The following is a 72,089-nucleotide window of genomic DNA, read 5'->3' as shown; positions in this document are numbered from 1 at the left end:
CGTGACTGTGGGTGTGGCTGAAGGTACTTCAGAAGGCTATTGCCTCAGCATCAGATGGTGAGTCTATTGTCTGTCCTTACTGTATGGCCAGCAGCTAGGAAAAATACTAAATATGAAGTGTGGAAAATAATTTCAGACTAGAAGTTTTGGAGGATAAATTGGAATACACTCAAACAAACTGAATCCCAAATATATGTTTACCTTAACCTTGAAATATTGGGTAATCTGGAGAAGGAGCTGAGCCTGATCCAAGTATGCAGGAGATATTATGTGAGATAGAGGAGCTGAGATCCAGACTTCACTCACACACAAGAGAAACAGCATATTAGCTACAGATGGGAACATGTTGAGGTGATAGCAGGACGCTACACCAACCTTCACTTCTGCCTTCCAAATCTCATATAAATTTCTTTGTGATCCGTGCTAACACAGAATAAATATTAGTAAGGTAATTCCAAGAAATGTGCTTCTGTTTTAGCCCAGCTAACAAAACCTCCTCAACAACAGCATAGTCAGACTAACATGGCATTTAATGGTGTAGAGAAAGAACATATCAATAATCCATAAGCAAATGTAAAACCGGGAAAGTACTAGTACTAGTTGTTTTGATTATATAAAGAAATAGAGTTGTATAATAACTTCACGGTCTAAAATAACATTTTCAATGCTGAGGAAAATAATTAAACTGTAATAACTCCCCATTCAGCATAAAATACATCCAAAAACAAGAAAGTGCTCAATTTCAACATATGACTTTGAGATCACATAAGAGTGCCCAGAGCACTCAATACATTTGTGATGTTTGTAAGGTGGCCATGGATTTTTATTATTTGTTTGCTTATTTATTTATTTTGGTACCAGGGATCGAACTCAGGACCTTGCACTTGCCAGGCAGGCACTTGTGCCTCTGAGCTATATCCCTGACCATGACAATGGATTTTGACTGTTGGAAGAGCAAATGTGCTTTTTCTGGTGTTTCTTGCTTTATTATTCCCTCCTTTTGCTGAGTAAGTTCATTACCCCAATTTCAGACTTAACTTGAATGTCACTACAATGGGCACTCATTCTACCAAACCTCTCAACTCATAGCTTACAATTACTTTTATAGATGGTAATATTTATAATCAATATTATTTTATTGCCATGTGAAGCAGCCTTTGGTTAGCTATAGTTTCTCATTGTAGTTTCAAACAAAGAGATATGAAATTGTAAAGAATCTTTATCCTAAATATAAATCATGATATCTAGTATTAAAATAACACCTATATTTGGAATGCTCTAGGTGAATTCTATAATCCATAAAAAGTAGACCTAAGTGTTAGCATGCCTCTAAGTACACAGCAGATCAAAATATTTTGTTCTCATTCACATTATTTAGTTCTCCAGAGATACGGCTTCATTTGGTTCTGGGGAGTGGGAAGGAGATATGGATAGACTAGAAATCCAAGAAATCGAATACTGTACAGATGATACCACTCTAATCTGAAGGCCAAGAGACCAGACTTAATGTTTTAGCCCAAAGTCCTAAATCAGCAGACAGAGAATTCTCTCCTCCGCAGAAAGGGTTGATCTTCCTGTTCCACTTAGTCCTTCAAGAGATTGCAGGCCAGTGCTAACCCACCTTAGACAACATCAGGAGCGTTCAGGGTGGTATGGCTGTGTTCAAGCCACCAGTTTGGAAAAGTGCATAGATTTTACTGTTAATCTCATCCAAAACATAGTCGCAGAAACATCTGGAATAATGTTAAACAAACCAAATTGGTTTTATATGACATGTTGCATACAATTAAGCATGAGGTCATTAAAGTCAAAGAAGAACTTAAAATAATCTGTACTAACCTTGCCATGGTTTTTCAATCTTAGTTATTCTGTGCTTTCCTTCAACCAGTTTAATCAACCAAAAAAACAAAGGATTGTTGTAAACTTTAGAAAATAATCAAACAATGTGGAAGAAAGAATAGCCAATGAATTTGTTGATCTTCTAGAGGCAAGGTGCAACTTTCAACTCTGAGAAACAGACTTTTACATTGGGTTTGTACCCTGACAGCTTACTCCTACTCTTTACTATCTCCAGCTTGCTTCGAGAGCTTTTCCTGACTAGTTATACTACATGACATGCATTCAGTACTAAGCCATTCTAGTGTCCCTAGACCTTTCTGTTTCCAGTAGGACCAAAGGCTAAATGACAGAGGGATATCCTATACTATTCTGCCAACAATAAAAATAAAAAATAAATAAAAAATAAGTGACAGTCAGAAGGAGAATGTTGTAGAGGTTATTAAAAACAACATGTGTAGGATTGTGATAAATGAGATTTAGACTCTGGTGACCTATTTAAGGTCAGGAAAGAATTTCACTCATGTAAATGTCAAGAGGCAGTAGTATTTTTTCATCATCTACTTAGAATAGTAAGCTTATGCTTTGAAAGACTAAAACAATAAAAAACCAATTAGTTTTGGGTAGCTCTATGTGTTACATAGTGCTTCCATCTTATTTGAATGTCTTGATCCTGTGGTTTTAGAAAAGTCAAGTCTTCATTTCCTAATTCAGATCACTTATTGTTTTCCTTTTAATTAAGCCAATAAAGTTTTCTTATTACACTTCTAATTAATCTTTGATATATGGGAATCACCACAGAAAGGATGACTTTAATAATCATTTACACAAATCCAAGCCTATGTTATGATGATCAAGATTATAAATAAATGCAAATTAAGGGGGGCTGGGGATTTAGCTCAGCGGCAAAGCGCCTGCCTGGCAAGCGCAAGGTCGTGAGTTCAGTTCCCAGTATGGGAGAAAAACCAAAAAAAAAAAAGAATCTTCGAAAATTAAGTACCATTCAGAGGGGGGACAGAAAGGACATTTTCATATCCCCTTAGTATAATACAACAATTGAGTTTACTGATTTTATGTTTAGCTCTTAACTATTAAATCTTTAACTCATCTGTGTTAATCTGATAATTTAAAATTTTAAATTTTGTGAATTCTGTGGATGTAATGAACTAAATTCTGAAAGAATATTAAATTCAACGTGAATTCCTAATTTGAGACAGTTTCTAATAATTTGGTCACACACTAAGTCTTTAGAGTTCTCAATAAGCTCTCATTACTGCTTTAAAAATAAAGAAAGAAATTAAGAAATGAGTCAAAGTCTCCTTTTGGTAGAGTTCTTCATTGGTACTTGGGTCCAAAAATTGATGAATGATGAAGGTACCAAGGCACTATATACATCAGGGGCCATTTAGGATAGTTAAATAATACTTTATGTCTTTCTTTACCTTAAAAACTGGTCTTATATAGGGACAAGCAGTCTAACACCAAATCTCTGGGTACTTTTCAAGGGAACAAATCTTTCCAAACAGTATTGAGTGGAAGATGGAGGTGCGTTTTACCCACTGGGCCTTGGCAATTATGCCACAGACCATCAGACTGACACCTTGCCTTCTTTACCTGACAGGACATGTCTGTGGAGGCTGGAGATGGAACTCGTGGCTGGAGCTCATCAACTGAAATAATATTTCTGGCTTTTGCAAAGCCAAGGAAGTAATAACATTGCTGCTGGTGCCTCATGTGATTTATCACTAGCAAGCTGACTACAGATTTGAGGCATAGATGTGGAAGAACGTTAATCTGCAATCTGCCAGTTTAGAGCTAGGAGCCAAGTTGTGGAGAACAACATTGATAAGGTTAGGATAGAAAGCACCATCAATTATTTCTCCCCCTCAGGTTTATCCCAGCCAGCAAGAGTATCATTTATGCATTCTACTAAGGATAGGGTGAGTTAAGCAAAATATCTCAGGTATTTATGAAAGATGTCAAGGAAGAACAAAAGCCTATTCCTGAAGATTCTCTGTGAATTTTCACCTTAGGTGTTTGGATCATTTTGAGCTGTTGCTTACCTGCCAGCTCATGAAGCAGACTAGAATCAGAATTAGTCCCGTTGTCTGTAATTAGTTCATGAGAAATGTAACATGTATTTGTTTTGCCTTTAATAAATATCCAGGAAGCATGATAAGTCTATCATTTCCTTGGTTCAGAGTGTGGTTGTAATCAGAGGGTTTGAATGGCTGGAGTAGGCAGGCGAAAGAAGAATTTGGGATAGAAGAGTCAAAATGAGAGTTGGGCTCAAATATCTGAGCTAAAGCGTCTTAGGTCTTAAAGTGAAAGCAAAAGGGCAAGTAAAGCACAGCAGGAAGAGGAGCGTCTCCTGGGAGTCCAGTGCAGAGCTTCGGTGTACTCTGTTCTTTGGTCTGGAACAGTGAAGGCACAATGGCAATTTGACAGAAGTAAATGCAACAGTTGAGACTATCAGTGGCTCTAAGGGGTCTCCCCTAAGGAAAACATAGGATAATAAACTTCTTGTCTTCCATAGTCTAGATTAATCTAAAGTTTTTATTGCCTTATGTATAGAAAGCCTCTGCAACAATATAGACAAAGTGGTGATGAAAAGATTCCCTAGCTGCTATCATTGTGAACAGTGCTATTTTACATTTAAATAATGCTTAACGGCTTTCAAGGTACTTTGGTATAAATTAGCTTATGTCATTTTCACAGTCTTTGTCATCTTGATAAGACAGGTATCACTTTTCCAACATCACAGGGAAGGAAACTGCAATGAGATTTAGAAATAATTAACTGTCTTGTCTGCCATCACTGCAGGCTGTAAACAGGGGAAATGCCACTCAGATCTTGGATTAGGAATCCAGACTTCTTACAGGTAATCATATTACTATTATATGTTATATAATTTATGAAAGATGTATATGTTTGATGATATATTTAGATTTTGAAACTTATATAGGGGATAGTTAGGTTTTGATATTATTTTATCAGGGCTAGAATCTTGGAAAAAATTCTCATTTAATCAATGTTATCTCTAGTTTTTCTTACAAAGATGTTGGAAAGGTAAATAAAAGGCTAAATAAGTAAGCAGTAAAGGAAGATCTCAGTCACGCAGTGGTGGTTAAGTTTCCCTGTGTCAAACGGATTGGCTTGGAAGTCACTCAGGTATTTAACAAAGCAGACTCAAGGGTGTTTCTGGGTGGGGTGTGGAGATGTGACCTTGAGATCCATATCTGATCACTGGATCCTTGTTCCCTGGCATTGATCTTCTGCTTTCCAGCTGCCATGAGCTAGCTTTGTTTGGCCACACCATTCTTCTTTGATGTTTCTCCCATGGCAATTGGCTACCATGGACTGAATTCCCTGAAACTATGAACCAAGTTGAACCTCTATTCCCTTAAATTGTGGGCACTGGCTCTTGTGTCCCAGAGACAGGAAGGATGACTAATATAGAGTCAAGATGTGAGAGTTTGGGGGAGTTACCTTTAGACTTTGTACTCTGAGATGTACAGAACTTCATCCTAGATAGGGTGATATTCTGCTTCCTAAATTCCTGGAAAACTGCATCTCAAAAATTGGGTAAGTTTTACTGCAGAAAATAGAATATTGGGATATTTGTAGGACCTCTGAACAAACTTCTAAACCAGAGCTTTGTGATATTTTCCTACCAGGCAAGCTTCAATTTGAATGGGATAGGCCAGCATTCAAGTCCTATCTAGGCTATTTACTGCATGTCATTCTATCTTATTAAAGCTCAAGTTCATTTGTCTACATAAGTACAATGATGACATCTGCTCCATGGTGTGTTTGGAAGACAAAAATGATTTAAAGTAAATGGAAGCAGTTTGAAAACATCAGTCGTTAATATTTTAAATATCACCCATATTGAGAAGATATTCCTTTGGAACATTCCTCTTTAAAGACTTCTGAAGTCATTTCTACAATTGCATCACATTGAGTCAAGGACAGAAACTTCAGAAGAGTTTGTATTTTTTGGGCTGGACGGGATGACAGCCACTAGTGAGGAGAGGGAGGCAGAAGCAGCAGCTGCTCTCGCAGCTGTGGAAAGTTGCTGACACAGGACTCAGTTGGGAAAGCAGTGAATGGAGTGCAGTAATTTGGTGGAGAAAGGCAAAGAGAAAGCAGAGCAACGCTCCGTGAAGAATGACTCAGAGAGTTTTCCCTACCCAGAACTTTGTTCTGCTGGAGTTCTCTTCAGCAATTTTTGTCATTGTAAATTGGAGGCTTGGATCAGCAAGAGACAGAAAAGAGTCTCTGATGAACTCACAGATGGAGGTGCTTTGTTAAAAAAGAAAGAAAATAGAAATAGACAGAGAGGTGTTCTTGCATACAGAAGAGACACAAAAAGAGTGTATGGAGATTTGCACAGAAGGAGGTTGATCAGTGACTCCAGTGGCTACACCAGGCCTCGGTATCCCCAGGAGGATCTCAGAAACAGTAGCATTTTGTCTTGCTTCTTCTTTGGGAAAAAAACTAGAAATCAGCCCAAGACATCACAAAATAAAGTTGATTCATTAGACATCAAAGCTAATTTCTGAAAGATAACAAAAGATCTATAACTGCCTTATAACAATGCTGATTGTGGAGTTAATATTACTAATAAGTCCTAAGGGAAAAAGACATTAAGAGAATTTCATACCAAAAATATTCATATTTTACCTTCACTGTTTTACTGAGATAAAAGTTCACACACAGAAAAATTTGATAATTTGGAATGTAAAACTTCATGTGTTTATCAAAAGAACCTATCATAGAAATACTAGTAAAGTCACAAACAGAATATTTCCATCATTACAAAAGTGTTTTCTTAAAATCTCTTCCTCTCAATCATTTCTTTCTGTACTAGATCCCTGGGTAAAGTGGGGAACTATAATACTATAATTTGTCACTTTGTAGAATTTCATGTATATCATACAGCATTTTTTTTTTGAGATTTCTCTATCCTGTTTCTCATATGTTACTTTTATTGCTAAATAATGTTTTTACGTGGACACAGCATTATGTATTCAATCCTTGATTTAATCCCTGAATGCTTATCACCTGATAGCATGTGTGTTGTTCAAATTTTTGCCTGTTAAGATAAAAGCTCCTATGAAAATTTATCTGTAAGCTTTGGTTTGGGTATATGTTTTCATTTCTTTGGGGTTAATGCCTACAAATGCGATTATGAGATATTTGGGAAATATATATTTATAAGAAATTAACAGATGGCTTCCAAAACAGAACTACTGCTTTGCATTCTTACCAGCAATGTGCGAAAGAATAAGTTGTTCAATATATTGACAACATTTGAAAATAGTAGTCCTTTTAATGTGAGTCATCATAGTGGGTATGTAGGAGCATTTTGGGGCTCTTTACTACATGTAAAATTATAGTATTTCCATTCTTATTTCATTGTTGGTCTAAAAAATGTCAATGGAAAGCTTTTGGCCATGTTTTATTTGATGTTTTTCTATTGTGATTCAATTGTAAGACATATATTTTTTATTTAGCTTTAATCAGATATAAGTTTTGCAAATATTTTTTGAGTGTTGTGCCTTTTTATGTTCTAGGTTTCTTTTCAAAACAAAATTGATTAAATTGAATGAAGACCAGTTTATCAGTTTTTATTCTATAGTTCATGCTTTTTCTGTCCTATCTAGGAAATCTTTACCTATTATAAATCACAGTGATTTACTCATTTTTTCTTCTACAAGTCTTGGTATTTAAATTTCAATGTTACGTTTTGATCCATTTCAAATTACATTCTTCACATGATGTGAGACTAGAAACATAGTTTAAATAGTTATTTATTAATTTGCTTGCAGATATTTGATTGGTGTGCTATGATTTATTCTTTTCACAATAAAACAGCTTGGCATATTTATTAAAAATAAGTTGACCGTATGTATGTGTTTATTTCTGAGGTATGTGTTTTCTTCCACTCACCTGCATAACTGATTTCTATTAATATCATGCTACCTTCATTACTGTACCTTCTACTAATTTTCAAATCTACTTGGTGCATTTTTGGAATTTATTATTTTCAAAATGGTTTAGTTTAATTGTGTCTGATGTATTTCCACATAAATTTTAGAATCAGCTAGTTTTTAAAAATAACACAATTTATTTGACATTCTTTTGAACTTATAGTCATATAGAGGGATTTACATTAACACTGCATCCACTTATATCTTCTTTTTTTTTTTTTTTTTTTTGTTTTTGTCCGGTACCGGGAACGGAACTCACTACCTTGCGCTTACCAGGCAGGCGCTTTGCCACTGAGCTAAATCCCCAGCCCCACTTATATCTTTTTAAACTTACTTCAGCAATTCTTTAGTTCAGAGCACATATATCTTGCACATATTTTATTAAATTTACCTCTAAGTATTTCATACTTGGACGCTATTGCAATGGTTCTGTTTTAAAAAGTAATTTAATATTGTTATGAATATATGGAAAATTAATTAATCTTTGTGTACAACATCATCTATACAATTTTAGTGAATTAGTTTCTAAAGGTTTTGAAGATACTTGGGAGGTATATTTTGTGTTTATCTGGGACTGTATGCTTTTATTTCTTTCTTGCCACCTCCACCGTGTTTATGTATATTTCATTTTTTTTATATTAGCTAGGATTTAACAGTAAAATGTTGAACAGAAGTTTTTCTTTGCTATGATTTTTTTTTGTATTACAGATGTCATTAGTTTTGTTTTACTTTGTTCATTACTAGATTGCTGTTCTAGTATGTTGGTAGCTTTTTGTAGATAGGATGACTCTGTTGAAAAGATAACACAATGTTTCCTTTTTGTATTTTAATATGAGGACTACTCTGATTGAACTTTCAATATTAAAATAAGTTGGTACTTATGGAGTAAACTATTTTTCATCATGCAGGATCTTTTTTAAAAGTTGCTAAATTTCATTTGCTAGTTTTACTAAAGTTTTTTTAAATCTATGCTTATGAGGAATGTTAGTCTGTACTTTTTTTATAACCCTTTTCCTGTTTTTGATATTGGGATGATGGCTGTTTTTTACATGCATTAGAAAGTATTATACTGTACTTTCTAGAAATATTTGTAGAGAAATAATATGTCAATCTTTGAAATGTTATAATGAAGACACCTAGGTTTGAAATTTTATTTGTTGTAAGGTTTTGAAGCATAAATTATATTTATTTAAACATATCATATTATTGGTATCATTTTCTCTTGAATGTCCTTTGGTACTCTTTGCTTTTATTTAATCTAAATTTTGATTATTATAGATGTGCTGTATTATAAAGGACTTTTCTTATTATCTTTATCATCTCTGTAGGACCTGTAATGATGTCACATCTTATTATTCATGTTCATAATTTGACTCCTGAAATTTTCATCTGATCAGTCTAACTAGAAATACATCAGTTTCAATGATCTTTTTGCAGAATCAGAGTTTGTTTGAGTTGCTTTTTCTTTTATTATTGTAATTGTTGTTAGTTTTCTATTTTATTAATTTTTGCCATTACCATTATGATTTCCTTCTTTATGCTTGTTTTGTGTTCATACTGCTCTCTTTTTTCTGTTTTTAAGGTGGAAGTGAAGAATATTCACTTGAGATATTTCTTTTTCTTTGTAAGCATGTAATACTAGTTACCCTCTAAACACTGAAGTTAGCTGTCTGCCAATTGTTCAAGTAGTTCCATTCTGGTCACAACACATATTTTAGATATTTTCCACCATTTTAAATATACAGAGGTTTGTTTTATGTAGGGAATGTGTTTGGTATTGGCAAATTTTACATGTGATAATGGAAAGTAGATGTTTGCTACTGTGGTTCCAGGATGCTTTGGACATCAGTATCGATATGGTTGTTTGATCATTCTATACCTTTATTATTTTTTCACTTACCTTGTATATTAACTAAAGATAGAGAAGGGTGGAAATCTTCAATTACAAATTTGTTTCATTAGCCTTTCAGTTTTCAGCATTTCTATATATTTCTGCCTCAGGTATTCTGAGGTTTTATTACGTGGTACGTAGCATTTATAATTGTACTGAATTCTTCACGAAATGGTGTTTTACCAATAGAAAATACAGTATCATTGTGTGACATTAACCTTTCCATTTAAACTTTTTTATAGTTTAATTTATGTTAAGGGATATATAACTTATGTAGAATAAAAGTTAAACATTAATTGTATACTTTTAGGAGTTTTGGTAAACGTGTACACTTGCATAATCACTAGCTTAATCAACAATTATTAAAAGTTTCTTCAGTTTCTTTTGAAGTAAATTGTCCTCCTTCACCTCTGTCCTCTGTAAATAACTCATTTATTTTCAGTTCCTATAGATTCTCATTTTCTAGAATCCAATATGAATGCAATGAAATAGTGTATACCCTTTTATATCAGATGTATTAGTATTTTACTTATTTTCATTGCTGAGTAATTTCCTAAGACACTGGTGCATTCACCAGTTGATGGGCATTTGAGATTTTTTCAGTTGAGCCACATGAACTGAGCTGTAAAATCATTAACACAGAAGATGTTCCAAAGACAAATTATTTTTATCTGTTTCTGTGCTATATGGATTAAAACCTTAGGAGCCTTGGTAACCCTCATGGAAGAAAAGTGGCCAGAAAGCATGAAAGCACGGTGTGAGTAGGTTGCAGAGACCTTTAGTGAATCTGATTGTTATGATTTGTACACAGATGTTCCTAGGAGCCTCGTGTACTCAGAGGCAAAGCTTTGGGAAGGTGACTGAACTGTGGGGGTGCTGAGGCTGACTAACTGTTAGGAGGTGAGTCTGATCAGAAGCAATGGCTCAGGGGCTTGACCTCAAAGGATTTCTCTCCCTGCCTGCCTCCTTCTTTCTCTCTCTGCTTCTTGGCCACCATGATGTGAGCAGTTTTCATCTGCCAAGGCCCTTTCACCAGACCATTTCTGTGTTTAAACCTGCTGAACATAAATCCCTTAACTGTGAGCCAAAATTAACCTTTGCTCCTTAAATTGCTGGTGCCTGGTATTGTGTCTCAGAGACAGGAAAGTGACTAAGGCATTGATCCTAGAGCAAACCCCACTTTCTGTGAAAACAACCTAGTAGTGGCCAGTTTAATTTAAAATAGTAATAAGAAAATAGTACAAAGCTTAGGCAGCAACCTGAGCTTTGGAAGAGATAGATAAAGACATGCCAGACATGCTTTAAGGGATCTAAATGCTTAAAGAACAGGGTTAGTAAAAAAATACTGAGGATATATTTGTTGCCTAGAAATCATTGCCATAATCACACCATGCCACTTTTTTTCCCAATGAACTGAATCTTGAAAATTTTGCCTGTTCCAAATCACCATCTCTGCATACTTTCTAGAAAAATAGATTCTTCCTGGAGTGTACCTTCTCAAGTTGTTTGTTTCTGTGTTAATGAGCGGTAAGTACCTTGGGTGGCGATTACCTGCCTGTGCTTCAACTTCAAAAGAGGCTAGTGAGACTGATTTTTCTAGGTCTGCTTTTGGAGAGGGAGAGATTTTAATATTTAGAGTTACCAAAGTATATCAATATTTTATAAAATATTCTGATCAGCTGGGAAATATGACAAATATCCATTGTACTCTTTGATACTTCTTTTTTAAACATGATCAGGATGAAAGAGTTCCTTGATCTTGTCAAAAGGAAGAAGATTTGGATTTAAGAGACAAAAAAGATTAGATTTTACTAGATATAAATTGGAGGTAAATAAACCATGAACGCTTTGAAGACAAGAAAAGTTAATATTTTGTTTTGTATTGATTTGTTATTTTTTTAACATTCTCTTCTTAAGTAAATAAATTATATTCGAAGTGCATACTAAATTTTCAGTTAATATTTTTTCAGCTTCAATAAACTATATAGGCACATCAAAAAAACCTTAAAACAAATGAAAAATTTTGATTGTGAAAAAGTAGTGCAGCAGGGAAGTATTTTAAGAGAAATGTTTTTAACTCGTAAAATGAGTTTTATGACTTTTACTTAAATAAAAAGTGTGCCAGTCAAGTGATATTTAAAATGTTTTAATTTAAAACTGTTATTTACTGATATTTTTTCCTAATATATAACTATTGCTTGAACAAGTCAGTTTATATTTTATCTTCTTACTATCACTATTGGGTCATGTTACATTTGATTTCATGATATGAATATAGGAAAGCTAACAGCCATAAGATGCTTGAGAGAATCCAAACAATTTAGTTATACATCAAGCCTGGCAGGTAAGGTAGAATTAAAAGGTAAAAAGGAAATTTAAAAATGTGGATGATTACTTCATAATAATTAGAGTGATATATGTGTATTTTTCATATTGGTGGTTCTTTGTATACAGATATTATTTGGAATTTTTCTCTGAGTTACTGTAGTGAACTGTGGGTTGCATAGCTGACTAATAGCCTCTAGCTCCCGGACTTTCAGATACACAAAGGGCTGGGGTCACTTTCTTAATGAGCTCTCAGCCGGTGGATAAGTATTTCTCAGGAGAAAACCATTCTTGTGCCAGGTGGAGTTCTCCAACAAGCAACTTCAGCTGGAGGATTTTCTGTCCACCTAGTATTGTGGTCTAAGGACACACCTTCACAATCCTACCCTCTCTTTCCATACAGGTGCTGCCATGTCACACCTATATCATTATCTGTACTCTGCCCACCTCTTCTGCTTTAGACCATTAAAGACATTTTTCACTACACTAAATCTCTTGCTTTCCTAGTCTGATCTTTGTGCTCATTATTTGTTTGTTTGTTTGTGTATTTTTTGGCATTTAAGAACACCTGAAGTGGCACAATTACATTAATAAGCACATATATTTTTTATTTTTTTGCAAGTAAACACATAAAATTTTTCGATGTAAAAGTAAAAAGAAAAATCCTCCCGTTTTGATGCAATGTATTAATAAGAGAAGCATCTCTTGTCACATGAGATCTAAACAATAGAAGGGCTTAAAGGAATCAGGTCTGGAGAGCGGCCTTTCTGATACTATATTTTAAATCTTGTACCATGTATTTTTCAAAGGCTACTGTTGAGTATCTCTAAAATCAAAGCTTGAGCTTATCCGCTCTTATGAAACATTACCTTACTAATCCTGATGTATTTTCAGGACAACAGTGGATATTATAACAGATTCCCTTAGTGCTCCCTCTTCTTGGTAGAAGTACATAGTGTTAGTCTGGTATATCTATCAATATCTTGGTTTCCTGCATAAGACAAATTTAGTTAATGATTTATATGACAAAACCTATAAGGTCAGGATATGAATAAATATAGTATAAATCAACATTAAACACAAGAAACAAGACATTGCTGATATCTTTCTGAATGACTCCACCAAATTTATCCCTCTTCCTTCACCTAGAAGTAATTATACTGATAAGCATAGCAAGGTGTGCACATTCTTCCTTATCTCTATATTTTTATCACCTAATTATGTGCCCTTACACAATATAATTTTAGCCTAAGTTGGTAGTTCTGAAAGACATGGTACTTTGTGGGGGTAATATGGCTTGAACTCAGGGCCTTCATACTGAGCTACATCCTCAGTCCTTTATTGAGAAAGGCTCTTGCTAAATTGTCCAGGCTGGGCTGGAAGTTGTGATTTTCCTGCCTTCAGCCTTCCAAGTGCTAGGTTTACAGGTGTATGCCACTACACCTGGCAAAAAGGATCATTTTTGAAAAATTATTTGCAATGTGAGTTTGAGTTTTCTGCTTATTCATTAAGGTAATCATGAAGGTTAGCTTAGTGTGTCTATGTCTCCATCCGTCAGAAGCTGTGCCATTTCTTGTGTTAACAGACAGCCCCTTATGGAATTATCTTCCAAGGAAGGAACTCAGTATATACTGGCCTTAAACCAGAATAAACACCTAATTTCTTAAACTAGAAAGTACCATAATAAAAACAACACCAACAGAATATTTGTTGGATTAGGGTTTGGATTCACTTTGCCACACTTTAAAGAAGTCTAGTATTTAGGACCATATAGTCTAGAAGTGATATAACACCACACTCATTTTGGAGGAAACAAATCAAGATGTTGACATTCCTTAATGAGTTTTTCACAGGGTATCAAGTATAAGCATTCTAAACTAATTTTGAGGTATGACTGACATACAAAAACTCTCTATATTTAATTTATGCAACTTGATGAGTTTAGGTTAAGTATACACCAGGAAATCATGATGACAACCTTTACTGCGTCCATCATATCTGGTTTCTTTCCTCCCTTTGTACTTTTCATTGTACTTTGTGTATGTGTTATGAACACAAGATTGCATCCTCTTAGCAAAATTTAAATCCATAATAAAGAATTAACTACAGGCACTATAATGTACAACACAGCTCTAGGACTCCCTTTATAATTGGATCTTTGTCCTTTTTTAATAAAATTGCTCCATTTTTTCCTACCCCATCACTGGCAACCACCATTCTCTCTGCAACTATGAATTTGAGTCCAACATCTAAGTGAGATTATCGTACTTATTTTCTTGTGCCTGCCTTATTTCACTCAGGACAGTATCCTTTGGGCTTATTAATGCTGCATGTGACAAGATTTCCTTTTATTCTTAAAGTTCAATAATATGCTATTGCTGATAGGTTTTTCTGTGGGCTTGTGTGCGAGCTATGAACAAAATACATGGTGAACATTAAAATCTTTTTTAAAAATTACAAAAGACACATTGCCATTAACCCTTCTCAAAGTCCTCCCCTTCACCTTGAACACACTTATCCACTCATTCCTGATATTTTCAGAAGCAGTTTTGGAAGTCCCGGTTCACTTATGGTAGAGGTCAAATGAACAGTGAATGTCCCCACGTGCTACACAATGGAAATGTAGGCTCCTAAAACCACTAAGGTATGTCTTCGTCCATTTTATTCGCAAGATCTGTCATGATGGGACTGCTTGCTCTTCCACAAAACCAACAGGGCATGAAAGATAAACATTCTGAATCAATTCAGTACAATGAGAGACCTACAACAGTGCGAATACACATGCTCAAGAAGGGAACTCCTCGAACTGATTCACAAAGTGGCAAAGAACATGAGGTAAGTAAGTTCAAAAGCGAGCGGGAATACTTTGAGGAGGACTGATGGCAATGTGTCTTGTATTGTACTACATTTTAAAAAAATTTAAGCATTCAGTGTATTTTCCAGTAACACTTTATATAACATAGTGTGTACTACAAACATCTCACCATCTCACCTCCCCTTCACCTTGAACACACTTATCCACTTACGTATTTGTGTGTTGATGAACATTCAGACTGATTCTTTTTCTTGACTAATGCTGCAATGAACATGGTAGTATAACTATTTTTTGGCTAAACGATTTCATTTTCTTTGTTTTTTTTTTTGTTTTTTTTTTTGGTTTTTCTCCGGTACCGGGAACTGAACTCATGACCTTGCGCTTGCCAGGCAGGCGCTTTTGCTGCTGAGCTAAATCCCCAGCCCCGATTTCATTTTCTTTGGATATGCTGGATCATATGTTCTTTCTAATTTTAATCTTTAGGAGAATCCACTCCATTGTCATACTATTAATGATTTATAAATTCACCTTCCCACCATCAGTATACAAAGGTTTTCTTTTCTCCCCAAACTTGTCAACACCTTTTCTTATTCTTTTGATAATAGACATCTTAGTAGTTTGGAGGTGATGTTTTACTGTGCTTTAATTTGCATTTTGCTGATGACTGTAGATATTTAACATTTTCACATAAACCTTTGGCAATTTGTCTTCTGTTCAGAAGTGGCTGCTCAGATATTTCCCCTAGTTGTTTAAAGAGGTATTTGTCTTTTTACTATTGAGTTGTTTGAGTTCCTCATCTAGTTGGAAAATTATGCTGTAAAAGTTGTATGGCTTGCAAATATTTTCTCCCATTGTGTTGGTGCCTTTTTAACTGTATTAATCAATTTCTTTGCTGTGAAAAGTACCCTTTAGTTTGATGACCTATTATTGTCTATTTCTGGTTTAATTGCCTTTGCTTTTGAAGTCATATTCAAGATATTATTTTGCAGACTAATTTCAAGCAGGTATTTTCCAATAGGCAATCCATTAGAGTGTTTGATCCACTTTGGGTTGATTTTAAGGTTAATATGACAGGAATCTCCCCTAAAACTCATACTTTGGAGCCTGAGGCCCAATGTGATGGCCTTAAAAGATGGCCTTTAGACAGTAATTGTCATGAAAACTGGCCTTCATGAGGGGTATCATCACCCTTATGGCAAGGTTAGAGGGAACTACTTCATCCCTTTTTGACCTTTCTGGTTTGTGACAATACACCATCCATCCTTTTGCCGGGTAAAGTTACAACACAAGGCCCCATCTCTGAAGCAGAAAGCAGAGCTCAGCAAACAGTGAATCTGTTGGTGCCTCCATCTTGGACTTTCTGTGCTATTAAAGTGTAAGGAATGAATTTCTGTTACTCTAAATTACCCAGCCTGAAGTGTGTAGCTAAAGCAGCACAGATAGGATAAGACAATGTCTTCAGAAATTAAGAAAATAATCTCAGGTACAATAGAATCAAGAAGAGAAAGACACAGAGATAAGTTTGACCAAGAGGTGAAAGATTTACATGTTGATTATTATAAAATACTGACTAACGGTGTTGAAGGAGACACAGATAAATTTAAAACTCACCTTGTGATAACATAGTGGAAAAATGGCGGGGTGTGGTGGTGCATGCCTGTAATCCAAGCATTTATGAGGATGAGATGGGAGGATTGTTACAACTTTGAGGCAAGTCTGGCCTATATAGTGAGTTCCATTGCAGCCTGAACTATAGGGCAAGGCCCTGTCTCAAAAAAATTGGAAAATTAATCTTAAAGAATATTAGTCAAGTTACTCAAAGCAATCTATATCTTTATTGCAATCTTTATTAAAGTTCCAATGACACTTTCACAAATAATTTTCTGAGATATTTTTACTTCAGAAATAGAATAGCAATCTTAAAATTCAATGAAGATATGAAATAGACGAAATAATCTTAACCAAAAGACCCCAAATAGTCAAAGCAATCTCAAACTAAAAGAAGAAAGCCTGAGGCATCAAAGTACCTAATTTCAAAATATACTACAGACCTATGATATACTACAGATTAAACAGCACGATGTTGGCATAAAAACAGATACATTTTTCTTTTTTTGTTTTAAAGAGAAAGGAACAAAGACAAATAACAAAATAATAAAAACAAAGACATAAAGAAAAAGTATGAAAACAATAAAAATGATACAGAATATCAAAACAAGGTGATAGGAAATTAACAATGGTTGTTATATTACATATTGCATAAAAACAGATATTAAAAATTAATAAAACAGAATAGAGAAGCCAGAAATAAGACATGTAGATTAGTCAATCGAATTAAAATTATGATACTAAGAAGAGCCTATGGTGAACTGGATTTCCATTTACAAGAATGGTCATAGACAGTCTTTACAAGATGTTTCTATGAGCTAGATTTATTTCATGAATATGAAGGACTAAACTCTGCTCTTGGTCAGGGTTTACAAACTCGAAGCTAAAGGGCAAAAATGGACTAATAAATATGAAAAAGGGTTCTGCACGTTCTTTTCAAATTTTCAATAAAACTAACACTAATTTTATATAAATTTTATGAATTCAAAAGAAAAAAGTTCCTAGTTGCAAATATTCATGGAAAGAGACATCCCAATAAGACAGCTTGAATTCATGATCTTGGTCACTTGTAGGAGTATCTCTGCACGTTAGGACCTGCTCTAAAGATGTTTTAATGTTTCTCAAAACTGGGCTCCAGTAGGTGAAGTGCAGTGGTTGTTGCCGAAGATTTGGGAGAACAATGATTCCCTCAGGTTTAGATAAGCAGATTAGGTACAAATTTTGAGAGTGCATAAAAGATGGGTCAAAAAAATTTGAAAAATGTTTTGTTTCTATTAACAATGGGAAGTCAAATATCCATAGCAGAAAATGATTCTTAAATATCAATAGTAAACAACGAATAAAATATTATTAGAATCAAATGCAAAAGTGTAAACTAATTTTAAAACAGCTTTTACATTTGTTGCATAAAAATTAGTAGGGAAAAATATTCCATAAAAAGAAACACTGATTTTGCAATATCCTTAGCTGTATGTGGGTCATAATTGCTTTTCAGTTTTTGTTTGTTTGTTTGTTTGTTTGCTTTAGTCTTTTTGAGGCAGGGTCTCACTATGCAGTTCAGGCTGGACTTCAACTCATTTTGTAGCCTAGGCTGGCCTTGGACTCACAGCAATCCTCCTGCCTCAGTCTCCTGAGTGCTGGGATTACAGGCATGTATAACCACGCCTGGCTTAAATTTTTGATAGATGAATTAAGAGTTAATGTAGTACTAAGGATATTGAATTTGTCTTAAGCTATGTAGATTGGTGAATATCTTCCTTTTGCTGAACACCGAACTTCTAGTTTAAGCAGAAATATGTAAGAACTCCCATTCAGAAAATAATCACCTTCTAGTTCTGTGATCACTGTTCGATCTACAAGTGTAGTGAAACCTTTGCTCTGGGGATGATTAGGTAGCCAGGCCTGTTCTGAGACTGTTGGGAGAGCATGATGACATTGTTGCTGGCATCAGTCCTCTCAGCTAAACCTGCATGGAATGACACTGCATTTTCATGTGAGACTCGGATCCAGAGGATAGCAACTTTCACGGCATTGATAGGTGCTAGTGCTTGGTTTGTTTCTTTAGAAGTGACTAAAGATAAAAATTATGTAAAACATGTCTTTTGATGGAAGAAGAGCAAGACAGGGCAGAATCTGTTGGAAAGGGAGAGACAGAACTTTTGAAGGACAAATTTGCTAGAAGAATCAGATTTGTAAAAGCAGTAAGTCTCCCACAAGGAGAATATGTGGAATCAACATTAATAAGTTCATTAGAATGTCCCCAAAGAATAAGATGCAAATTGTCTCTGATGAATGTGATCATTATTTAACTCTAAAATGTACCAATAAAAGCCTGGGGTTCTTTTGTTCTATTGCATGGAAATTGTAAATAACATCAGCAAGGTGCAGCTCTGCTAGTAGTCCTTGTGTCACCAGAAGACATGAGAAAATGCTACATCCCAAGAGTTGACAAGGCTCCCTACTGGTCACTGCTGCCCAATGCTAGCTTGTGCCAGACACCAGAGGTTGATTCTGGACTCTGCTGGACCCTGCAGCTGGTCTTCACTGGGCTTCATGCTTGTGCTGATCTCTGGAGCTTTTCAATGTTAACAGCTCTTAACATTTATTGCTTACTTTTGAAAGGACTACTGTGTCCGCACCGTTGAGGATAAGAATCCTGACTAGATTTACAGGACCTTCAGAACCCGATGCTACCTGAGAAATAAACCATGAGCAGATGTACCAGACCACCAAAACAAATCTTTATTTAACAGGGGCTGTCATTTAGCACAGAGAAGTCAATACACTGAAGGAGTCCTCCCAGAATAACCCAAGGAGTGCGCCAGAAGTATTGATTACATGGCAGCTGCAGGCCTGTGATTGGTCCAAATACAGGTCCATGCTCAGTGTAGCACTCCTGGGCAGCTTAGCTATCATGGCAGGGATGCTGTAAGGGGACAGGGCTGAAGCCAGGGAATTCTGGAAGGCTAGCTGTAGGAGTTGCAGGAGTTAACACTGGACCCAGACTTTTCCTTCTTCAGTCTTTGCTAAGCCAGGATAACCCCCTCCCTTCTTCCAAAAGACAACGATTCTGTCTGAAGTGGCAGGAGGGGAGGAGCAGTGGCATAGTTAGCTGCCTCCATCTTGGAATGGAGGACAGTGACCACTACATAGCCAGGGAGGACACTAGAGTATGTTTCCCCACCCACTGGGAAGGGTGGAAAGAGAGGGAAGCAAGGGATCCAACAGCTGCCAGTCAACCCCACCACCAGCTGGCTGAGGAAAAATGGTGGACTCAGGTGCTTCTTCCTTTTTGGCATTATCTGTAGGGCATTCAAGGAATTACTAATGGAAGGACACTGCCAAAGGTGAACCAAAGGTTGAGAAGATGCGCATGTGATCCTGAACTAAAAGTTAGCAATGCAATCTCTGGCATCTGGTACGAGGTTGTCTCTATAAATCAGTTCCCTTTCTCTCAGGACCTAGAGCTAAGTTTCTTATCTAGAGGCCTGATAACGCAGTACTAGGCAGAAGGGTTTGTGAAATTGCTCAAGATTTTAAACATCCCCCCTCCATGTTTCATTTTACAGATGAGAGAGTCAATGGCATAAGAAAGTACGAAGCCGTAGAAAATAGCAACATGTTATTCAAAATTAAGATATGATTACCATTTTCTAGTCTGTTCAGAATTTTTATTGGACAAATTAAAATAGAGAAAAAAAGTTTTTATTTATGGAGAAAGTTCTCTGTGTTTCAGTGTTTTCCTCTTTTTTTGTCTTTGCTTTAACCACACTATGTTTGCCTGAATTTTTTTCTCCTGCTCTATTTTTTTTAGTTTTTGTTCCTATGTTCAAATCTGTTTTATTTTTTAACTTTTCTTGGAGTTTATACTCCACTTTTCTACAGGCACTCTCATGTCTCTGCCTTTCCTCCTTTGTCTCTGTGTAACTTCCTTTCAGTATTAGTTAATAAGCAGAAGAAGAAATCATAGAACTGCAATTTCAGGGCCATGTATTTTTCCCAGGTTAACTGACTGCACTTAATACTGTTCTGTTTTCTCAAGAATCTTTGTTGCACCTGCTTTAAAATATGGTAACCATTCCCATAACATTTCCTTCAAGCCAAACTACTCAAGGCAACTTGCCAGAAACCTACCTTGAATTTATTTTTTGGATAAAAATTGCATGCAGATGTAACTCCCCACCCACTCTTACTTTCAAACTTACCACAGCACAAAATTCATGTTAGTAATCATAACCACTATTTATATTGTGTCTTCTTTCTACTAAGCCAAGAATTTTGAGTGTTTTGTACACATTTTCATTATTTAGAAATGTGGTGGATGGAATTCCAAATATGTGCCTCTAACATTCTCATCCTTCTGCATTTCAAATAAAAGTGAAATGCAGGTAGTATTGGGAAGGTGTTTCAGAGATGGAATGAAGGTGATTAATTACCTGACTTTAAAACAGGATGATTATCCTGGATTATCTTGCTAGATTCAGTACAGTCATGTAGGCCTTAAAAGCAGAAGAGAAAGGTGAAAAGGATCAGTCACAGAGATGTGTTAGAGTAGGAAACGCAGAGGGAAAGAGGAGGTAGAAAGGGAGGAACACAAAGTGTGCGGACTCTACTCACTGTCCCTGGCTCTGAAGTTGAGCTAAGGAATACAAACAGCCTCTAAAGCTTAAAATGAAACCAACCAAGAAAAGCAGGGATGTGCAGATTTCTGTCCTAAAAAACAAGGAACTGAATTCTACTTCATCTGAAAGGGCTTATAAAGGAATTCACTCTCAGAGATACACAGAGAAAAATATTTTGATTTTGGTCTTGTAAAAGCTAAAGCAGGTGTCTTGGTTACTTTTCTCTCATTGCTGAGACAAAATACCTGAAGCCCAGAATTTAGGAAGGAAAGATGTATTTAGCTCACATTTTATGGTGGTTTCAGTCCATACTCAGCTCGCTCTAAGGCAGAGTGACACATCGCAGAGGGCAACAGTTCATGGAGGGGGAAGACAGGAGGAGCACAGGAAGCAGCCTTTTTTCTTCCCTTATATTTATTTTTTTTTTTTTTCCAGTACCAGGAATCAAACTCACGACCTCGCGCTTGCCAGGCAGGCGCTGTGCCGCTGAGCTAAATCCCCAGCCCCCTCTTCCCTTATATTGTATTCAAATTACCGCCCCAGAGCAGGTGTAGCACTCATACCCATAATCCCAGCATTGAACCATAGATCAATAAAAAACTCTAGAAGCCCACCCCATGACTACATGAAGCTTTGGGGGAACATCAAGACACCAACCACGATAGCAGGGAACTAGCTTTGACACACTATGCCTGGGCTTCTGAGCAATAGAGCTGTGAAATTACAAGGTTTTGTTCTTTCAATTTACTTTATGGTAATTTTTTGCAGCTGCAACACAAACAAGATAGGTTGGCCATGCAGTTTTTCTGTAGGACATGACTTACATACAAGTATTTGTACTAACTGCATAAACAGATAGGACAACAAAAGACAAGAAAATCTTGGCCCTTTTATTGTGTGCTTTTATTATAAATGGAAGAACTATCTACTGATGTCCATATGTACAGGATAGGGAAATACAGTATATATTACTTAGTCATATATATTCATACATGTGTAATGTATAGGAAAAAACATAGGAAACATAGTAACTGTAGTGATTATACTTCATGAATGGGTAGAACAGGCCTTAAAGAGTCCCTGGGATAGCAGTTTACACATCTTTTAAAAAAATTGGTACTTGTGATAAATTTATTGCCATGTCTAGGATGTCTCAACTTTATAAATGTATGCACATATTTAAAAATGTTCATGAAAGACCAGAAATTGATAATCTCCTTTTTATTTCTGAAAGAGGAGGCCACATTGAGATTTCCTGGTCAAGTAGAATATTAAAATCCTGAATGTTACTCTCATTAGGGCATTCATAGAAGGTTTCAATTTAAGGTTACACTTAGCTATTACATTTCAAGTTCTTTTTAGCTTTTTATTACCCTATTCTAGAATTCTGGAATAAACCAAGACAAAATCATTTTTTTTTCCTACAGAGGAACAACATTATATATACATACACACATTTGTTTAATCGTAACATTTCTAAAACTATTAATTTTTTTCTTTGTAGAAAGTAAGGTAATTTCTATTTTTCTTTTGACTCTTTCATCCTCCACATGGGAAAACAAAAAGAATAGACTACATTTCTATGTTATCAGAAAATAATTCTGCCCATGATTCTACTCTTAGTTACGTCTAAAATAGAGGGATGCATGGAATAATGATATTTTCTTTGGTGGGTATGGAAGGGAAGCAGGAATTGAGGCAATGCTGTTACTATGGAAAGAGAGAACAGTGATTGTGAATTGTTCCACCCTTGCCTTTCCCATATCACTCAGTATCAAAGTTGGCTTATGTAACCCCCAAACCGAGCAATGTCAGAGACTCTAAAAATCCTTTTGAGTTGGAATTCTTAGGTCCTGTCCCTTGGCCCATTTTATTTTGTAGGACCCTTAACTAGTAGGTAGCAACTTTCTTTATCTCTGCTGATTTGCTTTAGCTTGAAGTTTACTTTGTCTGAGATTAGAATTGCTACCCCTGTTTGTTTTGAGGGTCCTGGTACATGAAATATGCTTTCCCATGCTATGATTTCTAGTCTATGAATATATTTTTAGATGAGAAGAGTTTCTTGAATGCAGCAGACTGTTGGATTCTGTCTTTTGATCCTGTCTGACAGTCTATGTCTTTTAATTAGAGAGTCAAAGCCATTAATATTCAGAGCTATTAAGGAAAAATGCTGATGCATTCCTAACATTATGATTTTTCTTTGTTGTTGACTGCTTGGTTTTTCTTTTCCTATTTGTTTTTTTTGTTTGTTTGTTTATCGGTTCACCATTCTTGATGATTGTGTTCCATCTGGATTTTTTACCTCGTTGGGCTTGTCATTTTTATCTAGGACATTTTTGCATATTTTCTGGAGTGCTAGTTTGATATTTATAAATCTCTGAATTGTTCCATTCTCTTGAAATGTTCTTCTTTCTCCATCTATTTTGAAGGAAAGATTTGCTGAATATGTTAATGTGGGTTGGAACATGTTTGCTTTTAAAGCTTGAAATACTGCACTCCAAGCTCTTTTGCCTTGAGAAGTCTACTATAATGATAGAGTTTGCATTGAGAAGTCTACTATAATGATAATGGCTTTGCCTTTATGTGTAATTTTCTTACTTTTCTCTGATTACTTTTAAAATATTGGGTTTTTTTGTTGGACATCTGGCATTTCAATTAGGATATGTATTGGGAAGCTTCTTTCCTTACTATGGTAGGTGTTCTGTAAGTCTTACTTGAAATCTTAACTCTTACTGGGAAGTTTTCTATTATGATTTCTTTAAATGAATGAATTATTTGTAATAGAACTAAAAATAGTCTTAAAATTCATGTGAAACTAGAAAAGACCTAGAATAGCAAAAGTAACTCAGGGCAACAAGAGTAAAGCAGGAGGCATCATAATATATGACTTTAAATTATACTTCAAAGCAATGGTAATAAAAATGGTATGGTACTAGCATAAAAAGAGATAAGTGGATCAGTGGAATAGAATAGAGGATACAGGGCATCCCTAGACATTCACCTATTTCATATTCTATAGAGAAGCCAAGAACATAGATTTGGAGGGAAGACAGCATATGAAACAAATGATTAGGAAAATTGGCTATCCATTTGCAGAAGATTCAGACTGGACCCATATCTTTCACCAAGAATTTAACTATAATCAAAATGGACCAAAGAACTAAAGAATAAAACTCCTTTATATATAAAGGTCAACCTTTCTGGCCATTAGAAAAATGTATATTAAAACAACACTAAGATTTCATCTTACATCAGAAAATGATATGACAGTCATCAAGAAACGAAACAATAACAAACATACCCTACATTGTTGATGAGAGTATAAACTTGTACAACCATTATAGAAATCAATATAAAGAGATCTGAAAGAACTAAAATTAGAAATTCCAATTGATACAGCTATTCTTCTTCTAGGTATCTTCCCAAAATGTATCATATTACAGCCCTATGTTGATAACCATGTTTATAGCAGCCTAATTCATAATAGCTAAATCTTGGAAGCAGCCTATATATCCATCAATAGATGAACAGATTTTTAAAAATGTGGTATTCATACATAATGAAATGTTACTCAGCAATAAAATGATCAATTTGGAACATTTGCAAATAAATGTATATCTGTTAAGCATAATGTTAAGTGAAATAAATCAGATACATAAGCTTAAATACTGTATGGAATCTCTCATTTGCATGAAGAAAAGTACAAATAAGTAGCACAATAGAGGATTGACAGAAGAAGACAAGGATACAGAATATTTGCAAGTGAAGGTGTCTTGGAGAATGAGGGTAAAATGATGGGATGTGGAAAAAGGAAATCAAAAGGTTTAAAATGTATAACTTACATGTACCAAGTACTCACAACAAGTGTGACACTGTATGTGATAAAAATGAACTAAATAATAATAATGATCAATAAGAATAAATGTGGGAAAAAGGGATTTAGATAAGGGTGGGTGGAAGTGTGTGGAAAAAGCACAAAGATTAAAAAGGAATCAAACTGTCTTATGTTCATGCACTTTCTCCCTAAGATGAATGGAAATTTCATGTACTGAAAACATGCTGTAAATGTATACTAATAAAATAAAATAAAAAAGAAAAGCTATTTCATTCCCTTCACTATTTATTCTACTTGAAAATTAGAAGAAAGAAAATAAGAATTATGTGCTTGTTTATGAAATATTATGTGTCCCTAATGTAAATTTTTTTTCAACTGTATACCAGGAATTTTACACTCCGTGGTTCTGTTCTTCACCCAACTCTTGCATGAAAATTCTAAAGTCAGTGAACACTACTAAAAAGCTGTGATGAAATTGTAATACAAGAAAACAACACATAGGGAATTCATGATGGAAAACACCGGATAACATTTGAAAAGTGCTGTAAAATCTTAAATTTTTCAGTTAAAAATAGAACCTTCTGCTGTGGTGTATGCCAGTCACTTACTAATTGTTTTATGGATGTGTCTCGGTACCATCCCTAAAATTTCTTTGTAAACTTTCTATGTGATTAGCTTTTGGTTTTACGGTACTGTATCCGACACAGTATTTTTAATGAATGTGTTTATTCATTTGTTACTTGATTGAAATAAGAATACATTTTGTACATAAAAATGTCATTTTAGAATGGGAGCATTTAGGAGTATTTCCATGAAACCTTATGTGATTTATCAATGGACTTTAATTGTTCTGTGATTACATCAGTAATTGCATACAAAATTGTTTATCTGATTATTATAAGTTTCTTAGTGGAGAGAGAAGGTCAATAGTTTTCTTCAGCTTTGGAAATGAAACTCTTCCCTCAACAGTGACACTATCTTCTTATCTAAAGTCTGTCAGTGTAACCCTTCTAATTTATGGAAGTGTAAACTCTACTCAGTTGCATTTCTATTTTAAAACAATCTCTCACCAGCAGTTTCTTGAGTCCTAGATTGACTCACCACTACTGCCTAGTAGTAAGAGAACTTAATCAACTTCAATAGTGCAAAACCCTGAATCCAGTACAGTGCTCTGGAAAGGGCAGTCAGGTGATTTGAAACATGGAAAATCAACATTTTAAAACATAAATCTCTCAAACAACCAGTTAAAACTTTAACATCACTTTATATGAGTGACTTTGGCTACAGTTGATATTAGTATTGATTAGAATGTAGATGAGTCATATCGCTAGAATAAACTTATCTCAATATAAACAATGATTCACTGCCTTAGATTAATTTAGAGTTTCTGATCATTTTTCAAACAAGGAAGATGTTTAGCAAATTAACTCCAGTGTAATTACATAAATTGCTCAGATCTTAAGTGGAAAACTTGACTAATTATTACATTTATATTCAAGACTGTGACTACAGTTTAACGTACAGAACAATTCCAAATTCAAGGAAACTTCTTCATGTCTTCTCCTTCTGTGACACAAAACAGTCTTCTGATTTCAGTCATGGAAGTTATTTCCCTTCAAAACATGTATGTTTATGTTTCAAACAGTGGGAACTTCTAACAATAAATGGAAAGGATAGGCTTGAGATGCTCATTTCTGCATACATGAATGTGAAGTTGGAGAAGAAGAAATAAATGGCAATTCCTGCCTGCTTTCCCATTGCAGAGTGTTATGGCTCAATTAGCCAAGGTGTGAACATTTTTCAAAGATCACATAGTGTGCTATTGAAAAATATAAGACATCTCCAAATTGTAAATCAGTTGTATCCCAAAAGCTCACTTATAAATTTATCACTAGGAGCATAGAAACTTCTTTGCCACAGAAGCAAAATCATAAATGTCATAAATGATGGTTAGGTTCCCAGGTTACTCGTAGAAACCTATATTATACACAGTGTATATGAAGCATTGCACATTTAAAATGAAAAATAGGTTCAAATCCACAACACATAATTAAGCAAAACCAAAAAACAATGAATAATTGTTCCTATTTATCTTGAGGTTCGTACTTAAGAAAAGCTGGGCTTAATTAGAGGAGCTATGTGACACTAATTTCTGTGTGCTTTGAAAGGTGTTTAGATGTGTTTTCAAATACTTAGATGATATTTTCCTGTGTTTTAAATTTTCCATGTTTACTCTAAAAATATTATCAGAGCTTTTTATCCTGATACAGGTTAATACCTAACCCTAGGCCTGTTTACTCATCTGTTGCTTTAACAATAATAAGTGGTTAAGCCTGAGACATGGTCCTGCTCCCATGCCTGGCTTTAGCTGCAGAACTGTATGAAGAGTTCACTCAAGCTGTTCTAAACTGCCTGGCCCAGGAGGAGCATCTCCCCATCATTTCCCCCCTCCCTGCTACTTCTGTGCTCAAGATTCATACACTGAAGGCTGAATAGCCCTTTTGACGTTCCTCAGCTCCATTTCCTTTCTTCTCTCCCAGAGCTCCTTCTGATCAGGTCTTTGTGTGTTTCATCTCATCTTAGCGTATGCTTCTCGGAGGACTCCCAGAGGCATAGAAAAGGTCGCTGCTTCCAAGTTACACTAACGAAAACAAGCTGGCAGTAATGAATCAGAAATACAATTTCTTCTAGGCTCTCAGAAGAAAAAATATAAAGAATCCTTGAGTCTTCTCCTTCTCAACTGCCCTGGAGATGAGCAAAAGAAAAAACAAGAAAGAAAGTGTGAATTCCATGGGTGTATGTTACTGTTTGGCACACCAGAAAATTAAGGAAGGCAGGAGGTGGATGGAATGTAGATTGAGCAGAAAAGGCCTTAACCCTCGGGTACATAGAAGACAGTGGAAAATATTTAAAACCTAATAGTTTACATTTGGAACATATGAACCCTGGAGAACTTCATGAAAGAGTCTTACACTTTCATATTTGAGTTTCGGCTTATAGAAAAATGCTCATATCCTGGAAGATGACCATAGCCAATGTGTTTTGTGTCAATAGGGAATGTATTTTTTATAGTGCATGTTTGTCTTAATTCATAAATTACTCAAAAATAATTTTTTACCAAGGAGAGTTAAAATTAGCAAAAATTCTGATACCAAAAAGAAAACTTGTGTCACTTTCTGAGTTCCAAATGCTACAGTCTTGAACTACATGTGAAGTCTGACCAAGGCAACAGCGTGCATTTTTGGTAAACTGGATATTGGAATACAAATTCATGTGTTCAATTGCTAGCAATTTTTCCTACCCACTATTTTCTATTTCTGGCAGGGAAAACCATAATGTCTCAGTGTCCATTACCTTAATACTGTGGCTCCTTAACTGGGGAACAGTTACTGGGGCACAAACAAAAAGTTTTAATGAATTGTAGTTAGGAGCTCTGATGGGAACATAGTAGTAACTATTTGCAGAGAAGAAATTGCTGTGAACAATCTCCTTGGGGCTACCTTTTAAATATATCCTGTTAGGGATAAGAATCAAATGCTCACTCTCTCTAATTTGTTGTTGTTGCTGGCCGTGGTTTGTTTGTTTTCTGTGTCAAGCCCTGAACTTCTTGTCTATATTTATTTCATTTGGCAGATGCAATAGATCCTCCATTTTACAGAGTTGTCACTTCAGTCTGCTTCTGAACCAGTGATAATAACAATATGCATTTTCTTAAAATCGCACCTTTCTTCAGCTTTAAATTCCTTGACCTTGAACGCGACTCTCAACTCTGATGGGAAAACATATGTGTCTAAGCCCTATGATTTATTTTTATACCATCATAAAAGCTCAGCATTGTAAAAAATAACAAAGTATAGCTAAGAAGCCAATACTGGAAATATAGAATCCTTAAAAAAAGTTACAACTTACTCCTAAGGAAGGAAAGAAAGGAAGAAAGAAAGAGCAAGAAAGTTGTGATGAAAAGAAAATAAATGGCGAGATGCAATTCAATTCAATCATTTAAATAAAATGAAATGTCAATAAAGATAGCAATCAAGGCAGATATTGTCTGAGTAAATAAAATTTAAGACCTAAATGTGTACTGGCTGCAGAGAGTACAATGTAACAAATAAAAATGCAGGTAATTTCTAGGAAAAGTATAAAACATGCATACCATAATAAACAATAGTCATAAGAATGTCTGTGCAACTATATTAGTATTAGATGAATTTGACTTCAAATCAGAAATATCAACAGAAAGAACAGAAATTGGATGAAAAGATAAAAAGATATATTTAATAGGAATACTTATTAAACCAATATATTTATGCATGTAATTATAGAGCTTCAGATAGACATTCTCTGAGTTTTAAAAGGATAAATAGACAAATCTATAATTTTAATTGGGGATTTTTACATTAATTTCTCAGCAGTCAATAGAAGTATAATGAAAATAATTAAGGATACACAAATTCAGACCGACTACCAAACAAGTGAAATTAATTTTTTTAGAACATTACATACAGCAATTTTCTTTTCAAAGGAGAGATTTCTCATAAAAATATATTTCATGCTGGATTATAAAATGCCTAAATATCAAAAAGTTAAAATCTTAGTATACTCTCTGATCATGACAAAAATAAAATTTAAAAAGAATAGATTACCTAGAAAATAAATCATAATCTGAAAAATATGCAGTATGCCTCTAGTAGACCCTCGAGCTAAAAATTATAAGGAAATTTAAACAAGTTTCTGTTTGATAATGAAACTTCAAATTTGTAAGCTGCAACCAATGCAGTGTTTTAGAAGGAAGGTCAAAGATTTAAATTCCCTTTGATTGGAGAATTAAGAACACTCACATTGAGGGTTATTACTTATAGTAGTACAGCACAAGGGATAATAGGTAAATCTTGGATGCAGTGTAAATGTCCATCAACAGATGAAAGCATGCAGAAGTGGTATTTACACACAATAAGTATTACTCTGCTATAAAGAACAATGAACTAGAGTCATTTGTAGAAAAGTGACTTGAGACCACAATGTTAAATGAGATAAATAAGACACATGCCCCTAAATATTAAATGTTTTCTCTTGAATGAGAAACTCAAATTGTAAATAAAGAGCAAAAAAAAAAGATAAATAATAGGATACAGGGAGAGTGATATTTCTCAAATCAGAAGAGGATCAAGAGATGCAGGGAGTGGGTTATAAGGGTAGGAGGGGAGGAGGATGAATAAAGGAATTTAGATGTGTTATGTACCTATAGCAATACCCTAAAAGGAATGTAAATACTACATGCTGCAAACATATATTAATAAAAATAGTTTTAGAAGTATATATTAAAAAGGTGGAAAGTCTAAAATCAATAATCTGCAATTATACTTCAATTCAGGATTATAAACAATCCTACAATAAAACGGTTAGATGAAAAGTACTTCAATGGTAAATTCTTTCATACATTTAAGGAAGCAGAAATGTATACAACTCTTGCAGAAAGAAAAGAAGAAAAAATATTTTACAGATTGGGTCATAAAGCCAGTACTAAATTCAAATACAGCCCAACAATAAAGTGCTATAAATATATGCCGCTTATCTTATAAGGTGTGTAATCACTATTAAAATTTAAGCATATGTATACAGAAGTGTTTTGAAAGGGTAACACATCATCTCTCATGGGAAGGCAAGGTTAATTTAACATAAGAATAAATCATTATATTTGAGCATTTAATATAATAAAGTAGTAAAACTATATTATAATTTTAACAGAAGGACAAAATCCATTTCAAACATTCAACACTCACCCACTAAAAGTATAAAATTCTTAGCAAAAGAGAATTATCCTACTAACTCCTGTGAATAGTATTTTTTAGATTTCTTGAAAAAGTTTTCTTTTGTTTTTCTTTTGTGTGTTGCTATATTTATTTTTCATCATTTATTTTAATTTTCTTCTTGTTTTAATGAGGCATAATTGGCAGATAAATTTATATATTTACAGTGTACAGTGTGATATTTTGATATATGTATACATTATGAGATGATTAAATCAAACTAATTAGCTTAACCATCACCTTTCATATTTATCATTTTAAGACAGAGAAAACATTTAATATTTGCTCTTCTAGCAATTTTCAAGAAAGCAATACATTATCATTAACTATAATCACCAGGATGTAAAATGGATCTTAAAGACGTATTCTTCCTGTCTATTGTAACTTGGACTTTTTGACCAATATTTCTACATCACCTCTACCGCAGCCCTGTTCTACTCTCTGCTTCTATGAGTTATACTTTTTTAGATCAAAAAATAAATAATGAGATCATAAGTTATTTATCCTTCTACATGACTGACTTATTACAGGTAGCATAAGTTTCTCCAGGTTCCTTCATGTTGTCATAAATGAAAGGATATTTATTTTAAGGATGGTGTGTGTGTGTGTGTGTGTGTGTGTATGTGTGTGTGTGTGCATTTACCATATATTGTTTATCAATCCATCCATTTTAGTTCTACATCTTGATTAAAGTGAATAATATCACACAAAATGAACATAGGGGTAGAGATATATCTCTTGAATTTATTGATTTCCTTTGAATTCATGACAAGTAGAATTTCTGGTAATTCTATAATGACATGTTTGAAGAGAACTCTTTATTCTTTCCCATACTGCCTGCATAGGCTTACATTCCCACCCAGTCTACAAGAGTTCTGCTTCTTTCACACTTCCGGAATACTTCGTACTATGTGTACTTTTTATAAAAGATATCCTGATAGGTGTGAGATACTATATTTGCATTTACCTGAAGATTAATGAAATTGAGGATTTTTTTCATGTACCCATTAAGTCTTTGCACATCTATTTGTTCCTTTTAGTAATGCCTATTTAAGTCCTTTGTCCATTTTGCATTAAGTTATTTCTTTTATTGATATTGAGCTGCTGAGTTCCTCATATAGTTTGGATACTATCTGCTTATCAAGTGTGTGGTTTGAAATTATCTCCTTTTATTTCATAGCTTGTCTCTTTACTTCTTTATTTCCTTTGCTATTTAGTAACTGATTACCTCGATAGAACTCTACTATCAACTTTTGCTTTTGTTGCATTTGCTTTTGGAGTCATTAAAAAATATTGCCTAGATGAATTTGAGGTAGGAGTTACCTCCGTTTTCTAGTATCAGTTTTATATTATCAGATGTTACATTTAGGTTTGAATCCATTTTGAGATAATTTCTTATATGCAGCATGATATATGGATTTCATTTCATTTTACTGTAATTACATATCAAGCCTACCTAGTGCCATTTATGGAACAGACTGTCCTTTCCCCATTTTAAGTTTTGATATTATTGTAGAGGATCAATTGGCTATAAATGTACAAATTTATTAATGAAATCTCTCTTCTTTTCTACTGGAAGTTTAACTTCTTTTTCTGCCAGTGGTGTATTTTTTTTTTTGACTATTTTAGCTCTGCAGCATATTTAGAAATCAAATTTTATGATGCCTTTCTGTTTGTGGTATCATGTTTCCATGCTTGCTTATGTTTATGTGGCCTACATTTGGGTCCATGTGAATTGTCTAGAGTTCTAAGCCTAGACCCTGGGGGCAATAAAATGTAAACCTACAGGTCCAAACTGGAACCTGAGGCCTACAGGAACCATGTCCCACAAGAGCTACCTCAGTGCTGAGACCTATGGGTATAATCCTGGATCCTGTGGTGGAACACAAGTCTGGTGTCATAAGGACTGGCCTGGATTTTGTTTCCCTGAAGTCTATGGGTGAAAAACTTACTGGAGTCTCAGGATATATGTGTGTATGTGGAGGTAACAGAAATTGAAAACTGGCCTATAGAATTTCATTTTTTTTTTTTTTTTTTGGTCTTTTTGAGGCAGGGTCTTGCTATGCAGTTCAGGGTGGCCTTGAGCTCACTTTGTAGCTCAGGCTGGCCTCGAACTCACAACGATCCTCCTGCCTCAGCCTCCTGAGTGCTAGAATTACAGGCATGCACCACCATTCCTGGCCTGGCCTTTGGAATCTGATCTAGCACTGGAATGGAAGTTGACACTATGTCCACAGGAGTGGAACTGATAACAGGGACTGTGAGGACTGGCTTGGAGCTGGTGTCAACATGTGCTTTCCTATCCCTGGGTGGGCTAGAAACTGAGAATTCAGGTGCTTCCCTATTCCATGGGCTGTGTGGGTACTATGGCAACAGGCAGACCTGAAGTCTGCTGAGCCTGCCTAGGGCCTGTGGATTCTAAAGATGGCTTGGTCCTAATTTAATGGAGCTCTTATTAAGTTGGGTGCCCACTTTACTTCTTTTTCCCTCAGGCACAATGCTTCTTTCTGTGCTCTGCTGGCTGGGTTTGGAGAAAAGTGATGTGGGTAAGGGGACATTATCTTTTCTACCCTCTCCAATATTTCTTATTTCTGTATGACATCTAGGTTATATAATCTTAACTCTTCTAAAGGTATTTTACATGTCAATAGTTGTCCAAATTGATGTTTCTGTAAGGGATAGGTACTAGAAAAAGTTTCATTATGCTGCTGTCACAGGTTAATGAAGAAAATCTTCTTTTCATATACAAAATACTTTTACATTTTATATGGTATTATACAATATTATATACTACATATGATTTTACACAAATAAATAATTTTACTTATTTTAAAGGTAGTCTGCTTTCATTTCACAATGTTTGAAAAATCTCCTTAACACTAAATTTAATGTTAACATTTTGCAAGTTCTAGGGAAAATAATCTCATTAATATTTTGGTCAAATTTATCTTGAATTTCTAGATAAATTTTGTATGGATGAATAACTTACAATATTGAGAGTTTTGCCCATTCACTCAAAAACGTGCTATATTTTACAATTATTTAAGTCTTTTTTGAAGTCTTCCATCACTTTTTGTATTATTTCAAATGTCATACAATGTATTCCTAGTTATATATTTTCTTGTGATAGCTGTAGAGTCCTTTCCTTCATTAAATTTTGCAACAAAAAAGATAGAATTTTATACTGATTTTCTGACAAAGCTACCTTATTTAATTTGTATATTTTTCCATAGATTCGTTTTAGTGACTTCATTTTCCAAGATATAAAAGTATGCTAATAGCAAATAATGGGGCAATATTTCTACTTAGTATTTATTTGTATTTAATTTTCTAGTGTATGAAGCTTGAAACTTTGGAAGTATTATTAAATAGTAGTATTGATAGTAGATCAATATACTTGTTTTAAATGTAAAAAGAAATCCTAGTTTTCTACAACTTGCCAGAATAATGACTGTTTTCTAATTTAATCCTATTTCTCATGTCAAGGAACTATACTTAGTTAATTTTCTATGAAATATCCTTGCATAAAATATTTAGATTATCTTACAATTTTTAAAAATCTTTGATTGATACTATAATAACATTAGCAAACTTCTTCCCATTAAAAATTAGATCTGAAAATTCCACCTGGTTGCATTTATTTGTCTTTTTTTTCATTTTTTATTTTAAAGATAAAGGAACAAAAACATAATAACAAACACACATACATTTACAGAATAACACAAAAACAATAGAAGCAATACTGAATTTCAGACAAGGCGATAAGAAATTAACAATGGTTGGTGTATTACATATTGATATCTTCAAATTGGTTACTCAGGTAAACAACTATAGACATGTAAGATTGATCTAGAGGCCATACTCAAAAGTGAAATAAATCAGACCCTTATGTATAAACACCATATTGTTTCACTAGTGTACAAAGATGAAAGAGTGAACAAAAATTAGGAGGTATGATAGATGAGGGGAAATGAAAGGAAACTGCTCAAAAGTAAAGAACAAATGGGAAGAGGAAAAAGAGAAAAGAAAAAGGGGAAATTATGTATATATATATTTGTCATTTAATACAATGCAGAGTTCATGTGCCAGTAGTTAAGTGTTCTGCCTAAATATTCTTGAGCAATGTTAAGTTTTATTTTTCAGTGTGTTGCTTTTTTCACATTTGGGAGATGGCTGATATAATGGTTTTATAAAATTTGTTTGACAGGTTCTCTTTTCTTGTCTGGGGCGATGCTTCCCCAGTTGTATTACATATGGCCCACTGGTATTGCCACAGCCTGAGTGTTTCAATTCAGTATTTATTTTTAATCATGGTAGGACATGTTTCTCTATTTTGTTTACATTCATTAAATTAAATGTTGGATTTTCTTTCTTTCTTTTTATTTTTACCAACTTTCTTATCTTTCATATTTATTTTATAACAGTCACTTTAACCACATTTCCCTCTTTCATCATCCCTGGTTTGTGATTTCTCTTTCCTAGAATTAATTTCCTTATTTTCATCTTTTATTGCTGGCATACATAATGATAAAAAATCTTTTGTGGGAACCTACAAATTTCATACCAACGGTTTTTATACACAATGTTTTACTACTGCTATTTCCTATGTACTCTTTGTGATTATTTCCTCTATGATTGGGGGGATAAAATGTGTCTCTTTCAATAGTTGGTAGTTTTGTTTTGCTTATGTTGCTGTTGTACTTATAATTGTTTTCAATATGGTCAAATGTTCTATCTGAACTGTTTCATAATTTTAGAATTTGATTTGTGGTGTTTCAGATAAAACATCATAAGATTTTGTTAACATTCTCCAACATTATTATAATCTGTTTATTAGACACTATATATATATAAAACATTATTCATATTGTTACATATTTTATAATGAAATGAGTGCTAAAATGTTAATATTTTCTGTTTTTTCCTCACTGGATTTCTTGCAAACATATTTGGTTCTGACATTTATTTGTGTATTAAAGATTAACAACAGCAGTATACTGTTAATTACGGTCTTCATCAAAAGTACTCTTGGTCATATTTAATGGGTTAATGCTTCACATCATAGTTGAATCAAGTTTTAATTGTGCTACCACTTACGTGCTTGATATTTGTTCCTTTATGTGCAATATTTCAATTTACTTGTATATATTTTTTGTCTATGTTCCATAATTGTGTTTTTAGTTAATAGTGTACATTTTCACAGGTGAGTCTATATGAACTGTGCATACCAATATAATTTGTATTTTATATCCGTTGGCAATTATTTTGTATTTTTATTTTTTTACATTCTGTCTTGTGATCTGTTTTCTTCCTTGAGCATTTAATCCCTTTATAAACTTGAAAACCTTACATATTGTTATTTAACTTATAGTTATTTTTCTAATGTAAATGATATACTAACATCTTTATTTAATACTTCATGAAATCTAAAAAAGAAACATTAGATGTTAAATTCCTTCTCTAAAACTTGTGGGAAAGTTTTTCTCATCAATACTTCTTCTCCACCCCACTTTTATAAAAATACTGGAATTTTGTTCTAATCCATTGGAGTTGTACTTTTATTTTTACACAGTATACCTTTCCTCAGAAGGTGCTATTTTCCTTTCTTTTTTTTTTTTTTTTTGTTTTTTTCCGGTGCCGGGAACCGAACTCACGACCTTGCGCTTGCCAGGCAGGCGCTTTGCCGCTGAGCTAAATCCCCAGCCCCTATTTTCCTTTCTTTAAACATACCTTACACATTCTTCCTATCAAACATAACCACATAATGTTTGAAATTGATTTTTATTTCTAATCCTTTAATATTGTGGATCTTTATTGTCAAATTTTTTTTTTTTGATTCAGTATTTGTTAATTTAGGTATTTCTTCAAGGATTCCCTCCTAAGGATTCTCATTTGCTCTAGTAGTTCACGATTCATTGCATAATTAAATACCATTTTAGAAATGGGAAAGGAACCAAGAGATGGAGGTAGTGGAAAGCGGGGAGAAAGGAAGAGGGAGTAAAAAGAGTTAAGAGGTGTTACACACATATGCAAACTCCCCAGGGTCAGTGTAAGCATTATTTACTGCAAATATGTGCTAAAAGAAAAAAATAACAGCAATCCATTTCCTCTTTGCCTCTTAAATACTGACCAGAGGCATGCACTTGAGGCCACAGGGTTTTTCAGGAGATAACTCTCAGATTACAGATCCAACTATACCCCTAAAATTTGCCCAAGAGCATACCAAACCAACATGAGCAAAACAGAATTGAATTGGTTGCTGCAAAGTTTCTAGAATGTGATATTCTGCCTTGTGCTTTTCCCTACTTTGAAATTTACCACACAAAAAGTCATTATTCAAATTGGGCTTGGAAGTGCATACTTGTAAGCCCAGCACTCCAGAGGCTGAGGCGGGAGGATCGCCATGAGTTCAAGGCAAGCCTGAGCTACATAGCAAGACCCTGTCTTACTAAAAAACAGAGAAAAGCTATTCAGTATTGGTCAACTGATCATCATATACAGTTTGTTATATTAGAATTAGAGACAAATTCTATTTTAAAATTATTCAAGAACAATTTGATATTTTATTTTTATATTGAAAACCAGTCAGATTTACTTCAGCCTCAAAGCATATGCTTATATAAAATTAAGTGAATGCTGGCAGCAAAGCACACTTTTTTTTCTGAATAGGAGATTTTATTTTAAGAATGTCAAATTTTGTGTTAATATGTTCCAAATACTTTAAATTAGTATAAAAACTTTATTTATCATTTTTTTCTTATTCATCCAGCACTTGAAAATTATAGTCTTCTTATGTTGATTTGGAAGTAACTGTTAGCATCAGGAATGCTAAGAACATTTTTTATCTCTTGATAAAGGAACTAAAATTCGCCGTCCCCCCCAGAATGACAAAGAAGATTTTCCTTACCTTGAAGTCCAATGCATTCATTAGAAAACTTTCAGTGAAAGCAACAGTAACTAAACTGACCTGGCGTGAGCTAAAAGATTTGGAAGTTTACATACATAAACTAAGCCAGTGAAACATAACACCACCTTTATGATAAATGGAGCCAAGTACCCAAATGCTGTCCGGTTTTTGCTAATTACTTTAATTGTCTGATTATGCTGTGTGCAGATTATATTATTTCAGCTGGAGCAGTACTACGGCAGGAAAATTATTGAAATGATTACCACTCTCTATATCAAGACGTATACTCTCGAAATTTAGCAAGCAAGGAATAAAATCCATTCTCTTCCTACTCAATGGGAAGGGCTCTGACTGCTCTGAGGTTCACCTCCTATAATTGGACTGTCAGCTTTGTTAGAGGAGTTATGCTGTTTGACTAAACTAACTCTGATCTTTTTTGCACTGAACATTGTGGGTTTCGTGATAGAGAGTCTTCCCTGGAATTGATTTTGCAAGCTATATTTCAAAAACTTAAATACTATTTTAGGCAGAAGAAATAATTGTGCGTTTTGCTCAGTAAACTCACCAGGAAAGAACTCACTATTTGCGATTTTGAATCATTTTTAATTTGAAAACTGTGTAGATGTGGAAACTGAAGAATCAGAGGTTGTTTAATTTTAGGATAATTTTCTTATGTTATAATTCTGCATGTTTCCTTGAACACTTTAATCTCTTCCCCTTGAGTCTTCCTCACAAATGTATATTAATTTGTTATGCCAAGAAACTCAGCGCTTTTTCCTTCATTTATGTCCCTTCCCATTTTTGGCAATGCAATTACATTGTCTTCATTTCCAAAGCTTTCTCAAAGTATGCATTTAAATAAATAAGAGCTAGTGATTTAAATATTAACATAAAATATTTTATTTTCAAAACATACTTGCACACAAAAATAGTTATTTATTTCACACTTATGCAACTGATAACCATCATATCCTTACTGCAGCGGGCTGCGCTTAACTGACCTTGGCTTGTTAGAACAAGTTAGGTTCAGATCATCTCCACGTTTCTCTAAACCTTCTATCCCAAGCTCACAATCACATTTTGCATGTGCAAGGGAGGAGTACAAGAATTCAATCTGAAGCACAAAAGTAAGTCCAGCAAACCAGAGGCTGGAGTCACATGACTTTTGATCAAAGGCAGTGATGTGATCAAACCCAAAACAAGAGTTGGGAAATATAAGGCTAAAACTATGAGAAGAGTGTCAGTATGTACTCTTACTACCAGAGAATTAAGAATTGAGGATGATGTCAGTCTTTAACAGTTAACTTGTTGGTTAAAATTATTGATAGTTAAATATTCTTATCTTTATCCAGGATTCCCACAAATTTCATCAAATTATGGTATCAGACTCAGAGTTCAGGATTGCAGGACTTACATTATATCTATATATCAATTCTTGTGAAACACAAACTTAAAGCCTGATTAAAAAGTAATAATCTACCAAGATCCAAAGTACAAAGGATGAGGAAAAACACAACAAACATTCTCTTTCAAAAGCAGTAATAATGGAAAGCCAGTGCTGGTCAGTGGTAGGTAGAAATTCCCTCCTCACATACGTTGCCAAGACCACTCAATGCACTTTGACTGTGCATTGTTCATTGATTATATTTATTCTCTGGGAATGTTTCCCGTTCAGTCACTCCTCATACCTCTCTGTCATCTAGCCTTCCTTTTCCCAAAAGTCTCTATGGCTACTCCTGAAAAACAAACTGAAGATCCTTTACTTTCTCAAAATACAGAAAGACATTGGCTGTGCATTACACCTGAAAAAAAAAAAAAAACAAAAAAAAAATAAAAAAAAAAACCCAAAAGGCTTAAAGGTTATTTTGCATCTTGAAAACTTTTGGTCTTGTTTACTCCAAACCAGATTAGGACAGTATAATTCTCTCAAAGGCTGTAAAGTTTCAATGCATTTCATTCTACTCAATATTATTCCAAAGGCCTCAACAAAAATTATTTTTAAGACATAGGTCCCATTTTAATTGGTATTAGAAGTTTCCTGAATAGATGCCTAGAAGATCACAAACTTGATCTTTGTAGGAGCTTCTCCACTTTTCGTACTGAAAAAAACCATAAAATGTTCATTCAATCCTTTCTGAGTTATTAAAAATGGTACCATAGTCATACCTTTATTTTACTAAATTCTGAGGTTATAGCTTATTGATGTACTAATCATTCTTTCCCCTAAAGGTAAGTATTAATGATGATATATTTCATATGATAAAAACAGTTTAACTTTACAATTTTGCAAATCTGAGCATTTCTAGTCTTCCTATTTATCTCAATTCTATTTTTGCTGTGGACAGTTTCTTCCTATCTTGCAGAACTTTATCAAATGCACTTGCAGGAGTCATCTCAGGATTGCAGCAGTCAATCTGACAGTCTCCTCAATCACCATGAAATGTTCATTATATATATTTTTGTGTCCCCCCATTATCATGAGTGACATTTTTACTAAACCTTTATCTATAGGATCAATGAAAAATTCTCCCACTCCTATACATTCATTCACCATTTTTCTAAACTTATATAATAGTTTCCTTTCTATCAGTTGTCCAATTCTAAAACCACTGCCAGCAGTTTAAAGATTTGTTATAGCCATATTCTTTAGCAGGAATTGTCAGGATTGCTGCATAACAAGCTGTAGGGAGTGGCTGAAGAGAGAAATTGGTCACAGTGTGGGGGTGAGGCAAGGCTGGTCTGAGAACAAGGAGTTCCTGAGTCAATACAAGCTGCTTCAGCCCAAAGGAACAACAAGCCTGAGACAATCCCAGCCATTAGTTGCTAGGCAGGCCTGTGTCACATGACACTGACTTTAACAAATGCATAAATAAACACCCCTATGATGGTTGAGCAGTTTCTTTTCCTCTCATCTGGAGAGACAGGACTCCACCTGACCTCAGCTTTTGTCTCTTATCCTTATTTTTCCCATCCTCTCACCATCTCTCCCCCAAGAACTCCAACAGCCACACTAATATCTGGCATAGGGCACCATGAAAACACACCAGATCTGGGATAAGAAGATATAGTGTGAGAGGAGACTTCTTGTTGTTCATGCAGAGGGAGGAGAAGTACATAGGTAGCATCAGTATTCTTCACAGTGGTGTATTGGTATTGGCATTCATCAGGTGTAGAATATGGGGCATACAGGTTCACTAGGGCCAGAGAATTAAACAGATTCCCTAGGTCACAGAATTATATGAGCTTAAGAGAAGCTATAGAGAGATATAGGCTTAGAAAAAACTAAAGAGAAAGAGGTGTATTGATTTATCAGTTGTTGTACATGAGGCAAACAGTCTCAAGAACCACAAAAGTATATAGATGTATATAGAAATGTTTGTTGTATAATTATTCCTGTATTCACTTTTCAAGACCACCACAAAAGATTTGGCTTTGAGCACTATTTTAGAATGAAGTCCAAGCAGGAAAAGGAGGGTAGGGTAACAGCCCTACCGATAGAGCTCGAAACCTCTTGCTTTGCTTAATCAGATAAGGAAGAAATGTGGGAGAAAAAAATAACAGCTAAGGCATGTATGAATCCAGGAAATTGTTAATTGTGGAAAAAAACCAAAGTTTTGATTTGTGTGCAGATCAGGCCACCTATTCCACTTCTTCAGTGCTGCACAGTTCCATGGGGGGATGGGAACAGGCCAAGTGCAGAGAGGGCCCCAGGTTCTAGTGCTAGGTAGACTCACCCAGGAGCCTGAGTGCCCAGGCCCAGGAAGGCAAGATGCAACCCAGGCACACAAGAGCCATCCCAGCTCTCCCCACCACCCGCATGCAAAACTCTGAACAGAAGACAACAGAGAGCACCTGGAGGTGGCAGCAGTGGGTATTTTACCTTGGTTGAGACCCTGGTTATCTGTCAGCTGTCAGACTCCCATTTGCAGCCAGAGTCCTGCCCTCCACGAGGCAGAACCAGGCATGGCCCATCCACTGGCCATGCTGATGCTCCCCAGCACTGTTAGCTTAGCTAGGAACCAGAGAAGGAACAACAGCCCATATCACAGGAGGAAAAGGCCAGGAAAAAAAAAGTGTCAGCTGTGGCTGCAGAAGCAGCAAACACCCTGTCCTCTGGGGAAGGGGGTGCAGGAGATGGAGCCCATCCCTGGCAGCAAAGTGGACACTGACCCCCTTGTGGTCACTACCACCTAAGTGCCAGTGCCAAGGGGCAGGATCAAGGGGAAACAGTGCTCCCCTCATGCCAATAGCCAGCAGGGAAGCTCGCCTAGCCCCGAAGTGATAGGGCAGAAGCTGCAGCAGGAGCTAGGAGCAGTGAGTGGGAGTGCTGGGCATGAAAATGCAGAGTACAGGATACAGGTTTTCATTTTTTTTTTTTCTACATTTAAGACTGACAATGGCCCACATACACAGGTGCTACTTTCCAAACATTTTGTAAAACTTTCCACATTTCCCCTGCTACGGGAATTCCTGATGATCCTCAGATCTAAAACATTGTTAAACATGCTCACTGTATGCTCAAAATTCAATTACAAAAACAAAAAGGGGAATCAATCCTGTCAGTTCTTCCCTACAAAATTTACACCTCATAAAAAACTTCACTTGACAGTATATTAAGTTTTTAAATTCTACTATGGATAAAACATCAACATTTAAAAGACAATTCAATCAGGTAAAATAAAAAAGGCTAAGATGAGTTTTTTGGAGATATTTTCATACTGGACAATAAAACACCCAGCCCAGTGCTAATTTGAGGTCAAGGGTGTCCTTGTGTTTTTGCAGAGAATGCTAAACAACCCCTTTGGGCGCCAGAGCATACTACCCAGCTGTGTCAGGAGCCCAGATCTGGAGAAGAAGCTGATGCCACCCTTCCAGAGGCTGACACTCAGTCCTCTGACGGTGATGCCTTGGAGACTGCTCTACAAAGGATAGACAAGGGTGATGCTAGAGCCAACCCAAGTGGGGCCAATTGATGGAATTAACCCAGAATGCCCAGGAGATGGTAACTAAAAATGAGAATCAAAGTTCTGAGTAGATGACAGAGTATATAGAGATAGCTGAGCTAAAAGTTACCAGTATTCTTAAGACAGAATAAAATATATAAAAAAATGTATAAATTAGAGGTAAAAGGTTTTATTCCTTCCAAATTCTGCTGCAATGTTATGTATGGTTTTTATTTCTAATTTTCTGTATAAAATATGCAACTTTTAACATTTTATCAGGATTCAAGTATTAGAAGATTCATGGTTGTTAGAAAATAACAGCTCTATTTTATATTCTAAGGTGTTTGACACTCAGATAAGATAGTAATAGTAAGCTCACTGCCTCGATTACAACATAATATCATTAATCTTCTCTTCTGGATGTTCAACAGTGGAGCTTTAGAGACCAAAAATTAGAGAGTTTGATGGGCTAAGAGGACAGTCAATATTTTGGTCCCAGACCTCAGAGGTCAATGAGGACTGAGGACAAAAGACAACCTCTACATGACATCCTATAAATCACCTGAGTCCCTGATCTTCTGATCAAGGAGACTGTGGAACCACAGAGGAAAGTGATTTTACTATATACAGTGTGCTCAAGGAGAATCACCAGGAGAGGAAAAAGTCTCCTAAACTTTCACAGAAAGCAACTAGGTCAAGCAATGGTCATGACTCACCCAGATGGCTGACACTGACAGAAATACAAAGAGGTACTGTATGTGGTTCCAAAGTAAACCCTAAGGAGACTTAATAGACCTTGATTGATAACAAAGGATTAATTAGTACAGGTCTCACTTTAATTTAGTCTTGAACATCCAGCAGAAAAGTAGAACCATATGAAAAAAAATTTTCTACAGAAGTTCTCCAAACACAGCTCCTCCAACTTCAGTTGAACACCTATTGCTTGCCACTACAAAACAGAAAAGGGGGAGATGTAGGGAGAAGCTGAAGCTCGAAATTGGTCACAAGTGTGGGGGTGAGACAAGGCCAGCCTGAGAACAAAAAGCTCCCAAAGGCAATACAAGCTGCTTCAGTCCAGAGAAAAACCAAGCCCAAAACAACCCCAGCCTTTAGTTGCTGGCAAGCCTTTGTCACATGACACTAACTTTGTCAAATGTATAAATAAACACCCCTATGGTAGTTCAGAAGGTTCCTTTCTTCTCATTTGGAGAGAGAGGGCTCTACCAGACCTCAGCTTTTCTCTCTTTATTTTTCCTAACCTCTCATTATTCTTCCCCCAGGAACTCCAAGAGCCGTGCCTGTACATGGCACCCAGCCATCCCAAAACTTGGTTGCTTACAATAATAGGGCTATTTTCTTATCTACATAACATAAATTATCTGTAACACAATTGATCAAGACTGGGTTTGGCTCCAAACTTCAGTTTTATGATCTTCATAATATTTATCCCATTTTACATTGACTAAGCCTATCTGAATTATGATGTTATTATGACTAAGACCAAATTCAAGAAGTCAACTCCAAATATGTAAACATTGTGTTAATTACCTTCCCATTACTGGCACAAAATTTTGACCTTTGCAACTTACACTTTCAGAGGTTCCAGTGAAAAGTTGGTTGGCTGTCAGGCAGATTTGGTGTGATAGAAGGGCATGGCTGAGGAAGGCTGCTCAACCCATGGCAGGCAGGTAGTTGGAAAAAGGGAGGAGCTGGGAATAAGAAAACGCAATCACTGACCCACCTCTTCCAACTGCCTTCTTCCTCATAGCAATATTAGCTAATACAGATCAATAGAATAATTCATGGATGAGTAGAGTATCCCCATGATCCACTTACATTCCACAAGTCCTACCTCTGATCACATGAGACCTTAGAAGGTCGTTTTAGATCTAAACCAAAAAGAATATGTTTCAAGCTTTTGTTTGTACCACAAATGTCATATAACTGCCAAAGCAAGCCATTTGGTGAAGCTCAGAGAAGAGAGGTAATTATAGTGTGCTCACCATAAAGCCACAACAACTTACATGATTATATATCCATACCAGAGGAGCATGAATTATTTAGGGCTTTAATTCAGTCTAAAAGGCAGATTTTGTTTTTCATATTAAAGAAATTCAATGGAAAACTTATAGAATCATGACATTTTCTCCCTGATGCATATTAATGATCAGGGTGAACTTACTTTCAAAATTTTTGAAATAGAGGCTAGAGAGAGAGATGAATGCTTAAATATTTCATGCTTAAGTTATATAGATTTCCATATACTAATCTTCTCCTATATTTTTTGACTTATAATCCCATGGTTTTAGCTTTCCTATTTCAACTGATCTAATCAGACAAGTTTGAAAGAAATTGTTGAAATTCTGGGATCTAACAGAATGATAAAAGGTTCAAGTCAAGGTTTCTATATCTACACTCAAAATTAGACAGAGATCAAAAAGAAGGGCAAGTAAACTGCATGTGTACTGTATTCAAAACATAAAAGATGCAAGATAAAACAACACTGAGATTCCATCTCACTCCAGAAGTAATGGCTGTCATCAACAAACCAACCAGTAACAAATGCTGGCAGGGCTGTTGAGAGAAAGGAACTCCTCACTGCTGGTGAAACTTTAGACTGGTGCAGCTCCTGTGGAAATCAATGCAGAGATTCCTCAAAAAACTAAACCTAGAGTTTTCATTCAACCCAATTACTTTGCTTCTTGGTATCTTCCAAAAGAATTAAAAGAAGCACACCACAATAATATACACACTCCCATGTTGATAATAACACAGTTTGTAGTAGCTGAATCTGATCAAATCCAAATGCCCAACAACTGATGAATGGGAAAAAAAAAAGATATTTTTATACAGTGAAGTACTACTCCATCATAAAGAAGGATAAACTTGAAACGTTTATAGCTAAATGGATGAACCTTGAGACCATACTCTCAAGTGAAATTAATTGGACACACATGTAAATATAGCATTGTTCCTCTGGTGTGAGAAGCTGAAAGTGTAAATAAGAACCAAAGTTTATAATGGATATTGTGAAATATGGAGAAATTATTCAAAAGGAAAGAGGAACAAGGAGGAGAAGGCAGAAAATGAAAATTAAAAAATGGCAATAAATAAAATAATGGAAACCAAGCTTTGTAAATAAGGAGAGAAGGAAGGGTTAAGGGAGGAGAGGGGAATGGGAGAAAAAGAAAAGAAATAAGATAAATTGTACACATGTACAAGTACCCCATGATGAATGTGATCACTGTGTAGATCTAAGTTGTACCAATAACTTTAACAAATATAAAAAATTAAAAATAAAAACATAGAGAACACTATGAATATTATCATATTTAAGTAGGAATATTTATATCTAAATCATATAGATATAGCCCAAGCATGTTAAAATGAGGTAAGATAGAAATTTTACTTGTTAGTTTTTTTGTTACTGTGACAAAATACATGAGATTTAATTTAAAAAGGGAAACAGTTACTATGACTCATGGTTTCAGAAGTCTCAGCCCATGGTTTCTGACCCTGTCACCCTTTTGCCTGTGGTAGGTCAGATACTGAAGGTAGTATAAACTCTTCACCTCATGGGGGCCAGAAGGTGTAGTGGCAAAAACTAGGAAGCAAGACTTCAACATGAGACATTAGGAGACATTTAAGGTCCTGTATCATCCAGGGTTTTACTAGAGAAGTAGATATCACATAAAGTATACAAATGTTTTAGAAATTACAAGATTGGTTTATCATGGTCAGCCCCAGTGTTGGATGAGGAAGCATGCAGAGGGTGTCTGCACAATGCAGAGCAAAGGATTCTGTCAAAGGTCTGCAGTTCACTGCAGCATTCTGTGCAAGTCTGCACCAGGAAGCCAATGAGTCTGTGATGGAAGGCTGATGAGTCTAGACCAGCAGAAGCCAAAGGGTCTGCACTAGAAGCCAGGAGATGACGTCCGAGCTGAAGGTGAAGACTGGAGCCCTTCTGAAGAATAGAAGCCCCTTTGTCCTTCCTCATTTCTCTTTTCATCTAGGTGATGATCGACCCTAGGGTGTCTTCTCCATACCATAGGGTGTAGAACTGCTGAGCCAATATAGTTAAGCTTCTAAACATCCCAAGTTGCCATAATGAATCAACCACTACAGATCCAAACCCTAACAGTAGTTAAAATAAAAATGAGATACCAGAACAGAAGAAACAGAGATGATATCATCATCACTAAGAGAAAGTCATATATTTAGTATTAAAATATTGAAGAGTGGCTTCCTACTGTAGCTCAGCAAACTGCATATTGCAGGATTGAAAGCAGTTCAAGAGTTCAGGGAGTCACTGTTTCTAGCAGTAAAGGGAAAACTTGAAAAGGGTGGCCATTCTTTTGAGACTTGGTATTGCCAATGAAAAACTTTAAAAGAGAGAATTATTAAGGATTACTATAAAGAAACTTAACATGAGGAAGTGTGTGCTAGGGATCATGTATCCAGTTGAGCCATCTTTTATTATCAAGGGAATGAAAAAGTAATTTTATATCTATAAAAATAAATCCAGCAAAAAGAGTGACAAAATTAAAAGAAAACACAACCACTGCCTTTTAAAAGAGTACATATTGAACGAAATATAATTTCTTTTCACTATATCAAGTAAAAAGAATATTTGCAAACTGCAAAATGTAGTAAGCTATCTAAAGTTCTCCAGCCATGTCTCCATGCACTTGGTCTGCCAGTCATAAAAGATGGGACAAAATGAACAAACGGTCATCGATGTGCATATGAAGAATTGCAGAAAAAAAATGGAACAGAAAAAGCAAAAGTTTGAATTTATTAAAAATTTCCCAGTCAAGCAGTCATGAGGCAGAAGGAAACTGCAACATAGCACTAACTCTAAATTCAATATTTATTAAAAAATGCTTGCAGTCTGTGTAAAAGCAAATAAACACAGAAATCTATAAACTTAGAAGAAGTGGAATATAATCAAAAGTTAAACTGAAGAAATATAGAAACATCCACAAAGAGTGGAGACAGAAAACAAATCACTCAAGAGGAACAGGCTATATTGAATACATAAAAATGGATACTGAGAACAACAGTTAAAAAAAATAAGAGCATATAAAGGCAATAAATACAGTGGCATAAAATGTTCAGAATAAGCATGATTCATAGTAAATATAAGCGAATACACACACATGGTATATAATTATATGCTCAGGAAAAACACGAAAAATAAATCAGAATTAATTTTAAAATCAATTTTCAATGAAAGTTCTTAAGGTAAAATAATGAATGTACTCATAAGACAATGGTCTTTCTGGAGAGAAATGGACGAAACTAGCAGCTGCAAAACATGTAACACAATTACTATCTATATATTCAAAGATTTATTTTTGCTAGTACCTGTTCACAGCGCATAATGATTGCAGTCATGATGGGAGTTATTATATCCACACAAAACATTTTAATTTATTCTCTATTCCCTTCCCTTTCCCTTTCTCTCTCTTTGTCTTTCTGTCTTTTGGTCTCCTCCACTTTTGTAGAAGATCTCTCTCCCTGTTTCCTACTATTTTATTATTTTGTTCTTTCATGTATACTTTGGGTTTCTCATATGAGTGAGACCATGCACTAGTTAAGAGTATGCATTTCATTTATTTCATTTAGCTTTATGGTCTCATAATACAATTTTTAGAAATTAATATTAAAAGTAGTATGAAACAGAAAATTCAGGTCTGTCATACAAAGGGTAAGACATTCTAAACAAAGAAAATTAATATTGATTTCAGATACTTTAACCAACAACATGGAAGATGAAACAACATGTGGGAAATAGACCAAGAGATGGAGGGAGGGCAAAGGAAAGTGAACTGGAATTTGGTTATGTCCACGTACCAACTTCCTGTGATGAATGCAATTATTATATACTGCAGATATGTACTAATAAAAATGAAAATTTAAAACAACAAAACAAGAATAGCTTTTGTTTAGAAACTCAGAGAAAAAAATATGAATTTAAAATATTATATCCATCCATGTTGGATACAAAATATTAAAGTGACAATAAAACAGACTTAACGGAAAGAACCGAGGACTCTACATTCAAACTTTCTTCCTAAGTAATTACTAGTAGAAAAGTTATAATCTAATTAAATGATTTCTGGGATGACTCTGGCAAATGAACAATTTGTGACTATTAAATGGTCCAATATTATTGAAGTGTTTGGTTTTAATTGTGTCCTATCACTTTATGTATATTTAATAGGTCGTATATATAGAATGTTTCCCATATCTTTCCTTTCAAACAATATGGTGACAAAAATTAAAATTATTAAATAATATCTATTCTGCCAATAGAAATGTAATAAAAATGGAGGAAAATGGCGCAGATGAAAAATTGAAGGAGAGTATTATCTCATAAGTAATTGAAGATCAAATAAAAATTAAAGACAGAAGTCAAATAGTTGAGTAGTTATAAACTATACAATGTATATTTTTAAATAATATTCAAAAATGTATGATTATCATGGTAACCATGTGAACAAAAACATAAATCTTCTTAAAAAGTAGAAAAGTAAAAGATAAAATCAGAAACATAAGCATCATTAAAATGTTGTGCCAAATAAATAGTATCAAGACAGTATTAAAGAACTGAAGCCAAGAACACCCATAACAATACTAAATTCAAAATGAATTCAAATCACAAAAATCATGAAAAAGACTCAGTATGCTCAAAAAAGAAAATGTAAATCCATAATTACATACTCTGGATAAAAATAGCTCTTTGAAAATTTGTGGAATTGGCAAAAGCAAACAAAAACTGGGCACGTCAACACTCCCATTTCAAAATTAGTATAACTGACCTTCTGGGGTATTCAAAAGCCAACACTTAGAGACCAAACTAAGGAAGGTAACACAGTAAAAAGGACAGCCAATGTCTTTGCCCTTATCATTCAAGGTCTGCCAGGACCCAAGACCTGACACGATCCTTCAAATAGATCTCTTAAACTCTAGTGAATCACCCAGCCTCCTTAGCAGAGAGCTTGTTGACCCTCACAAGACAGGAGTTAACCAGTGTGCTTTGTGCTAAAAGAAGGAAATGGTGTTCAAGTGAAGCCGTATTGTCACGCAAAGATCATGATCCATCCTGACAGAGGGTATAACAGATAGAGGAGAAAAAACATGGAGGAGCTAAGAGGCTCCTCACAAGGCTCCAAAAGCTATGCATGAGCAGCCTTGTAGTTGACGTTGACAAATACATGCATGTTGTAAATAGATTAATTTTGATTGATGTGGCTTTTACTTTGACTTGGTCTAAAACACCTAGCAGGAAAGTATAAGCAATCAATGAGTAATTTAATATTAATATAAAAACAGAGAAATCTAGGTATCTTGGTTATTTTCTTGTTCCTAGGATACAATACCCAAGAAGCACAAGTTAAAGGAGGAATTTTTACTTTGGCTCATAATTTGCAGAAGTTTCAGTCTATAGTGGCAGCATGGTGTGGCAGAGGGGCTTGGTGGTAGAGAATTGCTCATGACATGGCAGGCTTGAAGCAGTAAAAGATATCAAGAGAGCAGGTAGAAGATGTGCCCTAGTCCATACCCCCGGTGAGCCACCTCATTTGATCAGATTCTACCTTGCAACATCACATCTAGTGATGGACTAATTCTTTGATGAGTATCACTCACCCATGATCTGGTCACTTCCCCAAAGCCCCACCTATGAGTATATAAAGGTTTGGGGAACATCTAGATATGCACTATACCACTAGGCTAAATATAAAAATAGAAGTTCCAAGCTCTGCAGCAGACCCTATAGTAGTCTCTAACTACTCTTATAATATTTTAACCTATAGCCATGGGTGGTCATGAGTTTCATGTATTTTGAAGTACTTCCAACATAAAAATTTGTCTTCTTATATAGGTGTACCCATCGAATAAGTGCAGCAATATACATATTCCTCAGTAACTACTAAGATTTTTGCCTCTGTGATATCAACTAACTTAATATGTTCGTATTATTTGCATCTGGCCACTACACAAGTTTTTCAGATCTACAAAATAGAGCCAGATCCAAGTTCTGAGCCCTACAATGCAAAAATTTTCATGGCCAAATTGTTATAAAAGCATAGATGACTTTATTTAGTGCATTCTTTTGCCATTGTGATAATTAAAATAAGAGAACATTCGATTTCTTTGACAATTAGGAATGATTTTGTACAATGTTAAACTCTACCTGTTGTATTTGGATAAACACGTCAAAACAAATAGAGGTTAGTTTTTAAGATAAAAGGCTTAAGCTAAAATTATATTGACTTCTATCATTTTGGGAGCCACTATTCAACCATATTCTACTTTTAATTTCTGGCCTTTGTTTGAATAACATCATAATAAAATGAAGGTTAAGTGTCAATGTCCTCTTTTCCAGACTATCAAAAGATGATGGTTTAACAAACAATAAAATCAGTCTTCCTTTGTCTCCTTTAGGTCAGTCAGGGTGAGATTTTTGATCCCTGGCAGGGCAGGATTAACACCTCTCCTCAGTCTCACACAGTTATAAGAAGACAGACCTTTGACGTTTTTGAATCCCTTAAGAATAAGAAAACAGGCTTTTGGGAGTGGTGAAGAGAGACAGGATAGGACAAATAAAGATAGGAAATGAGACAAGAAAAATCATAAGTAGAAAATTATACTTTTAATATTGCAATTCCAGGACACAAAATTAGCAAGGTTATTCATATCAGTATATCTAGGGTTTTCTGTGCTTCTCTTTTTAGAGCCCACCACACTCAAAATCCCTTAGTAATACTTCAGTTCCGTAAAGTGGCTTAACCGATAAAGTGAAGGGCAGAAATTTAATTTAAAACAAAGGAAATAATTGAGCATTCAAAGAATGCTTTTAGGTCAATCATTTTATTACTTATCAAAAAATAAAAATTGGTCAGTCTCTTACTTTCACCTGTAAAATGGGCCACTATGTTCCTATGAATTTGCCATCCTTGGTTCTGTAAACAAAGACAAGATAGAAATTCATACAAATTAATAAATTCTACATTTCTGCCACCAAAAATACATAAATATTCCCAGCTCTGCACTGTAGTGTGCCTCTCTGTCTTGAGGGGTTCACACTCTATTTCCATGGGTATAAATTTCTGCCTTATAAATTCATCTTTAAAAATATAAAGTCCTTGGTGAATGTTCCACTTCTATGGTCTGTTGCCTGGGGCTGGACCAGTCTAAGTGCAAAACTTGATTCCAAACTTGATGTGTTACTTCCATGAAATATCAAAGAGCTTGGTGAGGGCTATTGCCAGGGTTAAGAAGGGATCCTCAAATGGGAAAATTCAAGATACACTTTGTCTAAATCTCTGGCTGATCCCTGAATTTTGTGTACTAAAGAGCACTTAAATCCAAAATACTAGAAGAACTCAACAGAATTTTCAGTTTCTATTCATTGTGGGGAAGACAATTTAGAGATGAATTCAGTCTAGTTAACTGCTAAAACAAACAAGATTTGTCTAGACGATAACAGAATCCATAGCTTCTATAAAATATCAATCACCACATTCAATAAATGTAACTTCAAAATTACTAGACAAATAAACAGAAAATATGACTCATTGTTAACAGACAAAGAAATCAATGCAAACTAAATCTGAGATGACTCAGTTATTGGAACTAGCAGGCTAGAATTTTAAAACAGCCATTATAACTCTGCAGTGGTGTAAAAATAAGTGTGTTCTCACAATCCTGAACAAGTAGGGGATATCATCACAGGAACAAATATGGTAACAGAGAACAAAATAAATTACAGAACTGAAAAATAACAGTGATGTGAAAATTCTCTGAATTAGCTTAATGGCACCATGAAGATGACAGAGGGCGTAATCAGGTAATTTGAGATTGACCCACAGAAATGATCTCATCTGAAGAAGAAAGAAAATTATTTCAAGAGAACAAGAAGGGAGCACCAGTGAATTGAGATTGAATCTCACAAAGTTGAACGTACATAGTTGAAGTTTCAGAGGGAGACTGATGAAAAGAGAGTGAGCCAGAAATATGCTGAATTTAGGAAGATAATGCCTGGAATTTCCTCAAATTTGCGCAAAGATGTCCATAACAGGAAACAAGCAAAACCCCGCAAGATCAGGGGTGCTAATGACAGCTAACAGTTTAACAGAGAATGGAGCCCAAAGGACAGTGGGAAGATAATTTTTAAACTGCTGAAAAAAAAATCAGTCTATCCAGAATTTTATATCCTGAGACAGTATGCTTAAAGTAAAATAAAGGCTTTTTCCAGAAAAACAAAAGCAACCCTGAGACACTTTGTCACGAACAGACTAGCCCTAAAGAAAATGATAAATGATGTGCTTCACGGTGAAGAAAAATGATAACATTGAGTCACGGCTAGAGGGAGGACTGGAAGTTATAGGAAATAGTAAATATGGGGCAATAGAAAATACTTTTCTTTTAATTTCTTTAAAATTCATGTGACACTATAATACATATTTGGTCTTTGTCCACATTTTGTGTCACGCAACCCCCAAAACCCTTGAAATCTCCAAAGTGATGTCTTTTTCTACACTACTAAGTTTACTGACGGATTGCAGCTCCTTGGTAACTTCAGGGTGAGAACCTGTCCCTGGAAATACCAGGGCAGCATTACAGGTTCGGAACTTCAACTTTGAACCTCAGGTAGGGGAAAGGTAGGATGAAGATTATGTTGATCACCATTTCCAAGGATTTAACCAATCATTCATATGTGAAGAGACCTCCATAAACCTCCAAAAAGACAGAGTTCAGAAAGTTTCTAGATAGTTTAACATGGGGAAGTTTCTGATGAGTATTTGTGCACCTAGAAATATAGACACATGACACATCTTTCTCCATACATCATTTCACACATCTCTTTATCTGTACCCTTTGGCATATCCTGAATTTTAAATTGATAAAATATGAGTGATTTCAGAGTTCCAGCCACAGTTTTACCAAAGTAATCAAAACTGAGGTAGAGGTTATAGGCACTCTGATGTATGGATAGTTGCTCAGAGGCATAGGTTAAAGGTCCTGGGGCTGATGGTTCATATCTAAAAGAAAAGGCAGTCTCAGGTACTGAGATCTCAAACTTGGAATCTGATGCTTTTCCTAGAAAGCATCAGAATTAAACTGAGTTTGTGAATACTGAATCAGTGCCCACAGCTTGATGCTAAGGAGGAATCCCCACCCTTTGTGAGATGACAGAATTCTGTGTTGATTACTTTTTTTTTGTTTTTTTTTTTCCGGTACCGGGAATCAAACTCATGACCTTGCGCTTGCCAGGCAGGCACTGTCCCACTGAGTTAAATCCCCAGCCCCTCTGTGTTGATTATGTAGATGAAAGTAGAGAAAAAACAAGCAGTTTAAATATATATATATATAAAAATAACAATGCATATGACTTTTTAATGCAAAAATAGTATCACTGTGTTATGAAAATTGTGATATATGCATATGCAATGCATATGAAATAGCTTAAAGAATGAGAATTGAAGTATTTAATTTAAAATTTTTACATTATACAAATTTTGACAAATATATATTATACTACAGTGACCATTACAAAAACATTTTTAAAAGACAGCTCAAAACAATAGAAAGCTTAAAATGGAATCATAAAACTCTACAATAAGCATAAAACAAGGCAGAATACAAGAGACAGTGACAAAAACAGATGGAAGGGAAAACAAACCACAAAATAATATACTAATTTACTTCCAATTATATGAATAAATGTATGAAAGACAAGCTGATGAAGCTTTCCATTAAAGGTAGAAATTATGAGAATGGATAGGGGAAAAAGACATAAATATAATCTATATGCATGAAGCAAAAAACAAAAAAATCAACAATTAAAGAATAAAAAATAGATTCAGCATAAAGATATTAACATAAGAATAAAAAATGCTAATTTAGACTTAAAGATAAATATTACAAGTAACAGAGTGATTAGTCATATTTATAAAATGCCTTACCTGATATGAAAATATGCATACTAATAAAAACAGTATTATAAGGATGATTTACAATGTTATCAAAAAGATATTCAGCCAGAATACATACGACATCCACACAATAATTACATGTATATATGATTGACAGACAGATAAGTGAACTGGTATATTCATACAGTGCATTACCTCTTTATTATTAAAATTACATATGTATATAGGTGTATTAAATGATACAGTTAACAATATGGATGAGCATTAGACAATATGTTGTCCAAAAGGGAAAAAGAAACCAAATTATGTGGAGTGATAAAAAGTCCTGTACAAGATACAGTACAAGAATATAGTACATACAACATGTTTCCATTTGAAATGCTATGGTAGCACAAGCCTGTAATCCCTGCCCTCCAGGAGGCTAATGGAGAATAATCACTAGTTATAGCACAACTTGGTTAATTAAGTGACTTTCTGTGACATTATTTCAAAAGAAAAAGGCTCAGTGCAAAGGACTGGTTTTTGTCCTTTGCAGCATAATAAAGAAATAAACAAGTAAATAAATAATAAAAAATTAATATATGATAAAATTAAGAATAGTATTGCCTCTGGTATATTGACTGAGAAGAGATACAGGAAATTTCTAGGGGAGATGTCTTGGTAGATGTTCGAACATGGTTATCTATTTGTCAGAACTTCTTGATTAACTTGTTCATTTCACTGTAAGTCAATTAATTTCAAGTGAAGGAAAAAAGTAACTTTTATTGCAGATGTGTTCTGACGTTTGAAACTTTGAGGTAATTCAAAACCTATTGCACTTCTTTATATTAGAAAAATTGATGTATGAACAGATGTGTAGTGAAGCATAAATAGCAAAATACTGGGGATAATAAAACCTCAGTAGTGGAACAGATATCTTCACAGCTCAACTCTTTCAAGTTTTATGTTCATCAAATAATTATAATAAGACAATGGGAAACAAGTCTTTCTCATGCCAAATTATAATATTTAAAGAGCAAGCCACTTTGTCAACAATTCCAGATAAATGGCAAAGCAAAAACTATAACTGAAAAATATTTTAAACTAAACCCTTACATATCCTAATCTATAGCTTGAAATAGTTTTCAGAGGAATATTCAAAGCCTTAAATATTTACATTAATAGAAATGTAAATTGAAAAGTAATTTCTTAAATTCTCTACTCAAATCTATGACTACAAAATTCTTAATAAAAACAGGATTTAAAAAGTAAAAAATGAAAACTAATCAGTTAAAAATAAAAATTAAAATGTTTAAATGAGAAGAGGATCAAGGGAGGGGGATGGGGAAAGGAAAGAAGGGACTAGAAAAATAATAGAAGGAAGAATTGGAAACAAACTTCTGTAAATAAAGGGGAAAGAGGGTTGAAAGCTGTGGAGGGGAATAGGGAAAAAAAGAAGCAAGATAGTCCACGTACAGGTACAAATTCCTATGATTAATGTGATCATTGTGTATATCTAAAATGTATCAACAAAATAATTAAATATTACAAGTAATATTACATCTTAGTACTGGTTCTTTTAAAATGTTAAAAAAGGACATATTAATATTAAATGCAACCAAGAAATAAAGCAAGAAATCTTGTAGTTGATTAGTTTTGATAATAGTAATAATTTAACAATTCACAGGAGCAGGGTAGTTTACCTAGCATCCTCTGTGTTTCATTAAGGCATACAACTACGCGTCTAGAATCAGAGTTGATTTGATGCCTGTTTGAATTACACGTCCTGTTCTTGGTTGTTTGTGTATAATGTGTATAACTGTATGAAATGGAAATAACTACGGAGGCCAAGAAATGATGGAAATCATGATAGAATACTTAATACATCTAAATACAAAATATAAACACATAAAATAGAGATCTTCCTGGGAATGTACAGTAAGTAATAATAATACCGCAGCACACCGAAATGAAATATATTGCTTTCACATGAAAGTTCAAGGTAAATGCTGCTAACAAAGAAGTATCAGACCCACATGGCTGCAAACGAGCATTTTATTCATTGGCTGACATCATCTGGATGATCCTAATACTACATAAATTTTTCTGAAACTTTCAAAACCCAAAAGAAGGGTTGGATATTACTTGTTACAAGAAAATATGTCATTAATTGGTGCATGTGGTAGTAATAAAAATTAAGGGGCTCACAGAGGCCCAAGGGGCTCACAGCTACCAGTTTCCTTTCAGTCTCAAACGAGACACTGGACTTGGACTTTTACGCTTTCCACTACCAAGCCATGAGCTCTCTGTTCTCTGTGATGCTCCTCTGCCATGCCACGCGGCCTCGGAGCCAGTCAACTACAGAACAAAATCTCTCCAAGCTGTGAGCCAAAATAAACCCTGCCTTCTTGAAGTTGTATTGTGTCTCACTGATGAGAGAGCAACACAGATGCCTACCTCTCAGCACCTGTTTAACAGTGGATGGGAATATTGACCAAATTGGAAAAATACACTATATGTGTTGTTAAATAATATTTTCTGAAAATGTATGAAAATACTATGGAACAAACTTATATAACACATATTCTATAATCTGATAGTATATGAACATTAACCTAAAATACAGTAATTTTCAGTTGCACAAAAAATAACCAGTAAAAGGACATAGAGAAAAGAATCTCATTTAAATTGTAGCAAAATATATCAAATACTTAGGAAAACTTTGACCAATCTATATGTAAGCATGTCTGAATAGAAAGCTTCAAAATATTATTAAATACATAAAATAGATGTAGACAATAGGAAAAATATTCCTTGATTTTGGATTTAACATCACATGCATGTCTAGTTTCTGAGAGATAATATATAAATTTACTAAAATCCCAATGAAATACAAATTTTTATTTTGTAGCCACATAAGTTAATTCCAAATATGATATGAAAAAAATAAACCTGCAAGAGGATGTAGGAAATCCTGAAAGAGAGTCCTGGGGTTATATATTCATCAGATATTCAAACATATTATAAAACTTTTGTAATCAAAAGAGTTGTGAGTGGGCATTTGAATGAACAGATGAAGCAATGTAATCGAGGTCCAGAAGAAGATCCATGTACATATAAATGTTATCCTAGGATAGAAGAAACACCTCAGTCATTGTATAAAATATAAGCTATTAATAAATGTGTCTGGTTAACTGTACAGCCTTTTGGGAAAAATAGAGAATTCTATGATATAGATCACACTCACACACACACACACACACACACACTAACTTCAAGAGATCAGAAATTTAACTTAAAATATGAAAGGAAATATGTTGATTCTTATGTAATGTGGATATAGTAAAAGACATTCTCCTTGATTCTATAAATCCTGATGCAATAAAAAAGGCTGATAAATTCAACAACATTAAAATATGATTTTGCCAAGGCAAAGAAAAACAAACAAATTAAACTATAAATTATAGACTGTTACAAAATATTTGTCTAACATTTATCCTAAGTAGTAACTTCTTTTTTTTTTGGTTTTTCTCTGGTACCGGGAACCAAACTCACGACCTTGCGCTTGCCAGGCAGGCGCTTTGCCGCTGAGCTAAATCTCCAGCCCCCTAAGTAGTAACTTCTGAGAAACACAATAACTTTAAGCAATGAAGATAAAACAAGCTCAAAACAAAGCAATAAAAACAACACGTTTGCATATGTTTATGTACATGCAGTTGTGTATATTTGTTTACTTGTGTCAAAGAAACACAGAAAGGATAGAAAAAAGGGAAATTATATGTGTTACCTTCAGAAAATATGAAAACATTAGAAAAGGTAAAAATATCAAAGATACTTTACTGAGTATTTTATTGATCAGAATTTATTAAATATTTTGTTGATTTGACTTTTATAACAATATTTTTCTATTAAAAACTAGTTCAACAAAGAGTTGCACATCTAAAATTTAATACAAATATAAAGAAATAATCCCATACATAACTACAAGAAGAAAAGAACTTATCCATACAAGTTTTACATAAAATACTCTAACTGTATTTTCAGTGGAATATAAGGACAAAAACACATTTTGCTCTCTTGTTAAAAGCTTTGTTTATGGTAGTTTGATGTATATAATAAATTTGAAACTGTTTCTTGTGTACTTTATGATCAAGCAAATAAGAGGGCATATTGATATTGATGGGACTGCATTTGTTTTTGAATGCAGAAGAAAGGAGTTACAAATTGAAATAGGAGACAAGGAAGATTAACTGTAAAATTTGCGACATCATAATAGATAAGAATTAATTATTTTAAAATGCATATTTTCTATCTCTGTCCCCAAACTTGCAGTGATAGTACACAGTAGTAATGAGTATACTTAGCATAGATATTGATTTAGGAATCGTAGCTCCTTGGAAAATAGCCAGGTCTAGGTCTCTGTAGGGAAATAGGGTAGAAATGAAACATAGATCTAGCTGTACCAGAGAGTAAAAAGCTCTCTAAAGTCGATAGAGACATGATATTAGGACATAAAAATTCTGTTTGAAGAGTTTTCCTTTTGACAAAATTTGGAATAATGTGTCAAAAAATGATGAAGATGGCTCATGACACACTGAATAAGAAATCAATCTAAGAGCCATCCTAGTACCCATTTTCCAAGAGTAGGGAAGGAAGGAAATGAAGTAAAATCTGTTTTTTCCAGAAAAAAATGGCAAGAAATTAATGCATGAGAAATGCTTAAATTAGAAATAAAACCATTTTGCAACCAACATTTTAGTAATTAATTTAGTCACAGATCATAAACTGGTGCTGCCAGGCATAGTGGTGCATGCCTGTAATACCAGCACCTGGGAGGCCGAGGCAGGAGGATTGCAAGTTCAAGGCCAGGCTGGGCTACATAGCAAGACTCTGTTTCAGAAACAAAACAAATGGCATAAAGAAAGCCCTGGGTTCAATCCTCAGTTCTACAAGAAACAAACCAAAAATATTTTATGTATAACATGTATATAATATATATGTTGTATAATAAATACATATATTATAGATATGTGAATAAGTGAACATAAGTGAGTAAGTGAATTGCTACTCTGTAACATTTTGGCCACTCACTCTAACTGAGAACAAGAATAAAGATAAGAAGTAGATTTGAGCCTGGCCAGATACAAGAAACAAAAAATAAGTAAGCAAACAAGTGGGATTACATTAATCTAAAATGGCTCTGGAGACCAAAAGAAGCAAGTGACGTGAGTGAAAAGACAAAACACAGAGTGAGAGAAAATACTTGTAAACCTCCTCCCAGCGATCATCAGCTTTTTACCGCTGTGGTCATAAGTCTGACATCAACCACTGATTGGCAGATATTTTCCTCCCCTTCAGCTGGCTCAACCCATTCAGCTGCTTCCATTGCTGTGGCTGAGCTGAGGCAGAACATCATGACAGAAGGGCACGAGGGAGCAAAGCTGCTCACCTCATACAGCAGCCAAGAAGCAGAAAGAAAGGGACAAGTGTTAAAGATGAGCTACGGCCCCCAGGTTCATGTTCCCCTCATCCACTCCCTTCAACCGGGGCCTGTTTCCTGTTGTCTCCACCACCTCCTTCTATTGCCATCAGATTATGATCTCGTCACTGCATAAATGCACGATGGAGAGAGAGCCCGTAGGATCCAGTGACATTTTGAGAGCCTTGCCTCCGAGAACATAAGAATATTGAGTGACACTTTCGATCTAAATGATGACAGCACATGACAAGGGATTAATGTCTAGAACATATAAAGAATTCCAAAACCTGAATAGCAAAAAATAACAATAAAAATATAAACATTACAAAATAGGCATTGACCAAACATAGGCACTTCTTAAAAGAAGACATACAGTCAATAGGCATATGAAAAATGTCCAACATCACTAAGCCTGAAGGCACCGCATATCAAAACCACAGCGAAATTATCAATCCACCCAAGCAGAATGGCTATGCTAAAAAGACTAAAGCTAGCAAGTGCTGGTGATGCTACAGAGAAAGGAGAACACTTGCACTCTGTCAGCTGGAATGTACAGTAGTAATGCCACTATGGAGTGGAGGACAGTGTCCCTTGAAAAATATTAAAAATAGAACTACCATGTAGCAGTCCCAACCACAGCACATATCCAAAGACAATGAGAGCAATTAATTCAAGAGACATCTAAACTCCCATGTTCATTCTAGCATGATTCATAATACCAAGAAATGGAAACAACTGCATTGTCCACCATCCAATGACACTGACTAAAGACGATATTATACAGATCCACGAAGTAATACTACTCAGACAGAAGAGAATGAAATCTGGTCACTTTCTATAATGTGAACAGAACTGGCAGTCATGTTAAGTGAAAGAAGAAAGACACTAAAAGACTAGACACTAAAAGACTATCTCTCCCATATGCAGAATCTAAAAAAGTTGATTTCATAGAAGTTGAAATTAGAGGTATCAGAAGCAGAATGAAGTAGGAGGGAGAGAAGAATGGCGAAAAGTTGCTCAATGGCTTCTAAATTATAGGCAGATAAAGTAAGCTGTAGGTGCAAAAACTCAGAATAAAACACCTATAATCTAAATTCTAGTGTTATCACCCACTAGGGTGACTATACATAACAATAATGCATTATAGATTTCAAAAGTGAGAGGAAAAAAGTTTGAATGTTTTTATTGTAAATGAGTGTATGCACATGTTTAATCTGATTTAAACATTACACAATATATACATACATTGAAACATCGTATGTTCCTTTATCAATATGTAATTTTGTTTTTATATATCAGTTAAAAGTGAATTTAATTTAAGAAAAGCAGATTTGATATGAACATGCCTATGCAACACACTGATTCTTAGAATTAACATTCTCTAAGCTGTAAATCCTGTGTTCAGAATACAGTTTTGGTGTAAGCTTTCCATATTTCTAGAAGTGAATTCCCTTCCTCAGAGAAGAGCAACATCAAGGAATCAAGAATCAAATGGGATCAATAAGGATAGTATATGCTCCCATGGTACTTGGCAGTGTAGACTTGGTGAGAGAAATGGAGCACTATAATCTCTGCCTGTCTGTCAGTCTGTCTGTCTGTCTGTGTCTGTCTGTGTCTCTCTTTCACTCTCTCTCCCATATTCTTTTTCTTGTAATTGCTTTGATAAAGGAGAGATGGCCCTTGTATTTCAGAGATGCCTTCAGACTTAGATGCTTAAAGTACAGGTCAGGCAACTTTAAGCCTAGGACTTCCAGGACTTCCAGTGGTGAAGGAGTGTGACAGGCACAGCACAAGGCCATAAGAAACATCCTCTCAAGATTGGCCGTGTCCTAGACGGCTGGCTAATTGGATGCAAGTGCTATTGGTGTTTGTATTTTATTATTTTCCTTGATTGGATTTGACCAATGGCAAGAAACTCTACAATCATCTTGCAACCATGGTGGGGAGCAGAGGAGGTCATCCATCCTTCTGAGCTACTGAACTGAGCTGAAAGTGACTACTTCTGAACTTTTTATGTGTTTTTTTTTTTCTGGTTGTCTTTAAGTTATTCTATTTGTCTTAGCTCAACTTAGTGAACTAGGGAGTTTTTTCAAAAACTCAGGATAAACTATGTATAATTTAATTTAATTTATCATTAATATCCCCTGTATCCCTCCTCTGGAGAACCTGTGTGACCAATATACACAGTGCTAAGAAAGATAAAACATAGCCTTAATGAGTATAAAATAAAAGTAGTTCAAATGCAGAATACATTGATTTGCGTCAAGTGAAAGGAATAAGCAGAGCTGAGAGAGAAAACGCATAGTGTGAATTTAACTTGGACTAGAATTTCCCACATCAATCACTGGGCATCATTAAAGGCCAAGATGTGCAAAGTAAGGCAGAGATGGTGGCGAAGTGGCTCTTTATGACTAAGGCTGAAGGGCAAATGCACTGAGCAGACATGTTCCAAATGGGAACTTTTGAACAATGTTCTCAAAATTATGCTGTTTTATTTAAGAATATGAAGGTTGTGGGCATTCTTTATATTAGTTAATAAAATATTTAGAAGTTATTACATGATAACTCAAATACATCCCTGATGAGGACTGTTGATCCTGAGACCTAGCCAGTATGAAACTTGCCAAAGCAGCCCTGGCATCTGGCCCCATCACAAAGGCAATCCTGTAGATGCAACAGCTTCTGCTTTCCTACTTACTGCCTATGTTAAAATGAAAGCTATTCGATCAAATATTTATAAGTATCGTTTCTGCTGGTGGCTGGATGGAAATAAAGTGGCGAGAAACCACATTTCTAATAAATATATGAGTAGTCACTCAGTGACCACCCCTTGACATGAGCATCATTCATAATTCCTCATTCTTTTTCAATGTGTGCCCTCTTGTCAGGCAACTTCAATAAAAATGTCCTAAGACTCTAAGTTTTAGTGTCCACAGTAAATGGACTCTGTCAATATGACAGCAGCAATCAACTGATGGGAATTTTTCCTGTTTGAAAATAATTACACTGTTAATTTAATCATCTAATAGTTAATCTGTTAAACATGTGTTCTATGCCATGTGCTGGCATAAGTGACATTGACAGGGAATCAAACTTGATCCTCTTAAAACTTACCTGTGACTGACTTATTCTAAAAAGGATGATAAATAAAAAGTAAAATGTGTTTATATTTTTATAATATGCATAAATATAGATTGGCTGGAGCTTACCTTGAAGCCAAACTCACTTAAGAAAAATTAATTAAAAACAATTTGCCATTTAGTAAGTTTCCTTTAAAAATGTCAACAGACAGATCTCCCTTTTAATATAGCACAGAACTTCTGAAATTCTACATTCCATGTTGTCAGAGACTTGCATATGGACTTCCTTTTGCTCTGTGAGCTCCTACACACACACACACACACACACACACACACACACACACACACACCCTCCTTCCCCTTGGTCTCTCAATTCTTTATTGCACGTATCATGTCAGTCTCTCTGGATTGCCTATTTATTGTGTGGTGGATTGGTTAGGGAAGTATTACACATCCTTTCGTCAGCATTTTGTAAAAGAGAGCAAGATATGTTTTTATAATACATGTTTTTCTTTACAAACCAATCTTTTTAATTCTCTGTCTTGTTTGAGCGGGATTTATATAGGATAACTGCAGGAATCCTTCCAAATTCAGCTTTGTATTGCCCATCCTGGCTCCTTCTAGAAATTTCAGGAACTTAAAGAATTGGAGTTTCTCATGGGAAGATGGCCAAAGAGAGATGGGTTTGCTCTTATTTTAAAGCTGTTCTCAGCAAAGAATTATATAATAAACAAGCAAAATAGATAAAATCTGGTAACAAAAGTGTAACTATGAGCACCTTGAATCTAAACTATAATCTTTCCTAAAAGTTTCACAAAGGGCATCACAATTACAATGTTTCTTACTTTTTTAGAAATGCGCTTTTTCCAATTGCTTTTTACTTCCTTCACTTGCCTGTCAACTGTCCCTTTCCCATTATTCCCAAATACCATCTACTCATTTTCCCACTCTGTAAGTCTCCCCTTTTACCAAGCCTCTGTATCCTCCTTGGGCTTGCTTATCCCCACTGTACCTTCCCTTTTATTGTGACCAGTTTTTGTGCATTAGCTTTTTGTTTCTACAAAAAGCTGTGTTTTTAAAAATTTTATTACTTTGATTTTTTTTCCAATAAAGTAAACCCTACTTGGTAAAATGCTTATAACTTACTGACATTTATTTTGCCCCATTACCTCTGAGACAAATGGCTAAGTGTAGGCAAAGGGGAAATGACAATTTTCAGTACCTGCTGTGCACCGAGAACCACGGTAGGCACTCTCTGTAAGTTACGTCACTCAGTGGAAGTCTGGCTTTTACAAATGTACTTGTAGTTTTCTCTGGGGACCAAGAATTTTGAATGGATTATGGATTGAAGAAGTCCTCACGTCAAAACTCATACCAGGCATGAAGCCAAGGAATCAGCAGTTTAAGAGTGAGATTTTAACCTTTTACTCCTCTTAGCATATCAAATTGACGTATGATTATAGCACCCTTCCGAGGTAAACATGAGTAGTGAATAAGCCCATACTTCCCATGTGAGTCCCTTAATCTGAGTATATTCTCTCATATTGAATAAAACATATAAGGATGTAAAGGAGGTATAACTGAAAGTGTTTCTGAAATCCATTTTTATGTGTACAAAATAAATTAAATATGAATGGCACTACATTATTATTAATATCAAATTACTTTTGTTAAAACACACAAAGTACTAGTTGCTTAAAAGTGCTGATGCAAAGTCTATAACCAACAAAGAGTCCATACATGTACTCCTAAAACGATTTGTGCCATCTTAGAAAAAAATAGTGCATTTTATCCACCCAATTTATTAATATTTGGGAATACTACAAAATTCCTACAAATACTACAAATACTACAAAATTCCTGTGCTTTGTGGAGCAGGAAATTTCACACAGTAAGCAAACAAACAGGTATATACATTACATAGTATGTAAAAAAAAAATCCCTTACAAAAAGAAAAAGCAGAGAAAAATGAAGAACAACGCGGGCGGGTGGCTATCTTAGCCAGGGTACTCAGTGGATCTTGTTGATGAAGGAACAGTTGAGTGCTGATCAGAAAGGTTTGCAGAGTAAGCCATGGACTTCTCCAGGGCAGAGAATCCCCACAGTCCTTTCAGGAAGGGTTTCAAGATAAGCACAAGCTCAAAGGGCAGGATGAAGGTAAAGAGACAAAGAAAGGTCAGATAGGCCAGGAAGGACCAGGTCAGCAGAAGGCTGATCTCACATTAAAGTGAGGGGAGTCACTATGGTGCTTTCTGCATTAGAACGTCTGAAAAGGATCCACTGGCTGTGCACAGAACAGCTGCTGGTGGTCAGAACACAGACATGTGTTCAGGAAGGTAGTGCAGTTTTCCTCAAGGGAGACATGGGGCCATGAAGCCTTGGAAATGACTCTCAAATGCACTCTAATATGTGGCGGATAAAACACAGATGTGCACTGAGGGAGGGAGTGTACAGGAGTTAGGTATAGGGAGGATCATGATGGGGTCCTTGATGTGTGTGTGAAAACTGACAGCTGTACAATTGTCTTTTGAGACTAGTAGCAGTGGTGTAGCCAATGCATGTTGGAGCAACTGTGAATGGTCTTTATGCATGGTGATAGACTGAACTTCAGTGGTAGAAGCACAAGTGCGCTGCAGGAAGTCAGTAGATGCTGCAGAGCAAAAGGGAGATCCAGAAGACAATTCTGTGTATTTTCAGTACACATCTCTGAAGTCTCTCTCCTTCTGCCCATTTTGCACATGTTCTGTTTGTTGACTGTGATGTAATGTTTCATAAATGTTCCTGGTCTTTGCACTAGGAAGCAGGGGGGTTGGACAGGCTCACGCATAGTACTGCAGGACTACCTGGGTTATTCCTTGAAATACCAAATACCTGGTTTATACAACTTAAAGCAGATACAAGTGGGTATATTGGAAACTTAAAAGGCGCAAGTGTTTGGCCAATCATTGCAAAGGGAAGCCATAAATTCTCTTAGGGAGTTCTCTTACCTCAGTCCTCCCATGGTCCTGGGCATTTCAGAATTGTAACAAATTCTACCCAAGAATGGAATTAGTCTTATTCGATCACATCATTCTAAGTACAAGTAATACTGAAGTCTGTGTACTGCTAAGGGATACACAGCCTTAATATTGGGTCAAGGGAGAGATAGTGTAGAATGTGGTAGCAAAATTGACTCTATTCTTGAATCCAGAAAAAATTTCCTGATGGTCAGGTACAAACACACACACACACACACACACACACACACACACACACACACACACATGCTCACGCACACACTTTTCTGATTATCAGTTTTCTTGTCTGTAGAAGTAAGAAAAAAGAATGATCCCAAAGCCTATTCTCATTAAAACATTCTGTCTTTTGGTTGAACAGGCTTTCATGATCGGCTTACATCTCAAATATCTGATCTTTTTCTGCGTTTTCTTACTCTTTCCTTATATTCCATACATCTGTTATTGTTCTTTGTCTCTCATCCTCCACCAAAGTTGAACAAAAATTTACAAAGAAAGTGTTTAGCAGCTTCTACCCACCCTGGAATCGCCTTTGCAAGAAACTGGGTAACACTGAGTTTGTGTGACAGAACAGGGGAAAAAAATGTGATGTGTATGAGGGAAGGATTGATAGAATGAAAGAAGGAAGGAGAGTTTTTGCTTTTGTGTTTTTTTTTTTTTTTTCCACACCAGGCCAGGAAGTGCAATGGTAAAAACTCTTGTTTGCCATAACTTCTAGCACAGGTTCCTTGATCTTCCATGAATTTATTCATCTCCTATAGAAAATGTGCCTTTCCATAGCCATGCTTGCATGGAACTCTACCCTCTGATGCTGGCTAAAGCATTTCATCCAAAGGGCAGAGCATGAAAAAAATGTATGGTCTCCTGCCCAAGTTAATACCTACTAATCTCTCTCCAGTGAGAGAAGCAGAAGATACAAAGCAGGTTGCAACCCCTCTGTTATGTGAGAACAGAACAGAACAGACCAGTAGAAAGATTAGTAAAAGAGCAACATGTTTGTAGTAGTCAGTTTTTTGTTGCTGGGACCAAATACTTGACATACACAATTTGAAGGGGGAAATGTTTAGTTTTGCTTAGGGTTTTAAAAGATTCAGTTCATGGTCATCTAGCCCCAGGGAAGAAACAGAATGGTGGAAAGGTATGGTAGAAGAAATCTGCTCAGTGTCTGGCAACCAGGAAGCAGAGAGAACACAGGAGCCGGGGACAAGAACACACCCTTCAAGTTCACTCCCCAGAGACCTGTCTCCTCTGACCAGACCCCACCTCCTAACATCAGATTCAGCTATGAAGTTACCAGTAGGTGACTCCATTGATGATTGAAAAGTACCCATGTTCCAGTCACCCTGCAAAAGACTCAGCTAGAAACACCTGAGGCTTTGGAGCATATTTAGAACTACACCATAAGACCAGCATAAGTTACTCATATTAGTTTCTTACAAATAACTTGAAGGTTTTAAGTTATATTCATATATGGCATTTCAATGCTACTGTGAATTGAATACAGGGTCTTCTTAGTAAAAAGAAGACCTCCCAGAGGTCTTGCTTCAGCCTCCCAGACTACAGAGATTACAGGCATGCTCCTGAAGGTTGTTTAAATATATAAAGAAATTAGTAAATTGGTGGCATTAGGAAGCTTTAAAAATGCTAATAAGTCTAAATTAATCTCTCAATAGCTATTTGACTTTAGGAAATAACATCACTTCCTTGGACATCAGCTTTTTCATTTATAAAACAGGTCCATTGGAACTGGTAATCTTTTAGATCCATTCTAATTGTGAAAATTTCTGTTGACAACAATAGAGTCTGGGAAAATGTGGTTTGTAGCAAGGAGGATGACTTCAGTGTACTGTGTCTGGGCTAAATATGGCCTTCTACCTACTGCTTTGTTTTATATTAAATTAAAGGTGAGTCAGATCCTTAATACTGTAAAGTGTTGTCCCTTAAATATATTAAAATTGCTAATGCAGAGACCAAATATACCAAAATTACATGAATGTTCCATTTGTGAAGTAAGTCTGTGGGATAATGTTTTACATTCTTTCCAGTTTTCAGTGTTTTCCAATTTTAGTCTTATTGAAGTCATAATTCTTTAAGAAACATTTTAACTAAAATGGTTACAAGGAAGAGCAAGTTACTGATATTCCTTTCTGTGCATCTCTGTCTTTATGTCTGTCTCTCTGTCTCTATCCCTGTTTTTCTTCTGTGTCTGTGTGCATGTGTCTGTGCAAGTGTGCGTGCATGTGTGTGTGTGTGTGTGTGTGTGTGTGTGTGTGTTTATCTTAGGAAGAGTAGCTGATATATTTTTCCACCCAGATTTTGAGATCAGGAAACCTACAGGGAAGGTTCAGTATCTCAAATTTACCTTGAATTTAATGATGTTCATGTTGAGTTTTTTTTCTTCCAAAGTGAAAAACCACATTCTTTAATTTGGAATAGCATGTACCCTAGATGATTTTTTAAAAATATTCTAGTGGTAGATTAATTTTCTTTTAGATCTGTTCATGGTTTATTTCTGAGAAGAAAGGAAGTGACTGCAATATATATTTCAAGACTCATTTCTACTCTAGCAGAATGTTAAGCCCTTACTCGGCTTCAGTTACCTGTACAAAAATTTCTTTTTCACATCAGACTATATTCCAAAATGTCCCGTAGCAATCAGTGTCTTCCCTTTGGAGGATCTCAATGTTACTGGAGAGCATTCTGTAATTTCTTGCCTCACTTTCTTGTCCCAGGCAGCTACTGTAGGTGTCAAGACCTCTAGATGGTGTAATGTAAACTTGGGTATGTTTCCATAGTAGCATGATACTCTAGTGCACTCATATTGACAATTACAGCTACTCATGCCGATATAAGCTTCTTACCTTCAGGTAAGAAACAGTGGCTAAGTAGTCTACTTCAGCTCTCAGAAAGATATAGTCAAATCATCTTCTCTCCATCAAAACTATCTTTGAATTCCAACTCTACCGAGGCATTTTGATTAAGTGGCAATGAGATGTGTTGAAACAGCTTGTCCTTACACAACCACACAAATAGCTTTTAGATTTTTATTCTCACCATAGATGTAAATAAACACTAGAAAATGAATGAAGTGGAAAACTGCAGCATTGATAAATACTCGAAAGACAGCCTCTAGCTCCATTTTTGAAATGCTATGACCTTGAAAGCAAGATTCTGATCAGTTACATCTTATGGATGGAAATGTTTTAAAATGATAATTTAGATGCTACTTTCTAGTCAGTTACATCTGTGCTCTGACTATTATGAGGCACTCCATTGCCAGGGTTCATCTACTGTCTGCTGAAACTGTTAGGGTAGATGAGACAGGGAAATTTGGACCTCTAATGCCACTAGCATTCACCTGGAGACGCATGGGAAGAGTCCTGAGGGCGGAAGGGAGAAAGGTAGTTACTCTCTATTTATTCATAGTCATTGCTAACTGCTTTCCTTTTACAAAGTTGCCTCTGAAGGCCCAGGCTTACATGATGTTAGTGTGAAAGTTAAGTCACAAAATCATAACTATCTTACATTGTAAGAACAAGTTCACTCATGATACGAGTATGGTTTCCTAAAAAGAAGTTTTGATGATGTAGCAAAATAGTGACATGAATTCTGACGGAAGACATTTTTCCCACTTAAGGATTACCTCCAATTCAAGACAGAATCCTCTTCAATTCATGAATAGTATTGAAAAACTCAAGAATAATGCTATGTCAACTCATGGTAGTATTATTATATGTAATGTTTCAGTTTTGTTCACCATAAAGTTTGTAGTTCAGATGGGGATAGTAGGTAATCCACATGAAAAGTCACGAAAAAGGATAGAGAAGCAATGAAGCTTGCTCATTTTTCTGTTTCATTAAAAATATAATGATATCAGATCTACAACCTGATGGATCCTACTCACATAAAAACATGGAGAAAGAAAGAATATATTACATGAAAGAACAATGTGGCCTAATATGTGGTGATGAAGCCAATGAAACAAGAAAGTAAGGTGAGTTGTCAGGAGAGAAAGTTCACCATAAGCTGAGTTAGGGATAGAAAAAAAAACAATTTATGGATGTACATTTGGTCTTTTTTTTTTTTTTTTTTTTCCTGGTACCGGGAATCGAACTCACAACGTCGCACTTGCCAGGCAGGCGGTGTGCCGCTGAGCTAAATCCCCAACCCCTACATTTGGTCTTTAATGATTGAACTACAGTGAGAGGAAAAGAATACAGTTATATTTGAAACAGGAAATAACTCTGTTATGTGTGTTACTTTTTCACATAAGGTGGTACATGTGAACATATTTTAATGAATCATGTTTCCACATTTTCAACCTTTGAATACAATAATGCAGAGAAAAAATAGATAAGTAAATAGGGAATGTAAACTTTAAGACAGATAAGGGAAGATTAAACATCACTACTCTCACTCCTCCTCTCACCCTACCAAGCAAAAACAAAGGAAGAAGGAGATCATTCACTATTGTATACTGCTTGCCATTAAATTGGATTCACTCAAATCTTTAGAACTCATGCTTCTATACATGATGCAAACAGCAAAGAGAATCAATAAGAATCACAGAGATCTATGAAACAAGATGACAATAAACAACATGTGGGAGGGGCTGGAGCAATGAATTCTGGTAAAACGGGCTAGAAAAAATATTGACACCCTGAAAGCAAAATTTGGAGCATTCTGGCTATGCACAGATCAGAAGCCAGACTCAGAACGAGACCTGCCAGTCACTAGGTAACATGTGAATAAGGAATTTGAATCCAGTTTGCTCAATCTATCTGAGCCTGGCCAGGTGTAAGAACATTCATCAAGCTGTTGATAGACCATAGCACCCATCCATGAGAAATCTCATTTCTGGACATGTACTAGTCCTTGACCTTGAAAGCAGTTGTGGTCTGATAGTCTAACTTGATAAATGGATGATTTCTCAAAGAGAATGCAATTTTCCAACTTCACTGTGATGTCAGACACACACTCAGATACACACACATCTGCACCTGGCATAAAAATGTACAGCTATGTACATGGAAAATTCCATAAATGTGTGACGTACTCATTCCACCAGCAAGCCATTGAAAGCAGTGAGACACTTGATACATTCAACGTAATTATACATACCAAAACCCATGTAACCCCTGCTCAAAAAGTTCCAGAGAATTATGGATTATCTGACAGCAAGGTGCATGGGGACTCCTTCCTTAAAGAGAGTACAAACATGAAAGAATACAAATACTATTACAAAATGATGCCTGGGATTGTAGCTGTGCTCAGTGAAGAACTATGGTAGCCTTTCCACTGTACCTGGCCAAGGAATACCAAAGTATGCTAAGGTTATATATTCACATCTAGTTAACTCTAAACAAGGAGAATGATATTTTCTGGTTTTTTCCTACATTACTGTTAATGATTGATTAGATTCTTGTTACTCCTACTAAAATGTAAATCCCTATAAGGTCAGTAATAGATCCTATGCCACTTTTCTCTATTTCTTGATTATCACAATTCTCTCTGTCTCTGTGTCTGTCTGCCTGCCTGAGACAATCACTGCTTGTGTCTTGGACTGACCGTATTTCCTCTTCATTGTAGAAATAACAAACTGAAGGGGCTGGGGATTTAGCTCAGCGGCAAAAGCGCCTGCCTGGCAAGTGCAAGGTCATGAGTTCGGTTCCCGGTACCAGAGAAAAACCAAAAAAAAAGAAATAACAAACTGAATATGTATAACACAATGTTAGAATGAATTATTTGTACTGTTGCATTCTTATAACTGTAAGTTTAGGTATATTTTACAGCTGGACACATATAGGAACATGTTTGTTAACAAAATACCAAGTTTAGGAATATATTTGAGGTCCATAAATGAACTTTTTTCTATAAACATTTGTTGTACTGAGATATCAGTATTCCTTATGATTTTGAGAGTCTCAGTATTTGGTGGCAATCACCTCTTGGTTGTTTTGTGTGTAACAGGATAAGATCTCTTACCTGATTCACCAATTAGCCATCA

The sequence above is a fragment of the Chinchilla lanigera genome, unplaced genomic scaffold, assembly GCF_000276665.1.
Source record: "Chinchilla lanigera isolate Chin_1 unplaced genomic scaffold, ChiLan1.0 scaffold00026, whole genome shotgun sequence".
In the NCBI taxonomy this organism is placed as follows: Eukaryota; Metazoa; Chordata; class Mammalia; order Rodentia; family Chinchillidae; genus Chinchilla; species Chinchilla lanigera.
Note: the sequence above shows the minus strand (reverse complement) of the source record.